The 62837-nt window shown below is 38.0% G+C and overlaps 1 protein-coding gene across 1 annotated transcript; it reads right to left on the bottom strand.

The window, feature by feature from the left end:
• Positions 1-29800: 29800 nt before the first annotated feature.
• LOC132433904 (GLIPR1-like protein 2) lies at positions 29801-58385 on the bottom strand. The gene is made up of 4 exons (XM_060025270.1): positions 58152-58385; positions 50735-50980; positions 48820-48923; positions 29801-29915 (listed from the first exon to the last, which is right to left on the bottom strand). Exons 1-4 carry the CDS (start codon positions 58383-58385, stop codon positions 29801-29803), a joined length of 699 nt encoding a protein of 232 aa, XP_059881253.1.
• Positions 58386-62837: the final 4452 nt, after the last annotated feature.

Raw genomic sequence — 62837 nt, 5'->3', positions numbered from 1 at the left:
TAAACCTGGGTACAATAAAAGTATTATACTTAATGTTGATAACCCTAAAGATAGGTCTGTAGTAATCAAACCAACAAGCTCAAGCTAACTTTAATACTAGATATTAATTCAACACTGAATATTTCCGAGATCACATGAACCCAAAATTTATTCTGGCCAGTTTTATATTTTGAGCATTTATATAAGCACTTAATTTCCTTTAAGTCAATCAAGCAGAGCTCTTTTACAAATTAATATCGGTAATGCCACACATCTATAACACACCTACAAACACAGACCTCATAGCTCCCATTCCAAAATTTCAGCCATGAATCAGATACAACGTAAAACTCAGTTACAAAAGAGACTGGATTCAAATTGGGTTTCTGGCAGATGAGAAATCAAGCTCACCTGTTTAGATGGCTAAGCCCTTTTTACTAATATTTACGGAAAAGACACGTCTATTTCTATTTGTAGCTTTTGCTGATTTTAGGAACCAAGTGGAAACTTTTTCTTCCTGGAAATGTCCCACTCTTCAACAAGGAAAGGTGTTTTTTTTTTCCTGTTCTTTTCCTCCATTTGACATCAGTAAAAGTTTTAAATATCACAAAGCTGATTTGGGTGTGAGGCAGGAGACAGATGGGCCCTCAGGGCAAATAGATTTCCATACTCCCAGACCAGAATAACAGGACAATTGAGAGTGGAAGCTGGGCCCTGCCCAGATAGAAGATAAGAGACCACATAGTCTTCATTTTCAAAGTCAGGAGACCTCCCCGACTACATACATGCAGAAAGGCTCCCTGGAGGTCCAAAGGGGAGTGATGCCAAGTTGCCAAACCTACCCTTAGGCCTCTTCCGTAGAATCTGTCTTGGCTAAGAGCTGCGCGTGCACACATGGGAAAATCCTGAGCTATACCAAATACAGACTTTGAACCAGGCAAATCAAAATGATTGGCCAAAGGAAACCTGGAAGAAATGCCCCATAAAAGTGACTCAAATTGCCATGAGGGAGGGTGCGATTCTGAGCCCGCCCGGGTGTCTATCCACATGTACTGTACTTCTTTTTTCTCCTAATAAATACTTTATTTCTTTCACTACTTGCCGTCTTTGTGGGAATTCTTTTTCTTTAAAGCGATAGGGCCAGGGCCTTGTCACTGACTCCTGGTCTAGTGGCTAGGATTTGGTACTCTCATTGCTGTGTCCCGACCTCAATCACTGGCCGGGAACCGAAACCCTCCTTCAAGCCACTGCAGGCCGAGGCCACCCAAGATCAGGTGTAAATGGAGAAACAGTACTAAACAAAATGAAAAACCCAAAGGGCAAACAGAAAATCCTACATAAACCCTCAAGTTTGGTCTTGGGGTTTTACACATACCAATGACACAGGAGACCATAAACAACATAATTAACACAGCAACAGTAGCAGTACATGGTGCACAGGGTCCCAAGATAACCCTGCCTACACCCCTTTGTGGAGATCCTAACAGGTACTGTGGTCACACACTGTTACAATAAAATAGCATCTTCCTCTCACCCGTGAGTTCACAGCTCTAATCAGATCACTTATCCAAAATGTGCCACAGAGAATTTCTTTAGGGATAGTTGAAACAGTCCCCCCCCCCTTTTTTTTTTTTTTTTTTTTTTTTTTTGCGGTACGCGGGCCTCTCACTGTTGTGGCCTCTCCCGTTGTGGAGCACAGGCCCCAGACGCGCAGGCTCAGCGGCCATGGCTCACGGGCCCAGCCGCTCTAAGGCATGTGGGATCTTCCCGGACCGGAGCAAGAACCCGTGTTCCCTGCATTGGCAGGCGGACTCTCAACCACTGCGCCACCAGGGAAGCCCCATTCCCCATTTTTAAAAACAGAAATTCAAGACAAACAAAACACAAACTGCACACACAAATGCTAGTATCCAAATAAATGAACCAGTTCACAAATCCGGTAGAAGGCCAAAAACTCTTTCTCTCTCCAACAGGTACCCTACTCAAATACAAAACAGATTTGCTTATTCCGGAGAAAAAGCCCCAGATAGAGAGGAAATAAAGTTTCCAGCTGTACACACTGGACGGACTTACCCTGCTGCATGGAGCCTATCAGCTGCTCCCAAGTGTTGATTCCTTGTTCCAAATGCCAAGCACTGGGGCAGCCGGTGCTGCTTTGGGGAATTTTTTTTTTGTAATATCTTTATTGTAGTATAATTGCTTTACAATGTTGTGTTAGTTTCTGGCTTTGGGGAATTTTGAAGGAAAGATCCTCAGGACAAGTGATCCCGCAGCTGCTAGGGCCTTACCCGAAAATTCCCCAGTCAGGCCGGCTAGCCAAGAGTAGCAAGGATCCTGGCTGGCTGTGCCACAATTTGTTTCGTAGTCCAAGCTTGTACTGCTCGCCACGTGACAGGCCAATAAATCGAGAGGAATTGTTAGGGCAAGGAATGCCGACTTTATCTGGGAAATCGGCTGACCAAGAAAATGGCAACCTCCTACCTCAAAGAACCATCTTGCCTGAGTTAGAATTCAAGCTTCTTTTATACTAAAAGGGGAGGAAGTAAGTCCCGTATTTCCTGGTTCCCATCAGCCTCTGGGGGGGTTGTGTTAATTTCTTCCCTCCGGCTGTCATTCACAGGTGGGCCTGGTCAGGATGTTTTCTGTGAGCTAAACAAAGGTATTTTAGCTTAATGCTCATTACCTGGGAGGCAGAGTTCCCGGGGAGATGGACCCTTATGTATAATTTAAGCTTACAGGCAACATCCTTTTAGTGATTAACTTGAAACAGAATACAAAGTTTCTTCCCTCTTACAGAGTCAGCGACAGAGACGTCAATGGTTTAGTGGGTAGGGGGGGAATGTTCCGTGTCTGAAGCAAGGTCCTGGAGCAACACCCCACTGTGTGTGGCAGACAGCAGGCAGGACAGGGCAGTAGTCCTTGCTACGGGGCGGTGGGTAAAGGGCGGGGGCACTGGGGCAAAGGGGAGAAGTTACCAGTTACAGAGGGAATTGACCTCAGGTTAGCTCTTTGGTTACCAGGGAAAACAGCAGAGGAGCGTGCCCTTAACTGTCTGTCCCTTTGTGTTGTTTTGGTTTTTTTGCGGTACGCGGGCCTCTCACTGTTGTGGCCTCTCCCATTGCGGAGCACAGGCTCCGGACGCGCAGGCTCAGCGGCCATGGCTCACGGGCCTAGCCGCTCCGCGGCATGTGGGATCTTCCTGGACCGGGGAACGAACCCGTGTCCCCTGCCTCGGCAGGTGGACTCTCAACCACTGCGCCACCAGGGAAGCCCTGTCTGTCCCTTTGATAAGCTATCCCTAATCTTTAGTACAATCAGTAGCTGGGGTCTGGGACAAGTATCTAGGCATATACTGATTAGGATCTATGATTAAGAGGAGGGCTTTCCTGGTGGCTTGAGCCTTAGGTACACATGTCACAGCTGAAGAAGTCTACACCTGACATCTGCTCTGGTACAAATGCTGGAGACGTTCAGATCACATTGATGAGGAGGAGAAGTAGCTGATATCAGTGTAGACTGCTTCCTCTTGAGACAACGGAGTTTTCTTCTCAAGCAGAGCCAACCATATCAAGTTAGATTAGTAACACACACCTGTCTCTTGCTCACAACTGCCTAAAATAAGACCACAAAGCTTTGCAAAATCGCCCTGCAATAAACCCTTACTTTGCTCCAATCACCTGCTGTCAGAGTTTGGCTTTCTGCGCTGTGGGCACACCAGCCCATTGCTTGGTTACAATCTCCTATGATCTTTCCCATCTCAGTACATTACAGCCCAGTCTTCCAAATTCTCAGGCCAACATCTAGGAGTCACCCTTGAAATATGTCCAGAATTCAACCACTCCTCACCATTCCCCTTTTACCAATCTATCTTCACCTGTCACCTGGATTATCACAATGACCTCCTAAGCAGTCTTCTCGCTTCCTCCCCTGTCCCCTACATTATATTCTCCTCCCAGCAGTCAGAATTATCCTTTTACAGTATAAGTCAGTTATGTCAATCCTCTGATCACTTGGAGATGGGCAACATGAGGAAATAGCCTCAGTGTTTTTTCCATTTTTGCTGGAGGGGTGGCATCAGACACGTACAGCTTCTGGGGTTTGCAGTTTAAGAGTAGCTTTCTAGAATTGCTGACAGCCAGTTGTAGAAACGTCCTGTTGCTGGCATTTCTTACATAGCATCAGCGGTGATGATGGTTTTCTTATCAACCAGACCTGGGCATTGCTTTAGGAAGCTGAGTCTGGGGATTGTTTCTCCAGCCCCCTCAATCATTCTGTCAGCTACCTTATTTGTTTTAATAAATGATTTTTCTGCTTAATTTTGCCAGAGTGGCTTCTTTTGTTTGCAGCTAAGAATCCTGACTTCTTTATTTTTTGTCACACCCAGTGGCTTGCGGGATCTTAGTTCCCCAACCAGGGATTGAACCTGGGCCCTTGGCAGTGAAAGTGCAGTCCTAACCACTGGACCACCAGGGAAGTCCCAAGAATCCTGACTTTTTGAGGAGGAAAAAACAAATCTATCAGTCCACCTCAGGAGACCCTCCCCATCTTTTAACATTTTGGTGTACTTCTTTCAGTGTTGTACGTTCATATATATACATTCACATACATATGTATGTTTTCAATATCTATATAATACACATGCAGAAATTTGTTAAATGAGGGCATAATTTTATGCAATTTAGTATCTTGCTTTTTTCTCTACTTACCACCATTTCATAAGTATGTTTTTTGTTATTATGACTTTTCACAAACATTTTGAGGGCTGCACAATGTTTCCTCAAACCGCTATGAGTGCCTCATAACTTACATAGCAAATTATTGTTGGATATTCAGATTCTTTCCAATTTTTCTTTATTATAAACAATGCTGCTGTGGATATCTGTATATATAAGGCATATATCGTAGGATTGATTCCTAGAAATAGAATTACTGAGTAACAAGGTATGAGTGTTATAAAGATTTCAGATACAGAATGTCCAATTACCCTCACAGAACTTGTACTAATTTATACTTCCATCATCATCATATGGACATTGAGACCATATATTATCTTTAACATCAGAACTATGTGTATATATGTACCTGTTCGTGCATATTGTCAAAGAGAACCAGAGCCAGACACTAATTAAAGCAGTAAAGATAGATTTAATTCAGAAACTATTGCAATAGGGGAAATTCTTTTTTTCCTTTTGTTTTAATTTACCCTTTATTATTGGAGGTGGAACAATTTTTTTTTTTAAACATATACTTGTATCTTTTCTTTTTCAAAATCTTTTCCCATTTAGGTTGTTACATAACACTGAGCAGAGTTCCCTGTGCTATACTGTAGGTCCTTGTTGGTTATCCATTTTAAATATAGCAGTGTGTACTTGTCAATCCCAAACTCCCTAACTATCCCTTCCCCCCACCCTTCCCCCCTGGTAACCATAAGTTCATTCTCTAAGCCTGTGAGTCTGTTTCTGTTTTGTAAATAAGTTCATTCGCATCATTTTAAGATTCTCCATATAAGTGATATCATACAGTATTTGTCTTTCTCTTCCTGACATTTCACTCAGTATGACAATCTCTAGATCCATCCATGTTGCTGCAAATGGCATTATTTCATTCTTTTTAATGGCTGAGTAATATTCCGTTGTATATATGTACCACATCTTCTTTATCCGTTCATCTGTTGATGGACATTTAGGTTGCTTCCCTGAAGAGACTTCGGTTTAGAACTGAGCTCAATTCAGAATACAAGGCAGCCAAGATTGATAGCCAAGGAACAGGGTTGGGGAGGAAAGATTTGGTGGATGGAAAATTACTAGTAGCAGGCCAGAGTAATCAGGTGGCAAGGGTGGGGGAGGAGATATTTGATGAGCTATTTAGAGTGATCAGATCTGAAGAGTGGGGGAGATTTTCTCTAAACTGATTTGGCAGGATTCTTGCTAAAACTGGGCTATGCACATTTGGCAAGGATGGGGATAAGAATGCAAAGTCAAAGCCTAGTCAGGAACAGGGCTTAGAGAGGTCTGACTAAAGAGTTTGGTCAGGGAGAGTGTCTTGTCAATATGCGTATTTGAGTGCTTCCCGTTTTCTCTCCCTTTCTATGCCGGATTTTAGATTATCATCTCCTAACTTTAGCTGACTTTGAGGCATATTTTGTCCAAAGAGGAGGCCACAGTGGAATTTCTAAATTTTGCCTTTGATTTGTTGTACGATATGGCAAAAGAAACAGCACCCAAACAACGTTATAAGCACTGGGATCAATTCTGCTCATACTTAAACAGAGTGGTCACTTTTAAAAGTGTGAATTCAAAGATAATGTTAACATGAGAATTGAGTAACGTAAGATTTCTAAACTCTTAAACATAGCTGCACTTGTATTTCTATAAATATTTCTAAACACTTTCTTTAGCATAGATATGTTTCAGAGGAAAACATTTACTGAGGGTTCACCTCCTCTTGTTGCATTTCTTAATTTCATAAGAGTCCAAATTTGAGTTAACTCAATTTCAGCATAAAAGTCTGCCTGGTGCTTCCTTTTCCGTTTCACTATGGAGTAACGCTGTTCTGATTTCGTAAGGCAAGAGAGAAGTTTTTACCGTGTACTCCGTCAAGTTCCTTCGGGGCCTCTCTGCTGGGGTGACCTCAGAGAATGACTCATATGCTTCAGTGTTTATACTACTGGCCTCAGCAGCTGAGCTAAGATCTCTGTACAAACTGCAAATTGTGTGCAAGAAAATCAGCTGCCACGTGGAGAGGTTGAGGGGGCTAGCGTGCAGTTACCTTAGCACTGCGCCTTCGCTTTCTGCCTTTAGCTTCTGCCCTGCCCAAGACTGGGGAAGCCTACTAATCGCATGCTGGACTACTCCACTTACTCCAAGAGGCAGGTCTCTTCTGCCAGTTCGCTATGGTCCATTCACAAGACAGAGATCCATGACATGGCATAGCATGACCCAGCCTGTTCTCAGTTAATGTTTACTTCATTATGGTCCTGGAAAGTATGTATTATACAGCTACATCTGGGGGCCAACATTAAGTAAGTTGCTCACGTTCACACAGTTAGTAAATGAAAGAAGTGAATTAAACTTAAGGTTATCTCTCTTCTTTACACCAATGACTCACACACCTTAGTGTGCATTAGAATGTCCACACTGTAACGACCCATCACTGCTTTTAATCAGCTCTTCCCAATGTTTTAATCAACAGAATTTTATTTCTTACATTTCTGGAGACTGAGACGTCCCACCATCTGTGTGCCAGCTGGTTCGGCTCTTGGTGAGGCCCTCTTCCTGGCTTGCAGAAGGTCACCTTCTCACTCTGTCCTCACATGGTGAAGAGGGAGAGGGAGAGGAAAAGGGGAAGAGAGAGAGAAAAGACACTGATCCCATCATGGGCGCTCCACTTTCATGACCTCATCTTCCCAAAAGCCCCACCTCCTAATACCATCACACTGGGGGGTTAGGGCTTCAACATATGAATTTGGAGGTGACACAAACATTCAGTCAACACACCCTCTAATTTGGAATCCCCACCTCAAATCATAGAAAGTAAACAGAAGCTTACTTGGATATTGGATAAGATGTGCTCTAGAGCTAAAGCACTTTCAAGAGCTCAGTCTTTAAATCTGTGCTGTCTAGTGTTATAACCACTAGCCACATGGGCTAATGAGCACTTGAAATGTGGCTAGTCTAAATTGAGAGGTATTTGAAATGTAAAATATACATCGGATTTTAAAGAATTTGTATGAAACAAAGGGTATAAAACATCACCTTAATACTTTTAATATTGATTATGTGCTGAAATGATAATATTTTGAATTTGTTGGACTAGATAAGATCTAGTATTAAAATTAATTTCACCTGCTTCTTTTTACTTTTTTAAGTGGCTACAAGAAAATTTAAAATAACATGTGTGGCTTGCATTATATTTCTTTAGACAGTGATGTTTTAAGTAAATAACCCATGACGATCAGTATGAATATACTGACTAACACAAAAGTATGGACTGATAGAGTTAAGGAATATCAGGAACTAGGAACTTTGTGTATAAAACTGTACTTATAAGAATATTTCATTTTTTATAATTCTCCAAACTATATAGTAAATTCTAGTTTCTTATCAATATGAGATTAAAATTAGAAAGAACTTAGTGACAAGCCTAGTCCACCTCATTATCAGAAGGTTTTATAGATTCTGTCCTAACATATTCTTGCATAACAATTAAAATATAGCATCGTCATTATCCAAGTATTCATATTCAAGTCACCACAGTTACAAGGTGGCACAGGTCTAGAGAGGCATGGATATATATACACTACCAAACGTAAAATAGATAGCTAGTGGGAAGCAGCCGAATAGCACAGGGAGATCAGCTCGGTGCTTTGTCACCACCTAGAGGGGTGGGGTAGGGAGGGTGGGAAGGAGGGAGACGTAAGAGGGAAGAGATACGGGAACATATGTATATGTATAACTGATTCACTTTGTTATAAAGCAGAAACTAACACACCATTGTAAAGCAATTATACTCCAATAAAGATGTTAAAAAAAAAAGACACACACAAATTTGTTAATAAACTTATATACAATTACTTCCAATTCAAACATACCTATTCCCTTATCATTAACACCTAATCTTTGCACTTCCATTTTTTAAAAGAAAACCCCATTTAAATAATTTTCTCTCACATTTTATTTTGAATTTTTGATCCTCATTTAATGTATGTTTTCTTTAAACAGTCTTTTTCTGATACAGTACCAGTTATCATAAGATAATTATGATGGCCACGTTTTCAAAATCATTATAAATTCAAACACGATATAAATGTACTTTCCAAATCAATAAATATCCAGAAATGAATAAATATTAATAGATCAATGCTTGTGTTTATGAAGTGCTTACATTATACTGAATAACACTGCTAGATATAGTCATTCCTGAATTAAACTTGTTAGGCATTCTAAATATAAACTGAGTGTTTACAGGTAGGAATACAAGATATAAATGGTCAAAGAGATAATGTAGCCAATATAATCTTGTAGCATTGAGACTTATCCAATGTTAACACTATTCAACTAGCTACACATTTTAGTCTAGTTAACTTCTCACTTCTGAGAAGGAAATTATTTTGAACTTGCTCTACCCTAAGGAAATGGTGGTTTCAACAGCAAGTTAGCTGTTTCCTTTGAACTTTTATTTTTTTCAGTTTCATTACTAAAATCTTCTAAAGCATGTTTTGTCAGGTGTGGTTCTGGGCGACTACGCTCTGTTTTTATTACAAGCCTTATAGGATTATTTGATTTCTTAAAGTATGCATATGTATATCTTTAATATAAATAAAATTTAAGAAACAAAAATGTTTTTAAAAGCTTTATTATCATTGTTGTGAGTAAAATACTGTCCTTTGTCTCTGACCCAGAAGTCTTGCATTTTCTCTAAGTATCCTTGACTAACTTGTTAACTTGCTGGCAGGATACAGTCTCAGACCTTTCACAGTTTTTGACAGGAGGCCATTTCAAATATTTTTCTTTATTCTTATGTTGGTTTTGGAAGTGGACTCATTCAAGAATTTGCTCATTCCATCTAAATTGTTGAGTCTGTTGACAAAAAGTTATTCATTATGTTCACTTATCATTCTTTTAATTTCTCTAGACCTCTAGTAGTGTCCCTTGTTTATTCCTGATACTGGTGATTTTTGTTTTCTGCCTCTTTTTTTTTCCCTCAGTCAGCCTTTCTCATTGTAGGTAGGCTCAGCCAGGATGCCATGAGGCTGACAGTTGTAAGGAGAGTTAAAAGCTTCTGCCAAAGTCAGTGCTAGGAAAGCGGAACCAGGCCGAAAGAAAGGATTGCGAAATTTAGCCGGTCAAATCAGAAACCAAGACAGGAAATTTGTCAGTGGGCAGGGTCTGAGGTCATTTGATGATAGTCCTTTTGTGAGGCACACAGCTGTCACCGATGAGACTGTAACTGACAACTTTGCAAATAGGTGTGGAAATGGAGAAGGTCACACTTTGATTTAAAACAGAAAGAAAACAAAAAACAGAACTAAAACATATACTATTTGTTATTTAAAGTAAGATGCCAGCTGCTTGTGTTGAGCTGCTAAGATGTGCCAGTACTAAATCACTGATAAACATGACTGACTTCATTAAGCTTGCATGAGCAATTAGGCCAGGGGAAGCAGGCCATTAACACAGCGGTTTTGTTTTGAGGTTGTTTTTGAAGTGGGGGAGGGTTGCACAAAAGCTCATCTACCGTGGCTTAACTACAATGGGCTATACTTTTTCTAAAATAATAGTTAAGTCCAAAGGTGGGGAGTCCAGGGCTGGTGCAGTGGCAACATGATGTCAATGTTTCTATCTCTTTCTATTTTTCTGCTTAATCATCTTTAGCATGTGGCTTTTCCACTCATGCTTCTTATCTCATGGTCACAAGACAGGTGCTCCATCTACAGCTTCACATCCACATTCTAAGTATGAAGAAGAAAAAGAAAGGAAGGGATGGTGCCTATATCAGACCAGGGATACGATGGAGATAGCTAGTTTCTGCTTTGTGTAGGAGGCTGAAGGATAAAACTACTTTAACAGAAGTTATTCAGAGAGATATCAGCATCCCCAGTCAAGGCACCTATTATGGATTGCATTGAGCCCCTTCAGAAGATATGTGGAAGCCCTAACCCCATGAACCTCAGAATGACATTTAGAAATGGGGTCCTTACAGATGTAATCAACTTAAGATGAGGTTGTTAGGATGGACTGTAATCCAATATGACTAATGTCCTTATAAGAAGTGGAGTAAGAGATACAGAGAAGAGAATTCCATTTGAAGACACAGAGGCAAAGAGAGAGAAGACCATGTGAAGACGGAGGCAGAGACTGGAATCATGCTGTCACAAGGTAAGGAATGCCTTGGGCTACTAGCAGCTGGGAGAGAGAAGGAAGCTTAATCTCTTTGAGGCTTCAACAGGAGGACAGCCCAACCTACACCTTAATTTTGAACTTCTGACCTCCAAAAATGTGAGAGAATAAATTTCTCTTGTTTTAAGCCACCCAATTTGTGGTAGTTTGTTACCCTAGCCCTAGGAAACTAACATAGCATTCAACCCAGATTTGAGGGATGTTAATTCTTTTTATTTCCTTTTTATTTTTTAAAAAATTTATTTCTTTATTTTTGGCTGCATTGGGTCTTCGTTGCTGTGCTCAGGCTTTTCTCTAGTTGCGGCAAGCAGGGGTTACTCTTCTTTGTGGTGTACGGGCTTCTCATTGCGGTGGCTTCTCTTGTTGTGGAGCATGGGCTCTAGGCACGCGGGCTTCAGTAGTTGTGGCACGCAGGCTCAGTATTTGTGGCTCACAGGCTCTAGAGTGAAGGCTCAGTAGTTGTGGTGCACGGGCTTAGTTGCTCCATGGCATGTGGGATCTTCCCGGACCAGGGCTCAAACCTGTGTCCCTTGCATTGGCAGTCGGATTCTTAACCACTGTGCCACCAGGGAAGACCGGATGTTAATTCTTGAGTTCCAGAACTTGAGAGGACAATAATAAGATAGAACCTGCTTAGAGGAAAGTTTTCTTGGGTGTCGTCCTGGGAGGGTAGCAACATAAACATGATTATACCCCTCTAAGGGAATCAGAAGTAGAAATAGTAAATAAATAAATAAACACAGAGTACTGAGATTTTAGAATAGGACAAAGTTTTTAAGTTATTGTATTTATAAAAATACTATTTTTGTCTTGCTTTTAAGTTATATAAATAGTTCAATAGAACACCTCATTCTAAAGCTGCAATTATAATCTATTTTTTAAGGAGAGGTAAATATTTAATACTTGTTTAATAAAATTAATGTTCATAATTTTATTAGAATATAAATAATAAATTTAGCATTAAAATAGGTACAGAATAATGTTTATGCAAACGTCCCTTTGACATTAAATGAACAATTAAATGAGACCATTAACCTTTATTTAAGTCCTAATAATTATGCATAAATTATAAAACTATTAAGCTGGACTCAAATATATACATACACATATTACCTGGTTATAATACAATAATGTATCATGACAGCAGGAGTTGAGGAAAAAGCAAGGAATGTGGGAAAGAAGGCCTCAGGGAAGAAATAGAAAAAAGAGTGGAAGAAGAGGAGCCAAGAGACAGAACAAAAATAATGTCCCTTAGAGGAAAGCAACTAAGAAATGAGTGACAGTACAGAAATACATTAAATAAATATGGAACTAATACCTTGAATTGGAAAACTACATTGAGAAGTGTCAGTTTCACTAATGTATAATATAAATTGAATACAATCACAATTATAATAATCCCAATGAAAGATACTAATGATTTGACAAAATAATCCCAATTCAGAAGACTGGGAATAGCAAAAAAATTTTGAAAAAGGAAAGGATAAGGAGAGATTCCTCTGAGAAAGATGAGAAAATGTACTAGATTACTATAATAATAATAATAAGAATCTTACTAGTGTAAGAATGAACAAGTTGGCCTCAAACTTCTCAAATTCATTCTAGTCCTTTTACTCCACCCCAAGCAGGACTATTAAACTTCATTAATCATTTGCAAATATTTTCTCCCATTCTGAGGGCTGTCTTTTCATCTTGTTTATGGTTTCCTTTACTGTGCAATAGCTTTTAAGTTTAATTAGGTCTCATTTGTTTATTTTCATTTTTATTCTCATTACTCTAGGAGGTGGGTCAAAAAAGATCTTGCTGCTATTTATGTCAGTGTTCTGCCTAAGTTTTCCTCTAAGAGTTTTATAGTGTCTGGCCTTACATTTAGGTCTTTAATTCATTTTGAGTTTATTTTTGTGTATGGTTTTAGGGAGTGTTCTAATTTCATTCTTTTACATGTAGCTGTCCAGTTTTCCCAGCACCACTTATTGAAGAGGCTGTCTTTGCTCTATCATATATTCTGGCCTCCTTTGTCATAGATTAGGTGACCATAGGTGTGTGGGTTTATCTCTGGGCTTTCTATCCTGTACCACTGGTTATATTTCTGTTTTTGTGCCAGTACCATACTATCTTGACTACTGTACCTTTGTAGTATAGTCTGAAGTCAGGAAGCCTGATTCCTCCAGCTCTGTTTTTTTTTTTTTTTCTCAAGATTGCTTTTGCCATTCGAGGTCTTTTGTGTTTCCATACAAATTGTAAAACTTTTTGTTCTAGTTCTGTGAGAAATACCATTGGTAATTTGATAGGGATTGCATTGAATCTGTAGAATGCTTTGGGTAGTATAGTCATTTTCACAATATTGATTCTTCCAATCCAAGAACATAGTATATCTCTCCAACTGTTTGCAAATGAAGCAACTGACAAAGGACTAATTTCCAAAATATACAAACAGCTCATGCAGCTCAATATCAAAAAAACAAACAACCCAATCTAAAAATGGGCAGAAGACCTAAATAGACATTTCTCCAAAGAAGACATACAGATGGCCAACAAACACATGAAAGAATGCTCAACATCACTAATCATTAGAGAAATGCAAATCAAAACTACAATGAGCTATCACCTCACACCGGTCAGAATGGCCATCATCAAAAAATCTACAAACAATAAATGCTGGAGAGGGTGAGGAGAAAAGGCAACCCTCTTGCACTGTTGGTGGGAATGTAAATTGATACAGCCACTATGGAGAACAGTATGGAGGTTCCTTAAAAAACTAAAAAAAGAAATACCATATGACCCAGCACTCCCACTACTGGGCATATACCCTGAGAAACCATAATTCAAAAAGAGTCATGTACCACAATGTTCATTGCAGATCTATTTACAATAGCCAGGACATGGAAGCAACCTAAGTGTCCATCGACAGATGAATGGATAAAGAAGATGTGGCACATATATACAATGGAATATTACTCAGCCATAAAAAGAAACAAAATTGAGTTATTTGTAGTGAGGTGGATGGACCTAGAGTCTGTCATACAGAGTGAAGTAAGTCAGAAAGAGAAAAACAAATACCATATGCTAACACACATATATGGAATCTAAAAAAAAAAAAAAAGTTTATGAAGAACCTAGGGCCAGGACAGGAATAAAGACGTAGACATAGAGAATGGACTTGAGGACATGGGGAGGGGGAAGGGTAAGCTGGGACGAAGTGAGAGAGTGGCATGGACTTATATACACTACCAAATGTAAAATAGATAGCTAGTGGGAAGCAGCTGCATGGCACAGGGTGATCAGCTCAGTGCCTTGTGACCACTTAGAGGGGTGGGAGAAGGAGGGTGGGAGGGAGATGCAAGAGGGAGGAGATATGGGGATATATGTATATGTATATCTGATTCACTTTGTTATAAAGCAGAAACTAACACACCATTGTAAAGCAATTATACTCCAATAAAGGTGTTAAAAAAATTTAAAAAACAAAAAACCCCATCAAAAAATGGGCAGAAGACCTAAACAGACACATCTCCAAAGAAGACATACAGATGGCCAACAAACAACATAAAAAGATGCTCAACATCACTAATTATCAGAGAAATGTAAATCCAGACTACAATGAAGTATCACCTCACACCAGTCAGAATGGCCATCATCAAAAAACCTACAAACAATAAATGTTGGAGAAAAGGGAACCCTCTTACACTGTTGGTGGGAATGTCAATTGATACAGCCACTATGGAGAACAGTATGGAGGTGACTTAAAAAACTAAAAATAGAACTAACATGTGACCCAGCAATACCACTACTGGGCATATACCCAAAGAAAACCATAATTCAAAAAGACACATGCACCCCAATGTTCATTGCAGCACTATTTACAATAGCCAGGACATGGAAACAACCTAAATGTCCATTAACAGAAGAATGGATAAAGAAGATGTGGTACATATATACAATGGAATATTATTCAGCCATAAAAAGGAATGAAAGTGGGTCATTTGTAGAGACATGGATGGACCTAGAGATTGTCATACTGAGTAATATTGTCATACTGGAGTAAGTAGGAAGAGGAAAACAAATATTGTATATTAATGCATATATGTGGAATCTGAAAAAATTGGTATAGATGATCTTATTTACAAAGCAGAAATAGAGACACTGACATAGAGAACAAACATATGAATACCAAGGGGGAAAGGGGGATGGGATAAATTGGGAGATTGGGATTCACATATACACACTATTGATACGATGTATAAAATAGATAACCAATGAGAACCTACTATATAGCACAGGGAACTCTACTCAATGCTCTGTGGTGATCTAAATGGGAAGGAAATCCAAAAAAGAGGGGATATATGTATATGTATAGCTGATTCACTTTGCTGTACAGCAGAAATTAATACAACATTGTAAAGCAACTATACTCCAATAAAAATCAGAAAAAAATAAACTTCATTAGTCATGTGTCATTGCACTGGCTGGGCCATGTTATTTGGAATGGAGCATTCAAAGGAAAAAAAAGTAATAAAAAACATGGGTGTGATCTCTTCACTATTTTTCTTCCATGCTTGGGGACATCTCCTTCTGGAGTCTGTAGTACTTCTGTCTTTACTCACTTAAGATATGTCTGGGATATACATGTGCTAAATTCATTTGCTCTGTTTCCTCTGGTATGGCTTTCAGTTCTACTCAATGCTAAATCCTGAGATCCAGGGATAGGTATTGGGGAGAGAGAGTGCACAGGCCATAGTTGGACATAGCTTAATCAAGCTCACTATGGTTCTTTAGTGGGAGCTTGGGGACAAAATCTTTGCTAACAGTAAAGAGTTACATTGCCTTGCATAATTCTCACTCAGCTAGAGAGTGTGTGTTGAGGAATGGAGGGAAGTGAGATAGCCATGATACTACTAGGTCTCTTGGTTAACAGCATCTCAGTTGTATCATGCTTCTCCAGAGAAACACAACCAACAGGACATATATAGATATGTAGAAAGGGATCCATTATGAGGGATAGGCTCATATGATTAAAGAGGTTGAGAAGTCTCATGATTTGCCATCTGCAAGCTGGAGACCCAGGAAAGCTGGCAGTACAGTCTTAGTTCAAACCTGAAGGCCTGAGAACTAGGGGAGCCAATGGCGTTAAGTCCGAATCTGAGTCTGAAGGCCTAAGCACCTGGAGTGCTGATGTCTGAGGGCGGGAGACCATCACCTCAGTATAATCCATTTCTTATCATCAACCTAACTAGACAGATCAGTGGAATAAAATAAAAAAGTTCAAAAATAAATGCAAGTGTTTATAAGAATTTAATATATGGTAGCATTTTATCAAACTATATTCTCTTGAAAACAGAGCAGATATGTGAGAAAGTACTTAACGATAAGAAGGGTGAAAAGCTCTTCATATTCTAAACACACTTTATTTATTTATTTTTTAAATGGTGTGTTATTTTTAAAGAATTTTTATTGGAGTATAGTTGCTTTACAATGTTGTGTTATTTTCTACTTCTACACACACTTTAGAGATTCCTAATTCACATTTAGCCTATCAAAGTCTCTGAGAATTCGTGTAGTATCTAGTAAAGAAGTCTGTTTAACTTTTTAAATACAGCATTTTCAACTGCAGAAATTTCGAATTCAACATTGTATTTGGCCAGAATTGCAGTGCAAATTTGTTTTGGTCTTGGTATGTGCCTAACATATCTGGGGATTAACTGACTATTCAAGAAGTGATTTCAAGGCAACAATCAATTTGGCAAAAACTGCAGTGGCACATTGCTGCAATTAACTGTAGTAACTATGGTGTTTCTGGTTTCTGTATACAGAACCCTCCCATCTATTACCTCTGTGTAGCCAGGGTTTGGCTGTCTATCATGATGCCCTGTTCCTCCATCTCCATGTACTGGAATATGCACAGAGCCTAGATTGGGCCAATCAGAGTCTTGCTTGGTCTCTCTCTGCATTCTCTGGGTATGGTGATTGGTTCAGGAATGAGAACATGGTCCAAGCTAAGCCAATCAGTACTTCTTGAGTTTTGGGCTGGAGCTGGTAAGGCAGATTGCCCCTCTTTCTTTGTGAGATATAAGAATATAGGCCTGGGGTTATTGACAGTGAGATTTGAAACAGCACCATAGACAAATATAAAGACAAGTAACAAACTGTGGACAGATATTGCTACCCATGTGATATAGCATGGTTATCATCCTTAAATATGGTCTTATTTATCAATGAGAAAACAATAAAAGCTCCAACTGAGGAATGGGTAAGAAATCCAGACAAACAATAGAAAAACTGAAATGGTCAATAAGCCTAAGGGAAAAAAAAGTACTACCTCAGTAGTATTAAAAAAATAAATTAAAATATGAAGATAGCATTTGTAATCAATCAGATTTACAGACAGTAAAAACAATGATAGCATTCTACATTGGACGAGAGGTGGAAAACAGGTAATCTCAGCCATTAATTATAGGAGTATAAATTGTTAACATTTTGTGAACCGTTACTGTGGTAAAACAAATCAAATATCTTCAGCATTTGTATTTCTCGATATCCCAGTTAATTTATCCCAAGGAAATAATTGGACAAGTGCTCAGATATGTGTGTTTGTGGCAGGGCTTGATCTCAAAATATTAATCTAATTGTTTCTCCCTACTTTCTCTCACATTTATCTCAAGGGATAATTTTATGTCCCAAACTCACACCAAAGACTCAAAGAAATTACCAGCCTCAGTGCTAGATCTAAGCAGGGCTGGTCCCTAGGCTCTTTTACTTTCATAGGCCCTCCATCATAAAAAATATTGAAAATTATATTTTATAACTCTGTTGGTATAAAGGTGAATATAATCTAGGCTGGATGTGTCATTATGTTTATTATTTTTATCATATCAATTTTCTTCTGATTTTAAAATAAATTAAAATATTTTCATGGGTCCCTGAAAGTGTAATTGGCCCTAGGCCCTTGCCTACTGTGCCTACTGGCTAAGTCAGCCCTAGATATAAGCCCTGGGTTAGAGAGGGGAATAGCCAGGGTGCCAACTCAAAACAAAACAGAGTTGAGGGAAGATCTGGAGGAGATCAGTGAGCAAAGCAGAAGGGACTTAGGACCCGTTGTCCCTGCTCTCTTTTCCTATCAACTGGTCACTTGTAGAAAACTTACAGTTGACAGTCCTGGACTTTGTTATACCCTCTTTACAGGACTTATGTGGAGATGGGGCAGAAAGGAAGAAATTTCTCCCATGTCCCCATCAAGATAGAACTGAACTCAAGTAGTAGGGAATCTCCTTTGGAGCAGGAAAATCAATAGCCTCTGTTGTTCGTGTAATGTGTTAGAAAGAACACAAACATGCAATAAAAGGAGGCAGGTGATGTAGAGAGCATTCACATAGTAGACATTTTTGTAGCCATTAAAAAGTATTTAGATATATCTTATTAATATGAGACAAGAACACGTGGTACATTGAGACTTGTCTCCCAATAGGGGCATTATCAGGCAGTAAGCCTAGTCTCACCAGTGGGAAAATAGGATGGGCCTGAGAACCGTTCTCTTGGGGTATATCTCACTTTACAAGGTCCACTAATGGCCTGCTATGTCACTGTTGACCCAAAGTGAGTCAGGATTTGTTCTCCCTTAAATTGTGATCCCAGAATCCCCAGCCATTGTCCCCAACTATGGACATTTGATCTCCTGGTATTATCAATAGTTCTTCCGACTATCTAAAGGGGTTAGCTGTCCATAACCCTACTGTCTGAAAACTTTCTAAGTTTAGATTGTCAATGTTCACAAAGCTTCTGCAGCTCTAACTCTTGACCAAGATCCAGAAACAGGAACTCTTCATGGGCCCCCATTTTACTGTTTTTCTTCTTTATTATATCTCTGATTCATAAAAAATCAGTTTTCTTTTTTATTCTGATTCATGGCCTCTAAACCAATTATCATTGCACCGTGTTATGCCAAGACTATACTTTTTATATAGGATTTAGAAACCATCCACAAAAGCAATGTTATTTTGCTTTATGCACAAAATGTAGTCATTTATATAATGTAAGCCACTTTCTAATCCTTGCCATTGTATTTAGGAACTTGGCATACATTTCAATACCTTGATGGATTCTAAAACATGGTATCTGCTTTGCATTTCTGTTCATGGCCTGGCTGGCTATTTTGTCAGGGAATTTTCCCCCTGGGTTCTTAGGGGAAAAATCTCAACACTGATTAAATAACCTATTATTCCCACTTCTATTTCCAAATTACACTATTGCACTAGGAATTGACACATTCACAATGTTCACTCATTGCCCATACAGGGATTGCCTTTTGTCCAAGTCCATAGCAATAGACTCAGAGTTATTGAATCAGTGCTGGAGGCTTCTCTCAAGATCCTTCCTTAAGGGTTGTGGACATACAGAGTAAGAATGCTTAGGGCACATTCTCTTCTTCTCTACTTCTTTAAAATGCCAATTTACTGTTGCCTGATTCTCTATCTGCATCTTTTCTTTGCCCTATTGGAGGAGATATATTTGAGAAATACTCCAAATGGTGAACAGCAAATATGGTATGACCAAACTCTCTCCTCTCTTCATTCCAACCTATGTTCCAAACTCCATGGAGTTTCCCTTCCCCTAGGTAGGGAGACTCTGTGAGCATGATATCTACCTTAGTTATGAGAGACAGGGCTGATCCAGCCTATTACTCTTATTAATGAAATCCTAGTAGTCACATTTGTATAACAAGTCACAGATTACTGGAATTCTAATGTTTCTATCTTGGAGACATATAACTGAATCTCTGCTCTTAATATAATGACTGGAATAACAATTGTCTAAAAACTTACCTGGGTAATTATGAGTTACATCTTTCATCTCTATCCCCTCGTTGTCAACTCCAACTCTTAGAAACAATTCAACTGGTGATCTACCTTTATCATCCTTCAACGTGAATTGAAACACATTCTTTTAATCTGGAACATTACTTAATGCTCTATCACTCCTCCTATTTTGGCTAGTAATTGCTTAAAGTGCCCATTTAAATTTTTACTTATTCCTCCGCTTTGTGTTTGATATGAATTGTTGAGAGGATTACTTCACCATTGTATTTCCTTGTCCTTCCTTCCTCTTTTTTTTTTTTCTTTTTATATTTTTGGCCATGTCATGCAGCATGTCAGATAGTTTTCTGACCAGGGATCAAACCTGGGCCTCTGCAGTGAAAGTGCCAAATCCTAGCCACTGGGCCACCAGGAAACTCCCTGTCCTTCCTTTCTTATACTGTTTGTGCTATAAAATGCTACTTCCTGATCTGATGATATCTAAGTTTGGGTCTGTATTTGTGGATAGTCTTGTCTTTTAGCCTTTTTTGTCTTTGTCAAGGCCTCAGTCACAAAGTCAAAACCAAAAATATTGTCAATACCAGAGAAAACCTATTTATAACTTGTTGCTCCCATGGGTGATAAACCACGTAACCTTGGGACCTGTTTACTGACTGAAATATAAACATGTCTTTGGCTGTTTAGAAGCTGGACAATCCCAAGGAAAAAGAGCAATTTCTGGAGATGTGTCCACTGAAACATAGCTTACAGCCCTGAGCACACCCATCTCAGGAAACTAACACTGCCAAAGCTTACATGAACATATATATCTTATCTCAATCACGAGCAGATTTCTCCTCTGAATGTGACTGATGGGCATCAACATGACTAACCTGTATTTTTAGGTAAAGCTCATGGCTTTTTCTTTTTAAGTCCAGCATCCAAATGAGGTTATTTTAAAGTCTGGTTCCCTGTATCCCACTTGCCAAAACAAGTAGTTAGACCACTGGTCATTGACTGAGTCATTATATGTATACATAAATATATCTGTCTATCACTATCTATCTATCTATCCATCTAATCTAGCTATCTCAGAAGGGGTTTATGCTAGCCACACAGCATATATCTCTGTCCATTTTGCTGATATACCCCATCTTTTTTTCTTTTACTAGAAATTTTCAGTTAGCTGGTATTCTTTCAGACACAAATCCTCTCCATTAACCAAGCATTGTCATCCATAAACTAAGTTCCCTCACTTTTTTTTTTTCTTCTGAATACAGAAACTCACACGGTGTAGTATAAGCCTTCAATGTCAGAAGTAAATCCTCTCACAAGGACAGTCTTGGCCCCTGGAAAGTGACTTCCTCTTATTTGTAGACAGGTTTCTGAATCTATCATTTCCATTTAATCAATTCGCTTTGATGAGCTGCTTGTGTTTTTTTTTTGTTGTTGTTTAAATGCTTTTCTGACAATGCCCAGGTTCTTCTTGGAATCTTTGATCTTAAAATTACTGGAGTCCCTCATTAGTAGCTTACATGACAACATGGGGGTTAATCCGTGTATAATTTATAGTCAGCCATGTGTATCCATGGCTCTGCATCAGCGGATTCAACCAAACATGGACCATGTAGTACTGTATTATTTATTACTGAAAAATATCCACAGATACGTGGACCAGGGCAGTTCAAACCTGTGTTATACACGGGTCAACTGTAGTCTTGAGTGTGCTCTGTAGAATGTCTATGATTGTACTTCAAAGGGAAAACGGTGAGTAGCTGGATCAAGGATGGTTTGGTCTCAAAGTCCAATGTTCTTTCCTGTAGCACTCTCCCTGCTTTCAGCCAGAAGTACAATTTCCTATTGTGCCCCAAGGAAGTCTGTATTGTTAAAACTTTCCTGTGTCTTTCAGCTTTGACTACTCCAAGGTTTCCATTCAATGAACCCTTCCTTACTCTCTCCTAATGCAGCAGCAGAGTTACCTACTCACTCATACCATCCATAGACTCTGGTATTCCTCATGATAGAATTTGTTACTGATTTGTTAGTCTAACACCTTTTACTCTTTCACCACTGCATCCTTCTCTCTCCTCACTATTGATGTATGGTCCTTGCCCTAGGATCTGTGTTATATTGTACACTGAGACAAGTACTGTATCCAGAAATCCATGAAAGCTCTGTTACTGATCCAAGCAGGACCAGAGGACATGAATAAGCTACATGAGCGGGCAATTTAGACGTCCATTTCACTCACCACAGTTACACCAAAACCCCTCTCTCAACTCACACCTATGACTATATTGAGTGGGGGGTCTTGTATCTCTAGGTAAAGGTAAGGAAAAAAGCCAAATCTTAGCTTATCAATTGGTTGACTTGGCACGTGAGTGCAAGCTGAAAATGTACAATGGCTACATTACAGCCATACTCAGGGGTGGCCTTGAAAGACAGTGGTAAGGGAAGATCTTGAAGGTGGAGTTCTGAGTGGTTTACCTGGTCACCACTTTGTATGGAAACATGAGTGGCCTGAGATGGGAATTAATATGGATACATGGACAGTAGAAAATGCCTGACCAGAGGTTAGGGGTTTAGAAGAAAAAGGGTTGAAAGATCAGAAATAAGAGGGTCTGGGGCAAAGGAATGTGAATGGAGATATGGGAGTGGAGTGGGAATGGTGTGTGAGACTTTTTACAGGTTAATGCCCACCAGAGGCATTGAATAACCAAGTAGACAAATTGGCTCAATAAGTTGACATTAGCCAGGCTTTGTTTTTTGTGCACCCAGAATTAGCACGATGGACAAATAAAAGGCATGTATGCCACACATTGGTTCAAATGCACGGACTTTCACTTATCAATGCTGACCTAGGTATCTCTCTACGTACGATCTACCAACAGTGGAGAGGAATGTTGTGTCCCCATCATGGCACTATTGTTTGAGGAGACCAATTGGCACTTGGTGGCAAGTTGACTACACTGGATTCCTTCCATTCTGGAAAAGCCAGTGGTTCATTCTCATTGGAACAGACACCCATTCTGACATTTTTTCTGGGTATGGGTTTGACTTTCCTGCTCTCAGAGTCTTAGCCAGTACCACCATGTGTGGACTTCCAGAGTGCCTGATCCACAGGAAGAGAATACCACACAAGCTAGCATCCCATCAGAGGTCTCACTTCACAATGGAGGATTTTCAGGAGGGGGACACTGACTATGGAATCCACTGATTATTTGACATATCACTCCATGCAAAAACTTCTGGCCTGATAAAGCATTGGGATGGTCTTTTGAAGGTGCAGCTAACATGCCAGGTTAGAGGCAATATTCTGCAAGGATATGCTGCCAATAGGAAGACTACGTGGGACCAGGAATCAGGGGGTGGAAGCTAGAGCGGCCCTGTTACCCTCACTCCCAAGGCCCATTGGGTGACTTTGTGCTCTTCAGGCTTTGGGCTCCTTTAAACTATAAGTTATAGCTGGCTAGTTTTTTTTGTTTGTTTGTTTTCATTGTACAGGTTTGTCACCACACTACGCTGTCCCAACTTGAGTGAGTCAGAAGGTTAGTGATTATAGTTTTCGCTAATGATAAGGTCTATAAAGTCTGTTTAATGAGGGGAATATCATTAGTACTCCTCAGATTTTAAATATTTTTATTTTATTATTATCATTTTGGCTGTGTTGTGCGGCATGCGGGATCTTAGTTCCCTGACCAGCGATTGAACCCATGCCCCCTGCATTGGGAGTGTAGCATCTTAATCACTGGACCACCAGGGAAGTCCTAGATTTTAGATATTTTTAGGTGCCCATAATCATATTTCCTTCACTCAGGTGGTACTTTGAATTTAAGTGGGCATGTGCTTTTGGCAATTTCCTCTTTCAGGACAAAACTGTTGAATTTCTGCTAAGGAAGGCAAAGAAAGGTACTTACTGTCCAGTGCCCCCTCACTCCATCCCAGTCCCCTGCAGCTGACTAACCTGGTTTCCCGGCAACATTGTGTTGAATGATCTAGAAGAGAGTTCATGGTTATAATAAATAATTGCGGGTCCTACCACCTCTAGATTCATCAAGCCCTGTGACTGTAGTTCCTCCCCCCATTGCTGTGTGCTGTTCCTTGTAAACGTTCTGCTCTTTCCCAGACTCCCTTTGTGTAGTGTCTATTACCACACAGCACTGTAGTCCATTGCTAAGGGAAACTGAGGAACCTATAGCAAAACCAACTATCTTCACTTTTATCTGGTTTTAAGGAATAACAAACATGATCTTTGACCATTTAAATGGAGGACTCAAGATAGCATTGGATCACTAACATTTTGTCAAAATTTATTGACAAAGTATACTGATTCTTTCACACTATTTTTTCCAGCCCTTAGCTAAATCAAAGGCTAATAGAAAACCAACATGGTACCACATGGTATCATCTCTGTCCCCTTTATTATCCGAAAGTTTTCCCTACAGAGATTTATCCATATTGGATATGGAGTCTTTTTTTTTTTTTGCGGTACGCGGGCCTCTCACTGTTGTGGCCTCTCCCAACGTGGAGCACAGGCTCCGGACGCGCAGGCTCGGCAGCCATGGCTCACGGGCCCAGCCGCTCCGCGGCATGTGGGATCTTCCTGGACCGGGGCACGAACCCGTGTTCCCTGCATCAGCAGATGGACTCTCAACCACTGCACCACCAGGGAAGCCCGGATATGGAGTCTTTGTGTCATTTCCATTCTGCACAACTGCTACAATAACAATGTAAAAGTATTGATGGATAAACAAGGCACAGACACTTGAGAACATCAAAAAGTTTTTACTCATGTAAAGGACACAAAAGGATGTCAGGATATATAGCAGAGAGTAGCAACATTCTCCAGCACCAAAGAGTGCAAACTTCCTAGTACTACACCTCATCAGCAGATGTATGGTTGCAGAGGTTAAGATGTAAATGACTGAAGGCCTAGAAGCATAACTGTCTTCTTCTGGCCTAGTCATATACTGGGGCGAACCTGCACATAATGTAGTATAGACACTTTCTGGAGATTACCTTACCAGGGCTAGGAGCATTTCTATATTCTCAGTTATATAATGCAGAATAGAATACACAGTACTTTAAGGAATCAAGCAAATGCTCATCTATCACCCCAGCCTATCTATGCTAGCATATCCTGGTTAAAGTACATTCCTGAACTCAGAGCCATGGAAAAACTTTCCCAGACACCTCTGGGATTCATACAAATAATCCCTTGATCTAGCTGAAGGAGTCCACCTGTGACTCGTGTAATAAGGATAAAACAAGTATTCTAAGCACATAGGGTGTGTGGTTCTAGGAGAGCTAGAGATGATACCAAAAACAAAGATTTGGGAAATAAAACTTAAGAAGAAACTGTTCCTTTGACCACATGATGATATGAAGAACATCTATAAATTGAGTTTTTGTTCATGCTGTTTCGAATAATGAAAATTTTAATTAAAATAAATTTGTAGTACGAATGTCCTTCAGTTGAATCAGAGGAATTGAATTCAAAATAACATAAGAAAAGAGGTAAACTTACTGGATAGAATTAGGATATATTCTGAAAAAACAAAACAAAACAGTTCATGTGAAACGCTGGGATGAAACTAGGTATCAGAGACAACAAACAGTCTTTCACTGCTTCTCTCTGTGTTTGGACTTCATTCTTTCTTTCCATGTGGTATGCTACATAGCCTCAGAGCTTCACATATTAAAATTTTAGCCACCAAGGAGGACATGCCTCGAATGTCTGTCTGGATCCCCAAACCAAACACCATGACTGGGCCCAGCTGTGGTCAGTGGACCATCACCCAAACTAGGGAGACAGAATCACAAAAACAAAGTGACACTATTGGCATTTTGGACCAGATCATTCTTTGTTGTGAGGGCTGTCCTGTGTACTTCAGGATGTTTAGCAGCATTTCTGACCTCTACCCACTAGACAATAGCAGCACCTTCCTGGTTGTGGCAATCAAAAATGTTCCCAAACACTGCCACATGTCATTGGTGGAGAGGTGACAAAATTGCCCCCAGTTAAGAACCACTGGCCTGTAGCAATCATATTCCATGAAATCACCAGAGAACATGGCGAAGAGTAGATGTAGAGGAGTAGGAATCAGATTATAGATACAGAGCAAGGTTTGTCGCAGTAGGAATAGAACATGGTATGGTGAGGAATTTATGCTTATAAATGCATCAGAATGTTCAGAAAGTAATTTGTTCTCAGTCCTAGATTGAACCACTTTGCAAATGCAAAATCAGTTTTCTCAGTTTAAAAGTGGAAGCAATACCAACTCCACAGAGTGGCTTTGAGTATTAAATAATTATGTGAAAGCACTTCAGAAGCTATGAAATGACACACAAATATAAGATAATAATAATAAATAAAATCACCAGCCCTTTTCTCTACCTCAGGCTGTTTCTCAGGAGGCTGGGTAGAAAAGAGGCTGACTTCATGGAAATTTTATATATCTATATCTATATCTATCTATCTCAGAGCTCTTGAAAAACAAAACAAAGCAAATGAAAACAAACAAACAAAAAACCAGAAACTATCAAATACAAAAGGATAGTTCATTGCTTTTTTATATAATTCTCATGTTGTCCCATTTAAGAACAGGCTTTTGATATAATACAGTTAATAAACATCAAGTTTATACCATTTGATGTATTTTGCTTATGTTACTCATTTTTACTCAGTTCATTTATTAGTACTACAAGTGGTAAGTAGTTAATTTATATTACTAATTTATGAACTTTTACTATAGATATTGAATAACTATAAGTAAATAACTATTTAAAAATTTTTATTTTATTTTATAACATAAATTTGGAAGCAGCCATATTGCTCAATCACAAATAATTAAACTTTTGACATTTATTAGCCCTTGGTGTCAACAAATTGTATAGCCTAGTAAAGAATTACAGCAAGGCTTTAATGAAATATTGAACATGAAGTAGAAATAATAAATTTGTCTCCTAACAGCATGTACAAATACCACTTAAGCCATTCCAAAACACATATACTACAAAGATAAATAATGGTATTAGAAGCCTTGATAACACATGGAAAATATCACCACCATCATCACCACCAATAACAACTGTGATAGGAATGATAAAAACAACAAAATCAAAAGTTATCAAATGGTTGTCCTGAACTTGGAATGGTCCTAAGCACCTTACATGTATAATCTTATTTAATACTCAAGAGTTTTTTTAACCCATTTAAAAATACTTAAAACATAGAGATAGAAACATGTTTAGAAAGTGGAAATTTCATTCTTTATCAGAATAACAGTGAAATCTTAAGATTAATTAGACTGGTCAAATCTTTTTTTAGTATTTCTGTCATCACATCTTTATTTGTTCTTAGTGTCCAAGAACTTGCCTTACAGTACTTACTATAAAATACATGCTTTTTGTTTGTTTCTTTGTTTTTCAAATTTAAATTTGTTGAATAAATATGGGGAAGAGAAGGAAATAAAAGGTGTTGCAGTTGTGGTTTGTGCATATTCTTTTTTGTTAAAGCTCAGTGGGGTTTTTTTTCAGTGTTTATTATTTTATTTTTTTTGCCTTTTTTGTATTACATTTTTGTCCTATGATAGTGGTAAATCTCACCCCTTCACCTCCTCTTCCACCTTTTCCTCTTCCTCTTCCTCTTTTTTCCTGTCCTTCTTCTCCTCCTCCCCCTCCCCCTCCTCCTTCCCCTCCTCCTTCCCCTCCTCCTCCCCCTCCTACTCCTCCTCCTCCTTCTCCTCCTCCCCCTCCTCCTCCTCCCCCTCCTCCTCCTCCCCCTCCTCCTCCTCCTCCTCCTCCTCCTCCTCCTTCTCCTCCTCCTCCTCCTCCCCCTCCTCCTCCTCCCCCTCCTCCTCCTCCTCCTCCTCCCCTTCCCCCTCCTCCTCCTCCTCCTCCTCCTCCTCCTCCTCCTCCTCTTCCTCTTTCTCTATGTTTTCCTCCTCCTTTGCTGGCCCAGTTACCTCAGGGATAAAAACTATCTCTTCTTCCAATAATATATTTGGAAAATAAGACTGTATTATCAAAACAATTGCGGCACTTAGTGAAAAACACAGCATTCTGAGAAATAAAATAAGCATGCACAGTGGATCACACACAATTGGCCGGGGTACTTCCCATCTTGGATACCAAAATCGGTAATCTGTAAATAAAGAAGTAATTGAAAGCTGGATTTCACATAAAGTAGTAAAATCATTCAAGAAATAAAGGACAAAAATACATACATATGGCTTGGTCACGACCTGCATTACCTAGAAAGAAAAAGAAAGTTCATAAAGTTACATAGAATTTCTTCTTTTTCTAGAATATATGTTTCTCAACAATAATAATATCATTCTCCTAGTTTTCAGGCACCATGCTCTCTCATCTTTGATGTCTCCCCTTCAACCAGTAGCCAATTGTAAAGTACAACATATTTTCTTTTAGTAAAAGTCCTCCTGGTCTACCAGAGAGAGCACAGAAGTACAGGAGGAAGAGGTGTGGATTCTAGTACTAATTCTGTCTCTAAATCCTGACAACTTATATAAGCCACTCCACTCCTGCCTTTCAAAGATTGTTCCATCTTCGACATTCTAGAATTCTACATCTCTCTTTTTAAAAAATTGAAGTATAGTTAATTTGCAATGTCCTGTTAGAACATCTCTTATTTTTATCTCTCTTCTCCCCACTTCCCCCCAAGATCATTCAAAATTAATTTTCTGAATCTACTCACTTTATTCATTTAATTCTTATTTTCAGAAGCTTTCAGTTGCTCTTCATTTCCTAGATGGCAAGGTTGACTACAGAGCCTGCTATTCCTCGTTTTTGCTGTCTAGCCCAATGCTATCATAATACTTTTCAGGAAATAAATTTCCCTTCCTCTGCTCACCTGGGCAGAGAAGGTCAAACAATCATTCCCAGATTCCACTAGAAAGGAGAGTGGGAGAATAAATGCAGTCTCACCCATAGAGAGCCCAATGTCAACCAGGGCTTTGTCTTGCAATGATGGTACACTTAGAGGAAAATTTAGAAATCACTCCTCAGGCACCTTGGAGATGAACTGAACTTCTGGTGGATCTTTGACATTATTTTAAGTGTTACGCTATGTCAGGTTTCTCCTTCCCACCCCATGTGGATTCTATCCTCACTTTGCTTGGACTCTGACACCAAATAGTGAGCCACTCCCGCATGGACATCCCTTTACCCTGATCTTATACCCCAAGCCTGACCTCATGCGGGTACACTCACCTCATTCCATGAGAGCTCTAACTTCCCATACAAGGCCATACCATGTGGACACTGTTCTCACCCTACTTAGGCTCTTTCCCCATGCCTACCACATCATGTATGAATCCCTTGTCTTCTTGCTTAGGTTCTAACATGGCACATCTGGATGCCCTCTGTGTGGATGCCTACCTCTTTCTGACCTACCCAATGGCTTTAGGTCTGGATATTTTCAGGAAGAGAAAGAAAAGGCGAAGAGGAAGAGCAAGGTTTTGCATCTTGATTCAAATGAAGCAAGGGAAGAAATGTTACGGTGGAGTCACTCCAGCAGTGGCATTATAATGAAATTGTTCACTAGTTTCTTTAACATAAAAGCCTAATATGCCCCTTACTCACTGTCTGACTTTATCCCCTACCACATTCCTCTAAGCATCATATATTCCAGCCATACTTATACTTTTGGATTATACGCTCTCATGTTTAGAAAAACTAAAAGAAAAATTTAATAAAACATATTTTCTACTTTTATCTTTTGGATGTTTAGGGGAAAAATGAAAATAAAAGGCTATTAAATATTTGCTACTTTACTTCTTTCCTCTTTCTGAATGTTTTGGAATATCCTATCCTTTCGAGCAGCCACTCTCAAACAGGCCGCTATTTCAGGAATTAACTGAGAAGCTTTTTCAGGGCATAACTGTTAGTTCTCTTTCCTTCTTTCAGATTCTAGTATGTACTAAGGGGCAGGAATAATAGTAAGAGAGGGCAGAAGAGGTTGTGTAGTTTAAAAAAATCTAAAGATGATACTGTTTGATACCACCTTTGATAATATAACAATACCATCCTGAACAAAGGAACAATATTAACATGACAATGAAAGACTAGTGTTCACCACTTCTTTTTCTTGTCATCCAATGCATTATGGATTTTTTTTCATGTTTCAGTTATTTTCTTTATCTTACTGCATAGAAAATCTGTGCATCTGTCATAGATGCTACATCGGGAACACATTAATCCTCGTTGATAAGGACTTCTTGACAGAGATCCTCTACAAAAAAGCAGAAAACATTTTGTTAGAAAAAGTCTCAAATTTTATGTTATTTAAATAATATGGTTAACCAATTTTTAATTAATTTATAAGGGCGATTTAATTTAAAAAATGGACTTAAGGGAGTACTTAAAAGTACTTAAATTGCAGATGTAATCTTCCCCCTCTTTTTTCCCCCCAGAAATACTCTCTTCTGAAACTAATTCCCATTAATTTTAAAGTATTGTAATTTAAATATGAGGGAGTTTTAAAGCTTCTTTCATTTTATTTTGTATAAAAAATTTCCTTTAAAAATGGATGTTATAGAATGTTTTATAACTAATTGCTTCCTGATTGGCACATACATATAAAAAGCTATATATAAATGATATATTAGTTTTCTGAAACATTTGCAAAATCCTGAAATGCCTATTGGCACAAATACCCAGCTGCATGGATTATTTTGAGGTCTACATGAAAAACACATAAGTATATAAACAAGCAAATAAATGTAAATGGGATTTTACAAAGTTGTTTTAATCTATCGTACAGAGCACAGGGGAGAAGTTAAAAATTGTTACATCAATTGCCCAGAGGTAAGTTAGGAAAAGAGGCCCAAAAATAGATATGAATTGGGAAGCGTATTTTAAAATATCTGAATAAGAAAGATAGAGAAGATAGATAGGGAAAATATATTTTTGAGTGAGAAGAGGGTCATTAATTGTGGTTATTTAAACATGATTGCTTATTTACTCAGTGTATAGTTGCAAGCTATAAAAACAAACATTAGGCATTTAGGTCCCTGGTTAGGCCACTCTGGGCCATCTAGAAGAATGGCCAAACCTTAGAAATACATATTCAAAAATGTGAATATCAAATTTCTGAGTTGTATCTTATGAGAAGTTTTTGATGATACCCAATAAGGTATCTGATACCCTCAAATGGCAAGCTTTCAAGTACATCAAGGATATACAGATACCTATTGTTATTTGCAGATCATATATCGTTCTCTAATTTCACTGTTCCACAATCAAACCATTTCAAGAAGGAAATGAATTTTGTTTGGATCCCAGCCAGAATACTAGCCGTCAAGAAATCCAAGAATTGAACCAGTCACCTTTACCTAATACCGTAGTCTACTTTTACTGCCTTAATTCTTTATCACTGAAACAGATGCCTCCAACTCAAAAGCAGAGCTTATACTGTTCTAAAATCCCTGGGGTGGGGGACCTCTGTTCTTGTACCTATGCAGAAAGCTACTCACTATACAGACTGCCTTTAAAACCTGGAGCAAGCAACCTAAATGTCCATCAACAGATGATTGTATAAAGAAGATGTGCCACATATATACAATGGAATATTACTCAGCCATAGAAAGGAACAAAATTGAGTTATTTGCAGTGAGGTGGATGGACCTAGAATCTGTCATACAGAATGAAGTAAGTCAGAAAGAGAAAAACAAATACCATATGTTAACGCATATATATGGAATTTTAAAATGCAGTACTGATGAACCTAGTGGCAGGGCAGGAATAAAGGCGCAGACGTAGAGAACAGACCTGAGGGCACAGGGGTGAAGGGGAAGCTGGGATGAAGTGAGAGAGTAGCATTGACGTATATACACTACCAAATGTAAAATGGATGGCTACTGGGAAGCTGCTGCATAGCATGGGGAGATCGGCTTGGTACTTTGTGACAACCTAGAGGGATGGGATAGGGAGGGTGGGAGCGAGGCTCAAGAGGGAGGGGATATGAGGATATATGTATACATATAGCTGATTCACTTTGCTGTACAGCAGAAACTAACACAACATTGTAAAGCATTTATACTCCAATAAAGATGTGAAAAAAAAAACCTGGAGCATAGGCTAATCATCCCATGACCATAATGTCTGATAACCATGGCCTGGAATAACTCTGGAAAGGCAAATAAATATATAAATAAATACATGAATTAATTAATCAAAATAAATAAATTCACATTGTGCTAGAATACAACGGGCCCTCCTTTTCAAAGATATGAACATTATAAAACTGTTTATATTAGGTAGCCAGAAATGGCAAGCTAATACTCTCCCATGTTAATCTTCCTGTTGTTCTGAGTTTCTAAAAAGTTTAACCTAAAGCAACTTGAGTCTGAATCTACAGTACAAGTCCACAACTGCAATTGGAAATTATTGGGCTGGATTAGGAGAAAACAACAGATAAGTATCTACAACTAGCAAAGTCCTTTGAAATTTCATAGCTGCCCTGGTGGTGCCTGAAGAAATAGATGATATTCTCTGTCTTTAGGCATTTGCCTTTTCCGAGAAGCAGCCCAAGGGTTCGCTGAGACCAAGTCCTGACTCTGAACATAGTCCTCGGGAACTTTTCTTAGACTTGCATCTGGCCATATCTTCATTATATTGCCACCTATAGGATATGTGCCCAGGCCCTAGATAAGGACATGTCACCTGGGTAGCCCAATGGGTAAACTACTCCCATGCCCAACCCAACGTCCATTAGAAAACCATTATTCAAATTTTATAATAGATCTACATTGTTCCAGAATGAGAACACAATTCTGGTGGTGATGGAAACTTTTATTGCCTGCCACTTTGTTCATGAAGGAGATAATCCAGCTCCATGGATTGACAATCTAGGAATTACAATTTGTAGATAGATTCTTCTCTTCAAAGTTCTCCATGTGCAGACTCATATAATCTGTATATTGTCCATGGAACAATGGCCAGAGTACATCAAATAGATATTGATTTTTCCATATTATACAACCAGAATAACTAGGCCACCTACAGTAACTCTTTTCACTTTTACTACATCCATATGGCACTGAGAAATATCACAGTGCTGGCTTCTGGTTCATATCCAAACATCTATGGATTTCCCAAGTAGACTTAAAGAATCTATCCCAATAAGCTAGAGAAAAATACATGCAATAAGCAGCAAAGATTATCTTTTAGAGATTCTATCTGGCTCTTCTTCTGATTCATCTAATATATTTGTCTTTGCCCAAAACTCCATGACTACTTCTTGGACCTATTCAAGGTCAAGGAAGGTATGGATCCTGTTGTTTTCTGCCTCAAATTATCCCTGTATATGCAAAGCTACCTCACTTTATATCACTTTCTGTGAAAATCAGTTGGTCACATCTCCTCCCTTCACTTCCACATCTTGCACCTAAAGGACCAGGGAACACAGTTAAACACCTATAAAGCTCCTTGAGGCTGATATTATGTAGTTGTACCATCCTCTAATCCTCCCCAAGATACCGTCTACCTTCTGATTATGCCTCCTTATTCACTTTGGTATCTGGCTCACCATTTTGCTTTTTAGTCAAAATTGTGCGATTGTCTACAAATTTGGGACCTAGAGGATTACAATATGCTAATGGATAATTCATCCAATAACTTGGTCTCTATGTTATTGGATGTCTTCACCATCATAAAACTTCCTAATGCTACATAACTGTCACTTTTGTAGCCACATTCTGCATCTTATTATCTCCTAAATCTGCTCTACTTCTGAACTCACAAATCACACATTCCACTCATTGACTGCAACCTCCTGTCCTTCCAGGTTCCTAACTCATTCACTCCCATCACACTTGTCCATTAATTTCACTGTTTCCACAGTGTACTTTCTCTCCTATTTTTCTCCCTATCCATCGTGTTGTCTTTTCTCAATCAAGCTTAGGTCCATCACTTTGCATGTTCTCTACCTAAAACCTTGAAACTCGCTTGCACTATTTTCCTTTACATCCACCTGACAAAACCGCTGTGTAGGAAAAAGTGAAGGAATCTTACTGTCTGCATGTCCCATGCCTGCTTCAGGGCTGCTGGGTGCTGCTGGAGGAAAATCATTAAACTAGGTAGAGAATATCTCTATCATTCTCTCTATTCAGCTTCCGCTCTCATGTTCCATAATAACTATTTCATATCTTCCCAGTCCTCAAACTTCCAGCTTCACTGTCTCTCCCTTTATTCTCAGGACATGATCTATTCTACTTCACAGAGAATCATAACAGCTATTAGACTGGAACTCGAGAAATTTTCTGTCACTAAATATGACAAATATACCTACGCTTTCCTTTCTAATACAACTGAAGAACTGCTCCTCATTCTTTCTAAGGCTAATCTCTCTCTTTTTTTTTAAGTTCAAAAGTCATATAATTAATTGTTTGCACTTTTTTGTTGTTGTTGTTGGTCCTACATTTTCTTTTAGCATCTTTATTGGAGTATAATGGCTTTACAGTGTTGTATTAGTTTCTGCTGTATAACAAAGTGAATCAGCTCTACGTATACATATATCCCCATATCTCCTCCCTCTTATGTCTCCCTCCCACTCTCCCTATCCCACCACTCTGGGTGGTCACAAAGCACCGAGCTGATCTCCCTGTGCTATGCGGCTGCTTCCCACTAGCTATCTATTTTACATTTGGTAGTGTATATACGTCCATGCCACTCTCACTTCGTCCCAGCTTACCCTTCCCCCTCCCCGCATCCTCAAGTCCATTCTCTCCATCTGAGTCTTTATTCCTGTCCTGCCCCTAGGTTCTTGAGAACCATTTTTTCTTTTTTTTTGGATTCCATATATATGTGTTAGCATATTGTATTTTTTTTCTCTTTCTGACTTACTCCACTCTGTATGACAGACTCTAGGTCCATCCACCTCACTACAAATAACTCAATTTCATTTCTTTTTATGGCTGAGTAATATTCCATTGTATATATGTGCCACATCTTCTTTATCTATTCATATGTCAATGGGCACTTAGGTTGCTTCCATGTCCTGGCTATTGTAAATAGAGCTGCAATGAATACTGTGGTACATGAGTCTTTTTGAGTTATGGTTTTCTCATGGTATATGCCCAGTAGTGGGATTGCTGGGTCGTATGGTAGTTCTATTTTTAGTTTTTTAAGGAACCTCCATACTGGTCTCCATAGTGGCTGTATCAATTTACATTCCCACCAACAGTGCAAGAGGGTTCCCTTTTCTCCACACCCTCTCCAGCATTTATTCTTTGTAGATTTTTTGATGATGGCCATTCTGACTGGTGTGAGGTGATACCTCACTGTAGTTTTGATTTGCATTTCTCTAATGATTCGTGATGTTGAGCATCCTTTCATGTATTTGTTGGCAATCTGTGTATCTTCTTTGGAGAAATGTCTATTTAGGTCTTCTGCCCATTTTTGGATTGGGTTGTTTGTTTTTTTGATATTGAGCTGCATGAACCATTTGTATATTTTGGAGATTAATCCTTTGTCAGTTGCTTTGTTTGCAAATATTTTCTCCCATTCTGAGGGTTGTCTTTTCATCTTGTTTATGGTTTCCTTTTCTGTTCAAAAGATTTTAAATCTGATTAGGTTCCATTTGTTTATTTTTGCTTTTGTTTCCATTTCTCTAGAAGGTGGGTCAAAAAGGATCTTGCTGTGATTTATGTCATAGAGTGTTCTGCCTATGTTTTCCTCCAAGAGTTTTATAGTGTCTGGCCTTACATTTAGGTCTTTAATCCATTTTGAGTTTATTTTTGTGTATGGTGTTAGGGAATGTTCTAGTTTCATTCATTTACATGTAGCTGTCCAGTTTTCCCAGCACCACTTATAGAAGAGGCTGTCTTTTCTCCATTGTATATTTTTGCCTCCTTTATCAAAGAAAGGTGACCATATGTGTGTGGGTTTATCTCTGAGCTCTCTATCCTGTTCCATTGGGGGGACCTTCAAGATGGCAGAGGAGTAAGCCGTAGAGCTCCCCTTCCTCCCCACAAATACATCAGAAATACATCTACATGTGGAACAACTCCTACAGAACACCTGCTGAACGCTGGAAGAAGACCTCAGACCTCCCAAAAGGCAAGCAACTCCCCACGTACCTGGGTAGGGCAAAAGAAAAAAAGAAAAAACAGACAAAATAGGGATGGGCCCTGCACCACTGGGAGGGAGCTGAGAAGGAGGAAAGGTTTCCACACACTAGGAAGACCCTTCACTGGAGGAGACGGTGGCGGGGTGGGGGGGGGGGTAGGCAGCGGCGGAGCTTCGGAGCCACGGAGAAGAGCGCAGCAACAGAGGTGCAGAGGGCAAAGCGGTGAGATTCCCGCACAGAGGATCGGTGCCGACCAGCACCCACCAGCCTGAGCGGCTTGTCTGTTCACCCGCCGGGGCGGGCGGGCTGGGAGCTGAGGCTCGGACTTCGGAGGTCGGATCCCAGGGAGAGAACTGGGGTTGGCTGCGTGAACACAGCCTGAAGGGGTCTAGTGCGCCACAGCTAGCCGGGAGGGAGTCCGGGGAAAAGTCTGCACCTGCCGAAGAGGCAAGAGACCATTGTTTCCTGGTGCGCGAGGAGAGGGGATTAAGAGCACCGCCTAAACAAGCTCCAGAGACGGGCGCGAGGCGCGGTTATCAGCGCGGACCCCAGAGACGGGCATGAGACGCTAAGGCTGCTGCTGCCGCCACCAAGAAGCCTGTGTGCAAGCACAGGTCACTCTCCACACCTCCCCTCCCGGGAGCCTGTGCAGCCAGGACCCCATGATTCAGTGACCACTTCCCCGGAAGAACGCACGGCGCGCCTCAGGCTGGTGCAAAGTCACGTCGGCCTCTGCCGCCGCAGGCCCGCCCCGCACTCCGTGCCCCTCCCTCCCCCGGGCCTGAGTGAGCCAGAGCCCCCGAATCAGCTGCTCCTTTAACCCCGTCCTGTCTGAGCGAAGAACAGACGCCCTCAGGCGACCTAGACGCAGAGGCGGGGCCCAATCCAAAGCTGAGCCCCAGGAGCTGTGCGAACAAAGAGAAAGGGAAATCTCTCCCAGTAGCCTCAGGAGCAGCGGATTAAAGCTCCACAATCAACTTGATGTGCCCTGCATCTGTGGAATACATGAATAGAAAACGAATTATCCCAAATTGAGGAGGTGGACTTTGGGAGCAATGATATATATATATATCTATATATTTTTTTCCTTTTTCTCTATTTGTGAGTGTGTATGTGTATGCTTCTTTGTGTGATTTTGTCTGTATAGCTTTGCTTTTACCATTTGTCCTATGGTTCTGTCTGCTTTTTTTTTTAAGTATAGTTTTTTTTAGCCCTAATCTCTTCTAAACCCTTCCTTTTTCTCTTTTAAAGCCTTCTGTTTTCTCAGGGACTTGTATCTTTACATATACCCTGCCTTTATACTTTATAAAGAATTACTTTTATTTTGTATTAGATTCTTCATGTCAATATTTAAATATGCTCACATCTTCCCCATTTTAAAAACAAAACAAAATAAAAACAACAACAAAACAGTTCTCAATTCATTCCAACCTGGCATCAGTTTCCTCTACTCCATAGAAGCAGTTTTCCTATGTTTATTAATGAACTTCTCTTTAGATCTGATATTTTTAAGTCCTGACTTTGCTTGACGTCTTGGAATTTGAAAGTTTGGACGAGTTTTTCCTTTTAAAAATATTCTTTCCCCACACCTTCCCTGATACCATACTCTTCTGCTTTTTCTTCTACCTGTCTGGCCACTCTTCTTAGGTCTCCCACTTATCTTCCACTAACTGCCCTTAAATGTTGGCATGACATTCCACAGGTCCTATTCTCTTCTCATTCCATACTCTCTTGCTAAGCAATCTCATCTATTCCCATGATTTAAATTACCCTATGTTTCCTGGCACTGGATGTTTCTTCTATGTCATTCCTCACTCATGAGCTTCTGACCTAAATAACAACCTGCTTACTAAACATCTCAAAGTGAGTATTTCGCAGCCAACTCCAATTCATTATGTACAAAGTGGAACTCATTATCTTCCCTCCCAAAATGTTCAGTGTTCCCCTTTGCAGTTAATGCCAATACCATTCATGCCTGATCATAAATTTGAAAATCTTCCTTGACTACTTCCTTTCTCTGATTACTTAATACAATGACCTGCAAATCTTGTTATTTATACCTTCTGGAAATGTCTTAAATATGTCTCCAATATCAATCCAGACATCCCTTGTTGATGTAAAAGATAAACAAAAGTAATACATATATATTATTTATAAGTATATGACAGAAAGGAGGAAGCAGAAAAGGGCACCTTTAAAGGGGAAAAAATGTCTCCATCTTCCACTTTCCATCTGTCTCTCCAGAGATAACATCTGTTAACAACTTCTTATGATTCCTTCCAGAAGAAAGTTTTTCATAAAAATTCTCAGTACTTACATGCTTGTGATAGAGACTGCTAGCTGTCAATCTAAATATCTCTTGAAATACTGAAATAACAGTATTTTAGCTTGGCACATTAATGGCTAGTCTCAGTACATTTCCCAACCTCTCCTGCAACTTAGATGTGGCCATGAGATTAATTTTATATCCAATGGAATGGCAGTAGCAGTGATGTGCACCACTCCCCACCTGGTACTCATGCTGCCAGCATGTTTCTTTTCCCTTACTATGAGCTTGAGCTAGCTTATGTCTGTGGCCTGGATTTGATCATGTGGACAAAGACACTGCCCCAGGGGATGGTGAAGAAACAAAATAGGAGAAACCTGGGTCTTTGAATGACTAATGGAGCACAGTACCCACCAAACTGAAATTTCCCACTTTTATCTTGAATCACTACATTTTTTGGTAATAGTAACTGTTATAACAAAAAGACCTGTTCTTACTTATTATTGTTTTTTATCTTACTTTTTCACCTAACGAGTGAGACCTTTCCATACTGGTACATAGAAAAGTACACCAGTTTTTTCAATGGTTACACAATAATGTGCAGTAAATTAATTGCTTAGTCCCCTATTACTGGAGTCGTTGGTTTTTTAAATTTCAGTTTCATGCTATTAAAACATGCTCCAATGTGTATCCTTGTATGTATATCTTGGCCAACTTTCATGAAGATATTACTAAGATAAAATCCTGATAAGGAGATTACAAGATCAAATGGTAAGTATAATTTTAAATTTTGTTACACTGCCGAACCCAGAAAGACTGTATCAATTTATTGCCCTATTGCAAATGCAGAGTATCAGTTAAGCTTTTCTATATTCTCAAATGGATGAGTGGAAAGTGAACATTTATTTTTGTTTTTACCTGAATTGCTTCAATTATGAGTGAGACTGAATACATTTTCATATGATTCATGACCATTTTCTTTTCTTTTTGGTAAATGACTTCTTCATATCTTCTGCACGTTATTCTCTTGGGTTGTTTCTCTTTTTCTTTTTGATTTGTATGAATTCTTTGTAAATTAAGGGGACTGTCTCTGCCATATATTCCACACATAATTCCAGTATATCAATTTTTCTTTGGCTATTATCTATAGTATTTCTTTAGTCATTAATTAGTTTGAAATTTTTATAAAATTAGGTACATATTTTTTGGATTTTAATGTTCTGCTCAGTCAGACTTTTCGTCAATACCTCTCCATTTTGGCTAGGCCCAAACTGCAGCTTTGTCTTCTCAGCACTGTGCAGCTTCTGAAATCTCTGTGCAGGTCTTCAGCCTGCAAGTAACTGTTCCTATCTAATCCTTCCAGAATCTCGCTTTGAGGAGTGCAGCTTAGGAGCTGCCCAAGGACTTGCAGAGAAATTGTACACAGATGTTTGGGGGTCCTTCTCTGCAGCCCCCTCCTCTTTGGGATCCTGTCCTAAATCCTAGACTACTTAACATCAATCAACACTGATATCTCCTTTGCCCAGAAAATACACAATCTTTGCTTGCTTTGGCTATGGTTTGTACAATAGGATGCTCACAGAGAGAAAACCAAGGCACATATAGGGTTCCCACTGTACTCTTTTCTATTTGCAAGGATCATAGCACTGTACTGGTTGTTTTCTAATGCCTAAAAACAGTTATTTTATATGTTTTGCCCAGTCTTTATAGTTACTTTAAGCAGGAGGCTAATTCTTATACCAGCTTACATAATGTCCAGAATCAAAGTGGATCAAATTAATTTAAAAGTTAAAAAAAAATAAAGAACCATTAGAAGAAAATGTGAGATAATAATATTTGGGGAAGGCTTGTCTAAGTATGATACAAACCTCAAAACCCATGAAAAAAGTACTGATACATTTTTTTCTACAATGAAACAAAATAATTCTATTGGCAAAAATAAATTGCATTATAAATAAAGTCAAAAGTTAAACATAAAACTAGAAAATATTTGTAAATTATATTACATAAAAGAGCTAATTTTCTTGTACATAAGACACTCCTCCAAGTTAAAAAACAAAAAAAGTCCAACAACTTAAGAGAAAAACAGTAAATGTATAGGAACCCTCAGGTCCCAGTAAATGAAATCCACATATTCTAAAATATAAAAAAATATACTTAAACTCATGAAAAATAGAAGATGAAAATTAAACATATACATAACTCATAGTAGTAAATAGAAAAATATTTGAAAATATATTATCTTAGCAAGGGAGTTTAAATATAGCCCCTCTTATATGCCGACATAAAAAAAAGTTGTAATAGAAAAAATGGCGTGACTATGATGAATAGATATTTAGTAATATATATGCAAATTAAAAGTACACATTCTCTTTGGCCTAGGGTTTCCATGACTATATGTTTATATTATAGCTACTAACTCATGTCAGAATTACATGTCTAACTGAATAATTACTGCTTGAAATAAAATTAATAAAATAGCCTAAACGTCCATCAGAAGGAGAGGATTATTCAAATTAATTTTTGTCCATCCACTAAAAAAAAAAAACTGTGAAATTCTTAAAAAGAATTTGGAAACTCTTCACGTACTCAAATGGAAAGACTTCCAGTCCATATCAAGTAAAAAAATTAAAGAACATCACAAGAAATGTAGTGCGCTCCTGTTTGAATTATGGAAATGCACACATTTGTGCACCCAGACACACATACACAAAGATAGATATACTTTTCTGTATGCACAGAATATATCTTTTAGGATAAAATTTTGGAGAGAGTAACTGAAAGGCAAGGATGGGAACATTATTTTCTCCTTGGATAGATTTTTCCATCATGAATATGTATCAAGTACTAAACATGATTTATTAAATGACCTAAAATTACAATACATAGAAAGCAATGAGAAAGAGACTATGTCATACGAGATCCTAAGGTCTAGTAAAAATTGTAATCAAAGGAAAATATATAACTGTAAATATCTTCACTATTAAGTAGGATTAAAGATAAATGAATGTAGTATATTTTGATAAAAACAGCAACATATAACAGCCCCTCTCCCTAAAAAGTACCTGGAAGATTAAATATCTCAAAACAAAGGAATGAGAAAGGATAAATAACCCCTTAAATCTTTTCTTTCGAGAGATCAATAAAATAGATTAAACCCTCATGAGCAAGAAAGAAAAATATTTACTATTAAGAATTTCTCTAATTTTCTCTTCTTATACTTCTCTCCTCCTGTTTTTTTTCCAGATAGAACTTTCTTTTTCAATTCTTCCCCCATCTCTTATATGTTCTAATATATTCTATCACTCTCTATTTATGATGGCTTTCTTTAGCTTATAAAAATACATTAGAAACCAAAGTCATAAAACAAAAACTTTCACTCAACTCTACACACCTACACACCTTCCTTTTCTTTGTTGCCAAATATCTATATAGAATATTCTAAATTGGCATTACTATTTTTCAAACTGCAAGTTATGAGCTATTACTAGGTCATGAAATCAAATTTAGTGCTTCACAGTTCACATCCAATATTTTAAAATATGAGACAGACTAGAAAGCTGTACTTAACTGTGAATAATATACTATTTCATATATTGATAACATGTTCTTATTTTATCATTCATAGTAAGGATACACATTGTTCTGTAAATCTTTTCTTTCAGTAATGTACTGTGCCTCATAATTCTAAGATGTACATCTTTTCTTATTTTAGCACCTCTGAAATTGAGATGCATCTTAACATTGATGGCATCTTAAAATCACAGTTGACCAGGCAGTGAACATGATATGGTTGTCACTGCACATTGCGAACTTGTCATAGCTTTTCATACTGTCATACTTGAAATGGGTTATATGCATTGTTTGCATTTTACGTATTTAAATTGCTATTCAAAATGTCTAAAATGATCACAATAATATATCATTGAATCATAAATTATTATGCATGCAGAAAAGCATGGAAAGAGAGCCACCTCATATATAATAGAGACTGATGAGAAAATAAGTCTAAATGTTATTTTAAAAATCTACCAGTACAGTTCTAGTTTCCCTCTTACCTTACTAGTCTCTTTCTATACTCCTTTGCTAGCTCCTTTGCCTGAAGTTGAAATACTGTAGTGATGTAGGGTTTAGTCCTTAGTCTCTTCTGTCCCGTTTTCCACACCTATTTTCTCACAAGGTGATTTCTTTCAGGACTGTGACTCATTTCTGCCTCAGGGCCTTTATATCTGCAGTTCCCACTACTTAAAAACCCATCCTAGACCTTCATCTGACTAGCTCCCTCATTTGATTCATTCACATTTCTCACATTTATTACTCCACCAAATGTATGTGAACCAAAACACTTGATCTTCTCTCAAGCTCTGCTCCTCCACAAGTCTTCCCTATCTGTCTAATGGCACCAATGTTCATCCAGTTGCTGAGACTAAAGGCATAGGTGTCATTCTTGATTATTCTATTCCATTCACCCCTAAAGTTAAATCTGTCAGCAGGTGTTGTTAAGCTCCATCTTCAAATTATATCCCGAATCTGACCTTTCCTCACTATTTCCATGTTCTGTAGGCAGAATCCATGTCATGGTACAGTATGGGTTTTGGCAGTGTAGAGGAGCTTTCCTCCATGCAGTGATTCTGGGGCACTGGCTCATTTCATCTTGTGGCTCTGCCACTCTCTAGGACATCTTAATCCTCCACCAGATCCTCTGTATCCAACCAGTAGATGAGGGAAGACCAAGAGTGTGAAGGATCATGTAGGAAGTTTTCAAAGGCCAGGCCTGGAAGTGGCCTAAATTCCACTGGCCAAAGCTTAGCCACATGGCCCAACCGAACTTCTAGGGAGGCTGGGAAACATATTCTAGCTGTCTGTTCATGACGTAAAGAAAATGGCACCACCTGCCAGATTGCATTTCCTTATTTATTTATTTATTTATTTTGTGGCTTGCGGGCTCTAGAGCGCAGGCTCAGTAGTTGTGGTGCACGGGCTTAGTTGCTCCGCGGTCCTTAATTTTTAAATAAAGAAAATGTTCTTTACTAAATACCTTTGGACACTATAATTTACTTCTTTTAAAGGTCCAGCTTTAGATTCAAGTCATTTTCTTCAATCTCAGAACTCTTACCTCCTCCACTGGCCTCGTTTCCCTTCTAATACACCTCTATGCATCAAACTTAACTACTTCTGAATCTGTATCCTGGCTAACTGCTTCTATGATTTCATACCTGCTTTTACAACAGATCTTTTCTATTTAAAATACAGATGTTGTATGTATTTGGTTAACGTTGTGTTTTTTTTTTTTAATTTCTTTCCCAACAGTCTATAAGTGTTTTCAGGATGAATACCATGTAAAAAATGTGGAGTTCTATTGCTTAGTTATTGTTTAAATGTACCTACTATAAACATATTTAAATAAGTAAAAGATCCTGCAGGAACCTGCAGATGCAACATGTCTAAAAATAAACAAATCCTTTTTTCTTCCACCCTACATCTTTTCCTAACTCAGTTAATAAAATTATTTATCATTTAAGCTTAAATTCTAATGCTCATCTTTGATTGTACCCCCTTCAATACCGAAATTCAAGGCTAATCTAATTAATACTGTTTTATTTTACTTTGTCTTATTTTTCGTAGAAATGTATGTTTTTTATTTTATTTTATTTTATTATTATTATTATTTTTGACTGTACTGTAGCTTGTGGGATCTTAGTTCCTCGACCAGATTGAACCCATGCCCTCGGCAGTGAAGGCACGGAGTCCAACCACTAGACTGCAAGGGAATTCCCAGGAATGTATAAGTTTTTATCTTTGAAATTGAAAAATAACCACTAGAAAATGACATATGTAAATATTGTTGCAGTTCACTTTTCCTGATACATTATAAGCTATCTTAACCTTTATATAGGTATCTATACAGATTCTTTTCTTTTGCTTATTCTTTTCTTTTCTTTGATTATTATTTCTGTTCCATTTATTCTCTGTTCTTTAGGAGCAATAATTTATAGATTTATCACCCTACAGGGTTCCTTTCTTTTTCCATATATATTTTTACTTCTATTGTACATCTTCGTGTTCTGAAATTTTTCAAGATTGTGGTTGACTCATATTTTCCCTATTGCCAAATCTGTTTTATTCTTCCATTCTGTACTAGCTTGCTGTGGCTACTTTAACAATGCCACAAACTTGGTGGTTTATAAAAACAGAAATTTATTTTCTCAGTTCTGGAGGCCTGAACTCCAAAATCAAGGTGTTGGCAGGGCTATGCTCCCTCCAAAGGCTCAGAGAGGGAATTCCTTGACTCTTCCAGCTTCTGGTGGCTCCAGAAGTTCCTTGGTTTGTGAATATATCACTCCAACCTCTCCCTCCACAGTCACATTGCCTCCTTCTCTTCTGTGTGTCTAGTGCTGAAATCTCCTCCCTCTCTCTTATGAGGACACAAGTAATTACATTTAGGTCCCACCTGAATAATCTAAAATAAGCGCTTCCTCTGAAGATCCTTATCTTAAACGTGTCTTTTGCCATATAAGGCAATATTTACTCTTGACATGTAACTTAATATTCACAGGTTCTGTGAATTAGGAACTAGATACATCCTTTGGTGGGGGCCACCATTCAGTCCATTACACATTCTACTTTTCAATTTGGTTTTCTTTTTTTTTTTTTTTTGCTGTGTTGGGTCTTTGTTGCTGCGCGTGGGCTTTCTCTAGTTGCTGTGGCGAGCCGGGGGCTACTCTTTGCTGCGGTGCATGAGCTTCTCATTGCAGTGGCTTCTCATTGCAGAGCATGGGCTCTAGGCACACAGGCTTCAGTAGTTGCAGCACGTGGGCCCTGGAGCACGCAGGCTTCAGTAGTTGTGGCGCACGGGCTTAGTTGCTCTGTGGCTTGTGGGATCTTCCCAGACCAGGGCTCCAACCCATGTTCCCTGCATTGGCAGGTGGATTCTTAATCACTGCACCACCAGGGAAGTCCCCAATCTGGCTTTCTTATTTTCATTTCTATGAAGTAGTTTATAAGACTGTGATGAATTAATTTTTCTACAATGATTCTTAAGAAAGATACCTATGACTGCCTATTTTGAGTACATAGCAAATAACTTGGACTGAGTTGACTCAGTCAACTCATAATTGAGTTGACTCACATAATATATGTGCCAACCTAGATCCTTCACAAATGGACTTTCCAAAGTTTGTATCAAGGAAATAATGGTTGATAGAAATTTCAAGACAAAGAAGCCTATGGGACAGGTGAGTGGAAAGAAGAGTAATCCTAACGACTAGTAGGTTCATCTTATCACTATAGTCATGGGATACCCCTGCAGTCACTACTGCTATTAAGGTCACCAAATACCTTCATCTTATCAAACGGAAATGTCATCTTTCCTTCCTCATTTTTTTTTTTTCATTCTTTCAGGAGCATCTCATACAGTTAACCACTTTGGGCATCATGACTCACGTTCTTCACTTGATTTCCAAGTACCCTACCAGCATTGTTTGGGTTTCCTTCTTATCTTGTTAGCCTCTTCACTCTCCTTTGTTATCTCTTTTGCCTGAAGTTGAAATACTGTAGTGATCTAGGACTTAATCCTTGAATTAAGTCTCCATACTCACTCTTTCATAAGGGGGTCTTGTTCAGGACTGTGACTCATTTCTACGTCAGGGCCTTTATAGTAGCAGTTTCCTTTACTTCAAAACCTATCCCAGACCCTCATACAGCTAGTTCCTTCTCATGATTCATTTACATTTTCCACATTTACATTTCTACCTAATGTGTCCAAACATAAAACACATCTTCTGATGTTCTTCCTTGTCTTAGTTAATGGTATCATCACTTATCCAGTTGTTCAGACTAAAAGCATGGGTATCGCCACAGTTTATTCTATACCTCTTATCCCTAAAGTTAAATCCATCAACTGGTATTTTTAGCTCTACCTTCATAATATATCCAGAAACTGACCTTTTTTCACAATTTCCATGGTATAGTAAGCAGAATTCTAAAATGGAGCACAAGCTCCCCTACCCCTGCTATACATGCCTTGCATAATTCTGAGGAAAGTGAATGTAATGGAATTTACTTCCATGATTAAATTATGTTATTTGGCACAGCTGACCATCAAATAGGGAAATTATCCAGGAAAATATCCTGACCCAATCACTTGGGCACTTTAAAAGCAGAGAGTTTTCTCTGGCTGGTCACAGAAGAGAAGTCAGAGATTTGGATCGTGGGAAGGACCTGATGTGCCTTTGTGGACGTAAAGATGGTGGGAGCCACGCATCAAGGAATGTGGGCAACCTCTAGAAGACGAGAGCAACCACTGGCTTAGAACCAGCAAGAAAATGGGGACCCAAGTCCTATAACCACAAGGCATTGAATTCTGCTAACAACCTGAAGGAGCTTAAAAGCAGACTCTTCCCCAGAGCCTCCAGATAAGAACTCAGTCAACACCTTGATTTTGGCCTTTGAGACCCTGAGCAGAGAATCCAGCTATACTGTGCCTGGACTTATAACTTACAGAACTGTTTAATAATAAATGGCTGCTGTTTTAAGTCACTAAGTTTGTGGTTTATTATGCAGCAATAGAAAACCAATCCACATGCTAAAATCCTAATCCAAGATACCAGTCTATAGCCTGCACTACAGAAACAATCTCCTAATTGTGCTTGTTTCTCTTTGTACCCTTGTTTTCCTATACTCCATTATTGACACAACAGCAAGAGCAATCTTTTATTGCTAAGTTTTCTTTTCAAAACATAGATGAGGGACTTCCCTGGTGGCGCAGTAGTTAATAATCCTCCTGCCAGTGCAGGGGACGTGGGTTCGATCCCTTGTCCGGGAAGATCCCACATGCCGTGGAGCAACTAAGCCCGTGCGCCACAACTACTGAGCCTGTGCTCTGGAGCCCGTGAGCCACAACTACTGAGCCCGAGCGCCAGAACTGCTGAAGCCCACGTGCCTAGAGCTCATGCTCCACAACAAGAGAAGCCACTGCAATGAGAAGCTTGTGCACCACAACGAAGAGTAGCCCCTGCTCGCCGCAACTAGAGAAAGCCCACGTGCAGCAACACAGACTCAATGCAGCCAAAAACAAACAAATAAATAAATTTTTTTAAAAAACAAAGAACAGGGAGAAAAAAAAACATAGATGAGATCATGCCACTTACTTGCTTATTACTTTCCAATGACTTTGCTATTATGTAGAATAAACCCCCAAATCCTTAACCTGGCCTATGGTATTCTATTTGATTTAGTTGTCACCTAACTCTCTACCTCGTCTCCTACCTCTAACCACAGTTATTCATTTTTCAAACATGCTAAACTTATTCCAAGCTCAGAGATTTTACATGTGCTCTCACTTCTACCTGAAATATTCTTTAGCCGTCTCCTCATCTTTTGGCTTTCGGTTTAAATGCCACCTCCTTTTGCAGCTATCCTATCCATATTCTATGCTAGTTACTCCCTATTTGCTTACTGTGCTTTGTTTCTATGGCATATTTTATTATTTAATTAAATATCATTTATTTCTATGTTCACTTATTTATTGTCTGTCTCTCTTCCAAGACTACAAACTAAGTATGGTCAGTCTTTATTGGTTTGTCAGTAGACAGATCAGAGCCTTGTATGTAATTGCTGAGCATGTAAAATGAAGACTAGTACCCCAGAGGAACCTCTTCCTTCCCCACCACCCATGCCCAGTGGTCTGTTTGAATTTTCAATACCAATCAGTAGTTAACTTTCAAAAGTTTCTCCATGTAATAGATATCACCCCAGTACTTCTAGTCTGTAGGACTGAAAGAGGCCAAAAAAGTTTTGCAATTACTCTACATTCCAAACTTGTTTTGCATGCCTATGTTCAAAGTCAGCAAAGCTTCCATTTAAGAAGGGGTTTCTGAATCTAATTCAACTTACATCATAGTACTGTTGTTTTCCCTATCTAGGGGAATACAATCATTAATTAGTAATCAATGTTTTTTTTTTCTTTCTCTTTTTGGTTTAGCCCCAGAAGCATTTTATTTTTAAGAAATTCCTTCTCAATCCTAGCATGTAGTCAATTTTTCTTGGCATGTTGATTAGGATATTTTCTCACTTCAGTTAGACGTTTTAACAGTATTACTTATAGTATCATATCGACCTGTAAGAAAACTTGAGATTTTCCAACAAAGCTCTCCAGAGATGGAGGCTATTTTGGAAGGTAGTTTTTTCCCATCATTGGAAAGTTTTTAGGTACAGGTAAGTAACCACATGATAAGTAAGTGTTAAGAATTCAAGTTTCATATGCATAGCATAACTAGAAGACTTGTGAGGTACTTTTGCACCTCTGAGTTATTATGATTCCTTATATGTATGAGACTAGCCCCAATTAATAATACACTCTCCAGAGGATAGTCAACTAAAAGTGTCCTTCATGTTATAAAACTGATGTACTCTTGAAACAATTCTTACAACATACATTTCAACACACTTAACCTTATTTTCTTTTGACTTTTTAAAAATAAATATGGAGATAAACAATTTTGGAAAATAATTTAAATCCTATGTTAATAAGGCTAGGTACTATGAAATAATACTAAAGTTAAAATTCTCTCAGGAAGTAATATTTGGCTAGTCTATACATAAAATCAGTATGCCTAAATTGACTTATTTTATTATTAAATTTAAAATATTTCAATATAAAGTCTTTAATTGCTATCTCATACTTAATTCTTTTATAGCTTGCAAAGACATTTAGAAGAATATGTTGAAAGTTAGGAAAACTTAACCTTGAAAAATCCCCAATTTATTTTTATATTATTTAAAAAATTTAAAGGAACTTACCCTGGTGCATAGTTGCATATGAAAAGTGCTGCATGTTTAATATGTCCAATTCTTGAACATGGAGTAACAGCACAACCAACTTTGTAAGACTGGTCCCAAACAAGCTAAAATAAAATTTTCAAAGAAAACATAAAATTTAATTCTAAACATTTACTCTGCCATAGTATAAACAATAGTATATTCAATACACATAGGACCTTTAACAAAGCAATTCAAGGAATATGAACAATTCTTCATTTGGATGCAGGTAGAGAATTATCATGGATTTAGGGAAGCATTTCCAAAACTGTATTTAGAGAAACACTTTAATAGGTTCTACCAATACTGTATTCTTAGGATAAAGAGTCTGAGAAAAACTGATCCAGAATAATGTATTAGAGCGAAAGGAAGACACCTGCTGAATCAATTTTCGACCTCTTGTTGACTCTGAGAGTTCTAGGTTATTGGCAAAGAGGAAGAGGGAAATGTGAAGACACAAAGTTTTGGAAGAATGGAAGTTGTGAATAAAAAGGAAAAAAAGAGGGGACAGTAAGATTATAGAAGGGAAGGAAAAGAAATACAAGAGTGGAAAGTAATTGAATGTTATCAGCATTTTTCTTTTCTTTTATTGAGGAAATTCCATTACAAAATAAAATGAAGTCTGGACCTTTCATTTAAAAAATGAGTAAAAGAGCTGGTTCCTATAAAATAATTTCTTGCAAAATAGGTCTTGGAGTGAAAATATGAGAATAATTAAAGATATTCCAGAAATTCCTGAATGGCTTTAGTATTCCTAATACTTACAAGTGAATGACAACAAAAAATTGTTTTGTTAACCTCTGTGGGAGAGGGAGAAACAATTTGTTTTCCTTTTCTCTATAGCTGAAGTCTTAGTGATTCCAAAAGAAATAGAGTGATGCATTAAAAGAATAGAGAATAGAATGTCTGTAACAGTTGAAGTTAAACAGGTCAAATGCAGGAAATGAAAATGTCTAGGAAACTAGACTTAAGGAGGAAAAAATACAGAGGAGTAGGTCAGGGAGTAGACTTTTACTCAGAGTATTGAAGTCATATTAAGGAGTCTAGCTTTGACATGAGTAAGACAGTAGAGAACCACTCTAACTTTCTAGGAGAAAAAATTGATTAAACATTTTTTGAAACATAAATCATTTGATGGAACAGGAAGACATGAGTTCAACATGAAAAAATTCCAAGATTTTAAGTTCTACATTAGAGTCTATTGACTGAAAAATAATCTTTTAAATGAGCTTGGAAGTTAATTCAATAGTTTCTTGATACCTGATACAAATATTTATTGAAGACCTAAATAATGTCATGTTGCTGTGCTGAGAATACATGGATAAGAAGACAAGGTCCCTGCCCTTAGTGTAGTATTAGATATATAAACAGATGATTATAAAACAATGTAATATGTGAAAAAATAAATGTTTGTACAGGAAATAAAAAGTGGTTCAGTGTTCTTGGAGTACAAAGTGTAAGAGTGAATTGTTAGACATGAGGTAGGAAAATAATTATATGTATTTGCATTTAAAACATTTTAATCAGTTATATAGTAGTATGTGTGCTGATCTGTGCAAAAAAAATCATCTTTTACTTATGTTTATAGTCAATAAACTAAAACTAATTTTTATTTGCTAGTTTCTTTCTTTTCCAGTGTACATTATTTTAGAAAGGTACCTTTCATCTTTGGCTATGGAGATTAGACTTACTATATTTAAAGGAATGTTTTAATTGCATGGTTCAAATAATAGAAGAAATTATGAACATTCAGAAGATCTAGGACTGATTAGAATTTTGATTCTATTAGAGGTAATAATTTTGCCATTTGAGTTTATTTATAAAATTGAAACACAATAACAACGTAGTAGTAAAGCAATTAAGGAGTCTATTGAATTAATAATATAAAATTAGATACCTGTAGATAATTAGAACAGTTATCAGAGCAACTGTTCTTTTCAAAATTGTACTTTTTCCTCTGTGCGAACCAACTTCTGATAGCGATACTTGCAGTAAATTCATTTTCAGGGCCGACCCACATATTTTCACCAATACCATTAAATCTAGGATGGGCCATTTTTCGTTTTTCTAAATGAATATTACGTTCAAACACACATTTTTTCCCCCATGCTCTAGCAGTCCGTGACAAAGCTACATCCCAAGTCTGAAAAAAAAAATGCAAAAAGTAAAGAAGAAAAAATAACAACAATGAGTTATTTTTTTTTGTGCTCTAAATTATTTTCCTTGAGTTTTCATAATTATATGTAAGGAAAAAATTGTTATTTTGTGCTTATGAGTCTGGTTTATGGAATTTACGTAGGAGAAAAAGTGTTTTGAGACAATTATAAATGAAACAACTATTTCCTGAGATGAAGGCTTATGCATATATTTTTAAGTAAAAAATCAGATTGTTAGATGATGCAAATGGTTATAATACTCTTACATGTAGTCTATTCAGAAAATGTGTATTTTTAATCTCATGCCTTTTATATGTAATAATACAATAATTTAAAATATTTAAGAACTATTTATTGAGCACTGATTATATGCAAATTATTGTACTGTGAGGAATAAAATATGAAGTCAACGTAAATTTTGTCCTCTAGTTGCTTACTGTTGTTAGGAGAAAAACCTGGGATAATATATACATACATATACATATATATACAAATACATATATATATATATTTATATATATATATTTTAACACATAGTGGTAGTTGGTAAATGTTATAAAAGAGGCACATGTAAAGTTTTATGGATGTTCCCAGAAATGTAAGAAAATATCACAAGATGCTGCTCCCCTCCATTTATGGAAATATCCAGAAATGTGTACTTCTGACATATTTAGAGCCTCATAAATTCATTGTTTAGTTAAGGACAAGAACAAAAATAACACAAATAGAAAAATCAACAAAATATTTGTAAAACCAACATGCTAAATATATATACGTTACAGTAAATCTGAAAATAAACATTTCTGAAAAACAATACTAAGATTTCCTTAGAGTTTTCTTGGTTAATTTCATAGATTATACAGAAGTACAATACAGAAAATATATTATAGAAAACTTCAGCATATCCCCTCCCTCCCCACACTATTTCCCTCCCCAAAGGTAATCATTTTTTAAAAAATTGTTTATGTATAAATTTCTCTAGCTCCATATACACACATTCATATATAAGATATGTTAGGGTGTTTTAGATGAGTATTTTGTGATTTTTGTCTTTGCACGGTTTTAATCATACCATACACAATATTATTGGCCCGTAACTTGCAGTTTTCACTTAGAGAGATTGTTCCATATTAGCACAACTAGATCTACCTAATTTTTTGCAAACTTTTTATAGTATTCCATAGTATGGCTAGCAGCATGTAATAAAGGTTACCGTTCCACTATTAATGGCCCTTCAGATTCTTTGCCATTTGCAAACTATGCTCCATGGACCATCTTTCTACTGCCTAATTTTGCATATTGTTTACACACCACATGCTTACAATGCACCATGTCACTATTCTAAGTGGGTTTTTTTCCTTCCATTTTTATTGAGATATAATTGACACACAGCACTGTGTAAGTTTCAGGTGTACAGCATAATACATCATGAAATGATTAACACAATTAGTTTAGTGAACATCCATTATCTCATATAGATATAAAAACAAAATTTTTCCCTTGTGATGAGAACTCAAGATTTACTCTCTTAACAATTTCAGATATAACATACGGCAGTAGTGTAATATTAATCATTTGGACATCATCCCTAGTACTTATCTTATAACTGGAAGTTTGTACCTTTTAACCACCTTCATCCAATCCCCCCCTGCCCCCACCCTCATAACCACAAATCTGATCTCTTGTTCTATGAGTATTTTTGTTTTCGTTGTTTTTATTGTTGACTGTACTTCCCAAATTTCATTCCCCTGGCTCACTTATTTTGTAACTGGAAGTTTGTACCTCTTAATTTCCCTCACCTATTTCACTCATCCCCCCCTCCCACTCCCCTCTGGCAATCACCTGTTTGTTCTCTTTATCTATGACTCTGTTTCTGTTTGATTATGTTTGTTGTTTTCTGGACTCCATATATAAGTGAAATCATATGGTATTTGTCTTTCTCTGTCTGACTTATTTCACTTAGCATAATACCTTCTAGGTCCATCCATGTTGTTGCAAATAGCAAGATTTCATTCCTTTTTATGGCTGAGTAATAACCCATTGTATATATAGTGCAGATACCTTTTTGAATTAGTGTTTTTTTTGTTTTTTTTCTTTTGGAAAAATACCCAGAAGTGGAATTGCTGCCACTGGAATGTATACTCCCTTGTTTCTATGAGTTTGACTTTTTTTTTCAGATTCCACATATAAGTGATACCATGCAATATTTATCTTTGTCTGGATTATTTCACTTAGCACAATGCCTTCAAGTTCCATCCCAGTTGTTGCAAATAGCAGGATTTCCTTCTTTTCTCATGGCTGAACAATATTCCATTGTATATATACACACCACTTCCTCTTTGTCCATTCGTCCATCGATGGGCACTTAGGTTGCTTCCATATCTTGGCTATTGTGAATAATGCTGCAGTGAACACAGGAGTGCAGACATCTCTGTGATATCCTGTTGTCATTTCCTTTGTTTTTATACCTAAGAGTGGAATTGCTGGATCATATGGTAGTTCTTTTTTAAATTTTTTAAGGAATCCTCCACACTGATTTCCATAGTGGTTGTACGAATATACATTCCCAACAACAATGCACAAATCTTCCCTTTTCTCTATATCCTCACCAATGTTTGTTTTCTCCTGTCTTTTTTGGTGATAGACATTCTAATGGGTGTGAAGTGATACCTTATTGTGGTTTTAATTTGCATTTCCCAGATGATTAGTCATGTTGAGCACCTTTTTATGTACCTGTTGGCTAAAGCTATAAAATTCTTACAAGAAACAAAGGGGAAAAGCTTCATGACATTGGATTTGGTGATAATTTCTTAGATATGTTACCAAAAGCACAGGCAACAAGATAAAAAAAATAGATAATTAGACTTAATTACAATTAAAAACTTTTGTGTATCAAAGGACACTATTAACAGAATGAAAGGCAACCTATGGAGGGGAGAAAACATCTGAAGATCATATATTTGACAAGGGATTTTATCCAGAATATATAAAGAATTCCTTCAACTCAGCTAACCAAAAGACCCTAACCACCTGACCAAAAAATGACCAAAGAACTTGTGCAAACATTTCTACAAAGAAGACATACAAATGGCCAATAAACACCTGAAAATATGCTCAACATAACTAATCATTAGGGAAATGAAAATCAAAACCATAATGACATACCACTTCACACCCATTAAAACAAGTGTTGGCAAGGATGTGGAGAAATTGAAACCCTGTGCATTGCTGGTAGGAATGCGAAATGTGCAGCCACTATGGGAAACAGAATGTCAGTTCTTCAAAAAATTAAGCATAGAATTTGTACATGTTTTTGCAATTCCATTTCTGGGTATATACCTAGTAAAGGTGAAAGCAGGGAATCGAACAGATATTTATTCACGTACCTATGTCCACAGCAGCATTATTCACGATAACCAAAATGTGGAAGAAACTCAACCATCCATGGAGAGATAAATGGATAAACAAAATGTGGTATATACATAAAGTGGAATATTATTCAGCCTTTAAGAGGATGGAAATTCTTTTTTAAAACATTTTTTAAAATTAATTTTTTTTTGGCTGTATTGGGTCTTTTTTGCTGTGCGGGCTTTCTCTAGTTGTGGAGAGCAGGGGCTACTCTTCATGCAGTACACAGGCTTCTCATCGCAGTGGCTTCTCTTGTTGCGGAGCACAGGCTCTAGGCGTGCAGGCTCAGTAGTTGTGGCACATGGGCTTAGTTGCTCCATGGCATGTGGGATCTTCCTGGACCAGGGCTCGAACCCATATTCCCTGTGTTGGCAGGTGGATTCTTAACCACTGCACCATCAAGGAAGTCCCAGAATGAAACCTTGAAGACATCATGCTAAGTGAAACAATCCAGTCACAAAGAGAAACACTTATGATTCTTATATGATGTACCTGGAGTAGTCAAATTTATGAGACCGAAAGTAGAATGGTAGTAGCCAGCAGAAAGAAGGGAATGGGGAGTTAGTGTTTAATGGGTGCAGAGTTTCTATTGGGTAGGATGAAAATGTTCTGGAGATGAATGGTGGTGATGATCGCACAACAATGTGAATGTATTTAATGTCATAGAACTGTACACTTAAAGATGGTTAAAATGGTAAATTTTATGTTATGTATATTTTACAATAAAAAAACCCAATAAATTTTTTAGTTTAAAAATTGTTTTGAGTTTAAAAACAAGGTAGAACAAAAATACTAGGTGACGACAACAACAGCATGGACATGGGCAGAAGACAAACAATTTATGTGTTGTAATATCTTTTTAATATTTAGAAGGAGGTTATAGATGTTCATTAACTTTGGACTTTGTAAAGTATATACATTAAAATGTTAAGCATAACCAGTAAATAATAAAGATAAAATGTATGATTTCCAAACCTGTCAAGGAAAAGTTCTAAGTAGACCATACTATTATGATAGACTATACTATTTACAGTTATTATTTACATCTTAGTAAAATCCATGGGAAAAATATATACAAATTTTTAGAAAGAAGAGAAGGATAAAAGTTAGAGTGCAGCTTTAAACTGTACCCAAAACATTATTCCTTCAAAAATGTTCACATATTAAGATATATATTGAGGGGACACAATATTATGCTTTATATTATTCTCTACGCTTTATGTTTGAAATAAAAATTTTAGACATTAGGAATACAAAACCTATAAAAAGTTGAATTAAAAATATTTTGTGTTTACTCATTATCAGGAGGAACGCTAATCTTCAAACTTGGAAGAAATAGAATTAATCACAAAGGGTGGGAAATACATAGATATAACTCTCAAATATCCTCAAATTCTAATTAAACTCAAAAGATTAAAATTGGCTTGGATAAAACTATCTTCAGCAAATACAATGCTAGTATTGGTATATTTCTATAAGAAAATATATAAACAGAAGAGGAAACTTACTGAGAATTCAAAAGGTAAAGAAAATGAACAAAATACGTACAAAATACGTCCAATCAAAATAACATTTTAAAATTAACATTAAAGCAAAGTTCCCTTTTATAATTTATTAGTTTAGCAAGTGACTGAAAATACCCAAGCCAGTCAGATGTGGTATGTCCAGTCACATGTATGTATGGTATGTCACATGTGCAGTCCAGTAAATTAGTTCACGTGTCTGGCGTACATTGTCATGTGCGTGCATCCTCTACAAGTGGTTGTGCTTTGTGTAGCTTACTAATGAAGACCTGATGGAATTGAAGCCCAGAGAATGGACAAAGAGAGACTAGAGGAAGAAGAAGTAACTGAAGAACAGAAGAGATTCAAGACGCAGGAAATGGCAAGGGGATTTTCTTTATTTGAGGAGGCACTGTTCGTTTCTAAGGCACAGGACCTGAACGTAGTATGGTACACAAAGGTTGCAGCAGCCATTCAGAATGCAATCCAGTGCTACCATGTCATCTATGACAAGAAAAAAAGAGCTACTACCCAGACATCACTGGATTGCTTTTTCAAGAGGGTAGATAGAATTGAATCCAGCAAGGAACCAGAACCTGTGCCATCAACTACAGGTGTTAGTGAAATTGCAGCTTGCCCTCCATCTCCTATTGCTGACAATCCTTCAGCTCTGTCATCTCCCACCTCCTCTCCCCCCTCCAGTCAGTAACTCTTCTTGCCTGTTCACTGGATGCCAGCCCCTGTATGCCAGCTATTGTACCGTACTACTGTGCTTTTCAAGGTACTATACAGTAAGGTTAAAAATGTTTTATTTGGGGGCTTCCCTGGTGGTGCAGTGGTTGAGAATCTGCCTGCTAATGCAGGGGACACGGGTTCGAGCTCTGGTCTGGGATGATCCCACATGCCGTGGAGCAACTAGGCCCGTGAGACATAACTACTGAGCCTGCGCATCTGGAGCCTGTGCTCCGCAACAAGAGAGGCCGCGATAATGAGAGGCCTGCGCACCGCGAAGAAGAGTGGCCCCCGCTTGCCACAACTAGAGAAAGCCCTTGTGCAGAAACAAAGACCCAACAGAGCAAAAATAAATTAATTAATTAATAAACTCCTACCCCCAACATCTTAAAAAAAAGTTTTATTTTTTGTGTTTTATGTATTATTTGTGTGAAAAGTATTATAAACCTATTACAGTATAGTACTATATAGCCGCTTGTGTTAGTCGGGTACCTAGGCTAACTTTGTCGGACTTTGGAACAAATTGGACTTAAGAACGCACTCTAGGAACTGAACTCGTTCGTATGTAGGGGACTTACTGTACTTCTACACTGCTGATATTTGCTTAATTTGGCACAGTCCTTCAGTATAGCAATTGCTACGTATCGTATAAATAAAAAAATCACATATTTTATTTGTCACATTTCTGGAATTTTTCCTAAGGAACTAATCCAGAAGGAAGAAAAGAGATATCTAGGGAGACAGTCCTTGCAATATTTACAACATAAATTGGAAGGTCGTAATTGCCCGATACATTTTGCATTCATTTTTAATGACAATCATGAAGACTCTATAGCACCAGGGGAACAGCTAACGAGACATTACAAAGAAATACGGGGGAAAAAATGGGAAAGAAGCAAGAACTATTTTGTAAGGGAATGCAAAATCAGGGCCGGGTCTAGGACGAGGTTAATGAAACACCCTCTAGGGAGCAAAATTTAGGCTGGATACCAAAAAACTCAATAATCAAGATAAAAAATATTTTAAAAAGGCAAAATTAGTGTGAAAACATCCATGATAAAAATTCAAAATTTTAAATAAGAACAGAATCTGACCTTTTATTTGCATTATCCTGAGAGTGCCTCACTTGCCTCTCCCAAATTCAAGCTCAAAGATCCTGTCTTTGTTTAAAGTGATTTTGTTTCATCAATAATACTTTTGCATTGATTTTTAAATTTAAAAAATTACATTAAACTATCATTTTCTCGAATTAAAGCTCCCTTAAATTTTGCACCTCTGGTGAGTACCTCTACTCACCCTAGTCCAAGCCCTGTGCAAATCCTTGGTAATAACTATGCGTTTGAGTGACAGTGGTTTTTATTTCTTGAACATATAAACTTCACGTGTATTTTAAAACCCAAACTCTAAGCGCGGTTGTCCGCGATCCTTAAGGCTCAGAGACCCAGACTCTCCGCGGCCGAGGGGGAGGTCCTGACAGGGGCTGTTGGAGGTTTGGGCAACCGCCTTAGGGCCTCACCATGAAGCGCAAGTTAGCCCCTCGGGGGATGACGCTGCCCCGGAGCTCATTGTGGAGGTTCACGTACTCATTGATAAACGTTACGTCCTCTTCGTGTGGCAAAGAATGCGCGTTTAAACCGGAACCCAGCAGTAGTAGCCAGAACTCACAAAGCCACACCTCCCAAACAACCGTCTGCGCCAGACGAAGCCTTTGGGCGCACCACTCCCGGGCGAAGCGCCTCGGGGTCTCCATCGTTCACTGGCCGTGGCCAGGCCAGTGCGCACGCGCCGGCCCGCCCCAGCGACCTGCCAATCAACGGGGAGGGGCGGTGCAGGCACGTCTGGCCCCGCCTCCCCGCGAACGGAGAGAAAAGGATGAAGGGAAACCAGAGTGAGGGAAGGCTCGTGAAAGCTGTCTGCAGAACAAACCACAACAGAGGCTTGAGTTAAATGAGTGCAAGCTTTTCACTAAATTAATGTAGTTAAATATCCAGAGTCGATTTCTGACACCAGATGATGTGTCATCGTTTATTAATGTGTCAACTGCCCAGTAAATGCCAATTGCTGAATAAGTAACATGTCTGAGGAACCTTCTAATTCTTCTGTGACACCGATGAAAATTCAACCAAAAAAAAAATCCTTACTTGTTAAGTTGGGAGTTTAATGCAAGATCTTCCTTTTATTTTCCTCCTGGACAGAAGAATATCCTCTTTTAGGCCAACTTCCTCACTGAGATTTTCTCAATGTTTTAATGATCATTTGTGGGAAACCACAGGATAAATGGGAAAAGTGGAAAGCTCAGCAGGTAGGGGGTAGACTAGGGATCATCAAATTCTCATAAAGTTAAAATATTTTCATTTTTTTCTTTCACCAGCATGTCTGGAATATCAATATTCATCTTCTCTGACAAATTGTCATGTTAACAGTAGGTAAGAACTCATTTTTTTTTTTGGTTTTCATTTCTTTCAGACAAAAATGGCTAGTATCCTAGAAGATTTTGGCCTGGTTTCTTTAGCTTCAAGTATTTGGCTCAAGAAAATTTGCTTTGAAGAATGTAAGCTGTAGGCACAAAATAAAAACACATATTCGTTTTGGGGTACATATTTGCATATCACATATTGTGCTGGATAGCATTAGGAGATATTCAGAATCATTGACACAGGAACAGAATTTTGCCACAAAGAGAGCATTGCAACTGCTTGACCAAAAAATATCTAAAAATAAATGTGCTTTTAAAGATTATCTATGGTGTACACAATTGAAAGCAGTAGACGTCATAAGATGGTTTCATTCATGCCTTAATTCTTTTAATAAATATGTATTACCAGGTAGTGTGTTAGGTGGATGAGAAAGGCCAGTGGACAAGACACAAACCCTGCTTCCAAGTAGCTTACAGTCTAGAGAACTAGCAAATCGGTGACTTTATACCATGGATAAATATAAAGCCAAAGTGTTATGGCATAATGTGTGGGGCAACTAACACCCTTTCTGAGGACCACGTAGGCCTGTTTGGGGAGTGTGACATCGAGAAAGTGAAGCACACAAGTTAAAGAGTGCATTCTAAACAAAGAAAAAAGCATGTAGTATGCTAGGAGATCAAAAAAGGCTAAAAGTGCTTTAGTATGACCAGAGCGTATTGCGGGGGGTCAAGGTGGCAAGTGCTGAAAGATGGAATTCCTTTATTATGTTGGTACTGTTGTTAGACTATGAAAACTGCTATATTAAAGCACATGATAAATACAATAATCCAGACTTAGATTAGGAAGAAATTTTAGCCTTTTATTCATCCCACTGTATTAGACATATCTGACACATCACTGACAGGTGATCACCATATCCTCTGCTTAAATAATTATGTTAGCAGGGAAGTCACTATCTCTTAGGCAGCCCATTCCATTGCTGGACATCTTACTCATTAATTTAATAAGTATTTCTTTAGGACCTCTATGTGTCAGACCCATGCTAGGTGTTAGAGCTACAGATTTTCAGCAAATTAGATTCGTAGTCTATCCACATGAAGCTTTTAGTTAAAGGTGATACAAATCATCAAATAACTATAATACAGAGTAATAAGTGCTATTTTAAAATTTAAAAAATTCTTGCTGTGTGTCAGGAGCTATTTTGTTTGTTTTCTATTGTGGTAAAATATACATAAAATTTACCATTTTAACCATTTTTAGTGGAAAATTCAGTGTCAATTACATTCACTGTGTTGTTTCCAGAACTATCAGGTGAGATTTTAAATGTTTGGAAAATATCAACTCATTTAAATCATAAAACCCTTAAGAAACAGATATTATGTTTAAAATTTTTATTGAAGTATAGTTGATTTACAATGTTGTGTTTAATTTCTGCTGTTCAGCAAAGTGACTCAGTTATATTTATATATAAATATTCTTTTTCATGTTCTTTTCCATCATGGTTTATTACAGGATATTAAATATAATTCTCTGTGCTATACAGTAGGACCTTGTTGTTTATCCATCCTATATATGTTTGCCTCTGCTAATCCCAAACTCCTAATCCTCTTCTCCCACACTTCTCCATCCCCTTGGCAACCACAAGTCTGTTCTCTATATCTGTGAGTCTGTTTCTGTTTCATAGATATGTTCATTTGCGTCGTATTTCACATTCCACATATAAGTAATATCATATGGTATTTGTCTTTCTCTTTCTGACTTACTTTGCTTAGTATGATAATCTCTAGGTCCATCCATGTTGCTGCAAATGGCTTTATTTCATTCTTTCTAATGGCTGAGTTATATTCCATTGTATATATATACCACATCTTCTTTATCCATTCATCTGTTGATGGACAATTAGGTTGTTTCCATGTCCTGGCTCTTGTAAATAGTGCTGCTATAAACATAGGGTGCATGTATCTTTTCAAATTAGAGTTTTATCTGGATATATGTCCAGGAGTGGGACTGCTGGATAATATGGCTACTCTATTTTTAGTTTTTGAGGAATCTCCATACTGTTTTCCATAGTGGCTGCACCAATATACATTACCACCAACAGTGTAAGAAGGTTCCCTTTCTCCACACCCTCTCTAGCATTTATTATTTGTAGACAATTATTATTATAATGATGGCCATTCTGACTGGTGTGAGATGGTACCTCATTGTTAAGAAACAGATATTATTATTATCTCCATTATACAGATGGAAAAGCTAAGAAAAAGCAAAGTAAAGTAATTTGTCTAAAGTCACCCAGCCAGTAGGTGTTAGAGCTGGTTTTCAAACTCAGGTGACTAATACAGGAGTATACAGGAACAGGAAATGAAGACGTCTAGTTTGGTTTGTGTAGAAAGAGGCCAAGCTTGCTGAAGATGTTTTGAAAACGTTCAACCTTTCAGATCTGTCAGTGAATTAGTTGGCTGACATCATGTACTTCATACAAAAAATAGTGCTAGGTTCTTCATGACAGTTTTTTTTTTTCTTAAATTCCATATATAGGTGTTAGCATACGGTATTTGTCTCTCTCTTTCTGACTTACTTCACTCTGTATGACAGACTCTAGGTCCATCCACCTCACTACAAATAACTCAATTTCATTTCTTTTTTGGATGAGTAATATTCCATTGTATATATGTGCCACATCTTCTTTATCCATTCATCTGTTGATGGACACTAAGGTTGCTTCCATAACCTGGCTACTGTAAATAGGGCTGTAATAAACATTGTGGTACATGACTCTTTTGGAATTACGGTTTTCGCAGTGTGTATGCCCAGTAGTGGGATTGCTGGGTCATATGGTAGTTCTATTTGTAGTTTTTTAAGGAACCTCCATACTGTTCTCCATAGTGGCTGTATCAATGTACATTCCCACCAACAGTGCAAGAGGCTTCCCTTTTCTCCACACCCTCTCCAGTATTTATTGTTTCTAGATTTTTTTAATGAAAGCCATTCTGACTGGTGTGAGGTGATACCCCATTGTAGTTTTGATTTGCATTTCTGTAATGATTACTGATGTTGAGCATTCTTTCATGTGTTTGTTGGCAGTCTGTATATCTTCTTTGGAGAAATGTCTATTTAGGTCTTCTGCCCATTTTTGGATTGGGCTGTTTTATTGACATTGACCTGCAGGAGCTGCTTGTATATTTTGGAGATTAAACTTTTGTCAGTTGCTTCATTTGCAACTATTTTCTCCTGTTCTGAGGGTTGTCTTTTCATCTGGTTTATGGTTTCCTTTACTATGCAAAAGCTTTTAAGTTTCATTAGGTCCCATTTGTTTATTTTTGTTTTTATTTCCATTTCTCTAGGAGATGGGTCAAAAAGGATCTTGCTGTGATTTATGTCAAAGAGTGTTCCTCCTTGAGTTTTATAGTGTCTGGCCTTATATTTAGGTCTTTAAAACGTTTTGAGTTTATTTTGTGTATGGTGTTAGGGAGTATTCTAATTTCATTCTTTTACATGTAGCTGTCCAGTTTTCCCAGCACCACTTATTGAAAAGACTCTCTTTTCTCCATTGTATATCCTTGCCTCCTTTGTCATAGATTAGTTGACCATATGTGCGTGGGTTTATCTCTGGGCTCTCTATCCTGTTCCATTGATCTATATTTCTGTTTTTGTGCCAGTACCATATTGTCTTGATTACTGTAGCTTTGTAGTATAGTCTGAAGTCAGGGAGTCTGATTCCTCCAGCTCTGTTTTTTTCCCTCAAGACTGCTTTGGCTATTTGGGGTCTTTTGTGTCTCCATACA

Source organism: Delphinus delphis, chromosome 11 (genome assembly GCF_949987515.2).
Source record: "Delphinus delphis chromosome 11, mDelDel1.2, whole genome shotgun sequence".
Lineage (NCBI taxonomy): Eukaryota > Metazoa > Chordata > Mammalia > Artiodactyla > Delphinidae > Delphinus > Delphinus delphis.
This window is presented reverse-complemented; position numbering and strand designations above follow the sequence as displayed.

What these genes read in the sequence shown, in the direction of transcription:
- LOC132433904 (XM_060025270.1), bottom strand. Translation starts at nt 58,385, where the DNA reads ATGGAGACCCCGAGGCGCTTCGCCCGGGAGTGGTGCGCCCAAAGGCTT. An exon ending in GGGCTAACTTGCGCTTCATG is followed by an intron (nt 50,981 to 58,151) that starts GTGAGGCCCTAA and finishes TTTTTTTTTCAG; the next exon opens with ACTTGGGATGTAGCTTTGTC. An exon ending in ACTGTTCTAATTATCTACAG is followed by an intron (nt 48,924 to 50,734) that starts GTATCTAATTTT and finishes ATTTTATTTTAG; the next exon opens with CTTGTTTGGGACCAGTCTTA.